The 72,089-nt window shown below is 41.6% G+C and overlaps 1 protein-coding gene, 1 long non-coding RNA gene and 1 other non-coding gene across 3 annotated transcripts; 1 reads left to right on the top strand and 2 right to left on the bottom strand.

Moving 5' to 3' along the window:
• Positions 1 to 4,912: 4,912 nt before the first annotated feature.
• LOC121673697 lies at positions 4,913 to 10,123 on the bottom strand. The gene is made up of 2 exons (XR_006019285.1): positions 8,998 to 10,123; positions 4,913 to 7,316 (listed from the first exon to the last, which is right to left on the bottom strand). It is a non-coding gene; the product is annotated as an uncharacterized LOC121673697 (long non-coding RNA).
• Positions 7,619 to 7,892, bottom strand: LOC121674248. The gene has a single exon (XR_006019501.1).
• Positions 10,124 to 10,300: 177 nt separating the features above from the next.
• GLRX5 (glutaredoxin 5) lies at positions 10,301 to 17,164 on the top strand. Its single transcript, XM_042047298.1, has 2 exons — positions 10,301 to 10,643; positions 15,764 to 17,164. The coding sequence occupies exons 1-2, from the start codon at positions 10,340 to 10,342 to the stop codon at positions 15,940 to 15,942; spliced, it is 483 nt and encodes a 160-aa protein (XP_041903232.1). The 5' UTR covers positions 10,301 to 10,339; the 3' UTR covers positions 15,943 to 17,164.
• Positions 17,165 to 72,089: the final 54,925 nt, after the last annotated feature.

A 72,089-nucleotide genomic window follows, 5' to 3' on the forward strand; every position in this document is an offset into this window, starting at 1 on the left:
ACAGCAGTACAAAATTGTTATTCAAATAATGAGTCATATGGCAGTCAGGGTGGGAGGGACAGCATTTGTTGGCAGAGTAACATTTCTGTGCAGCATACCAGTGACATGTCTTCAGCATGAGAGGTTTCAATATTGGAGCTTCTCGGCATTTTTTGTGTGTTGTTTTAATAGCTACTAGACATTGCACATTTCATGACAGCAAGCTTTTGTGGGTGGTGGTCGGAGTTGCTACAGAAGAACTCTCTCCTCAGATAGTGAGGAATCAAGAACTATAAGCTCTTAAATGCTGATGCTGAAGCAGCATGTTCTCAGGAGCACTAGGCCAAGGACCACACTGGCAAACCAGGCTAACTTCCAGTCTTTTATTCACCCAGAGACCACATGGGTTTAACCCAGCATTTCACAGTCTCCCTGCTGCATATGTTGGACTCTACCTTTTGTCTAATTTGGCTCCACACCTGAGCACAGACTGAGTACCTCCACAGGGGAGTGAGACTTTGTGCTACTGGATCAGTTCTGACACCCTGTCACTTTAAGAATACAGCCAATTTTTTTGTTGCATTAAATTTGGCAGAAAAATAACTCCCCTTGTATCCCAATTGGCCTCAGATATCAGAGGGGCTGGGGAAAGCTGGGCTTATTCTGAGTGATAGCCAATTCAACACTAAGGAACAGAAATGCAGGGCAAATGGGATGCTGTATTGAATTACATTCAGTAAGAACTACCACATTTTCAAATTCACAGATAGTGTGATACACTCTAAGTCTGGTCATATCCAGTGAACTCTCAAGGCTGGCCTAGAAGTCCAGTCCTGTTCAATTACTCTCACAGCGAGGTGCAACACACTGTAGTTTAATGAGCAACACACAGGAAGGATCATATTGGAAGAGAAGGCTCCAGGGAGAACTTATAGCACCTTCCAGTACCTAAAGGGGGCCTCTTCGATGTACTTTGACAAGCTGAAGGAAGCAGCAGCAAAATGGAAGGCTGTAGGTTTAGGAGTAGGCAGTGGTAACTTTTGTAACTAACAGCAATGCCCCCGCTGGCACTCAGCAAATGAGCCAGGGGAAGACAAAGCTCCATGAAAATCAGGATTTGAAACCAAATCTCCTGCGTCCAATTCCAATGGATTAAGGTTTTCTTCCTTACTACTCTCCACAAATGTTTTTGGGGTTTTTTTGGGTTTTTTTGGGTTTTTTTTTAAATTAAGAAAATATTCTCTGAAGTCCTCTGAATACAGAGCAAAGACAAATGTTGATATATGACATTCCATAATTAAAATTATTCCTTGCTTCCCTTCCACCAGTTTTGCTATAGTGATTTCCCTGAGACTCAGTAGTCTGGAGTTACTCTTTCACCTTTATTAGTCTCCCTTTTCCTAGACATGACAGGTTTGTAGAACAATTTGTTTACATCTAGTCTTTACGGGATGGGAAACACATGCTGCACCAAACAACTGTTGTATGCCAGTGTTTAAAAGACTGTCGATCTAGGAAGTCTTTAGTTTTACTTTCCTCCTTCCATGGCACATAGACCTTAAATCATTCACCACAGTAGTCAAGCGTGAAACTACAACAGAGCACAGATCTACTTACTCTGATTGTCTCAAACTAAAGTACAGTGACAGAAAGCAGCTGTGAGGCTGTGCTTTTGTCTCCTCCTGTCTCCCAGGGCTAGCAAGGATGGAAAATTAGTATGTGAACAAAGAGCAAAAGGGCTACTGATAGGAAAGGGAGTCCAAGGATGATTCAGAGTGATCTGAGTGCCACTGTGACAAGGAAAGTGATTGTTCTGAAACTCAGAGCTTTTCCCAGGATGAAAATGCATTTGTTTGTCTGTTTAAAATGAAGTCAAGCTGATTATAAAGCAGGCCTTTATACAAGCCCACGAACTGCTACAATTAAATGACACACAACTTTCAGGTCCAAGTTCTTTATCCTGCAAGCTGCTGGCTATGTCAAGGAGGCTGGGGAGCAATCTCAGCTGCCACGGATATTAGCAAGGGAAGAAGGCTACTATGAACTTAAGAGGAAAAGCTGAGAGTACTGCAGGATTGAAACTTCAATCACTGAATTGCAAGAAATTAACTTGAAGGGAAGCATTAGAAAGCATGCAATTATTTTAAAGGAAATTTAAGAAAGATGCATACGCTTGCATTTGTGGAGAAGCTGCCTGTTCTGCGAAAGAACTGCTTGCCCTCTAAAGTGCATAGTTAATAACCATCTCCAAAAAAACCTGTTTGTGTGATGCAGTTATGAGCAATAAAACCACTGCACGTGCACAGTGAGACTAATGAAAATCACTGTATCTATATGGAGCATTTGGAAGTACTCTTTGAAAACTCAGATTTTCAAAACATACACATTTTCATACTTCAAAAATAGAGAGTAAAAACATTTTAGAATATCAAAAGAACCCCACACCTCCCTCATCTGTATATTATTATTTCCAGTTTTACAAGTTTTTCTTTTTAATTAACTGCAGCAATCTAAAAATTCAAGTTTCTGGGCTCCCCTTTAAGAATTTGCATTTTTACCTCCCACAAGAGATACTTTGACTCTGTTCTTGATCTTTGAGTCCACACATCAGGAATACAAGTATGCCCAACACACCCACTCCTCCTCTCCCATTTTAAGTTTCTGCTACGTGTTTGGGTCTAATTTTCTTCACATCACATAAAAACTCCTCTGCAGACCAAGTGATCAAATTGATCCTACTGTACTCATGGACACTTTTAACATACACAGTTTACCTGTGACATCAGTGTCTGTGGTCAGCAGGCAGGGATTTAAACCACAGCAAGTTCAAAGCACCTGCTGATTTCACAAACTCAGTTTAAGACACCTAACTTTCCAGAATAATTTTTGCAGTACTTTGTATTTTCCAATTTCACATACTCTTTGCTTCATTGGTTCTAATTACAACTGCAAGGGCCAGCCAAGAGCTTTTCCTAGTCTGCCTTCTAACTACATTAAGATGAACACTCAGAGAGAAACGCCAGCAGTGAGCATTGTTGAGGACTGTACTTTAATTTTCCAGGTTTCCTTCCACAGTAGAGACTAAAAATGCATCTAAGGAAGGCATATAAAAGGCTTGATGCTCTCTTCCTGCAAGCAGTTTCCCTTTGAATCTCAGGGCTCACCAAAATTAATGCCTGTGCATTGAACATGTAGGGCTTCTGGGGAAAAAAAAAAAAAATCTCATGTCATAATGAAAACTTTGATTTGACCTGCAATGTACACAATTTTGAAAGCTGTTCAGCCTAAAACTAACATTTCTTGAGTGTCCTGTGTTGCAACTCTAAGAACATTCATTAAACAACTTAGATCCACACTTGTTCCTTAGAAGTCAATCAACACAAAACTTCACAACTCAAGTTCACATTGATCCTTGCACAAACCACCTCAGATCAGAATGTGACTCCGGTAACTTGTGCAGGGCGTGAATGTAAGATCACAAGCTTGTTGCCCTTCACCACACTGATCACCAAGGTGACATACAAGGCCGAGACATGCTCCCACTAAACTCTCCCCTAAAAGCTTTAAGGACTTGTTTCTATGCTCTTAGGAAAGCCTGTTTTGCATGTGCCACGAAACCTTAGCCCTTTCATTCCTATTCCCTCCATTTTCTTCATGGTACATTATATTTTTTTACCCCAAACACTTGTACTCCCAGTTTTTTCTCTAGTGGTTTCTGCTATCTGTGCAATCAGACCTACTTGCTACAGCCTTATCCACACTCCTGGTCAGCCTGACTCCTGCTCCTGTCTCCATACTCTGTCTCAAGTGTCCCATCTAAGATTACACATCTGGTCTGAAAAGCCCCTGCTCTGAAGGGACAGAAACAATGACTGGAGTAGGCTGGGAAAGAAGACACTGCCCCATCCACCTGTAGGAGTAACCACTGCAGCTGTCTACGAAATACAGTTCCCTTCTACCTGAGTCCCAGCCTCCCATACCTTTGCACATTCTCCCCCGACTTTTGCTACTGGAAACAGGATTTAGCCCAGCCCACACAAAATCAGAAAAACAGGGACAATATCACATACACTTGGGGGAAAAAAAAAACAAACCAAACAAAAAAACCCTAACAAAACAAATATACCCCCCAAAAATAAAAACAAACAACCCCCCCCCCAAAACCCCTAGATACTTTCAGCTCAATTTTGTTTGTATATATACAAATAATTTTGCAGAAGCTCATACTGCAGCCAAACATGGGCAGATTTCCATACACAATTCCTGTCAAAGATCAGTTCTCAGTAAAGTTTCAAGCCCTCAAATTCCACACCACAGCTGTCTTCTGAGAGGCAATACACTTTACATCTGCCTCATCCAAATTCCAGTTCTCTTTATCAGAGCATAAACCATTGCCTACCTCCTGTGGGAAATTTTAGTCAAAACAACTCCAGTGGGCATAAAAACCGGAAAGTTTCAGTATACACAAAAAGATTTAAGCAAGGGAGATGAGGATCATTTTATTTTGCACAACACTTTGTACACCAGAGGAACATTCTTTTACAAGTATCATGGGTTGCAAAGACTACTTTTAGTTTAGCTACTCACTTTTCTTCATCCCTGCTTTCAAATATCCCCTCTGCACTTCCACAAGCATGCAGTACATAGCTAAGAATTACCCTCAACATTTTTACAGTAATGAAAGCTTATTTATATCAAATCTAATATAAAACCACATTGAGAACAGTTGCACCAAAGACCTGGGTTTCGATTAAAAGTTTCTAGGCTCCCTGAATGACTTTTAGATTTGTCAAGTAAAGGGTAAGCAACAGCAATTCATGTGATTTAGGGTCACAACATTGGCTATAGTGCCTTTCCAAAGGAACATTGCAGGAACTTAAAAATATGCTAAAATGTATACACACATTCCTAGAAAAAAAGAAAGACTAAAGGGTGTGTAGAGAAAAAAATCTTTATTGAAATATTGTAGTACCAAGCTTAAAAACTCTTTACAAAACACCTTATCATTAAGATTCTTCATAGCAATTCCATCTGTTTTACAAATACAGCGATGTGTGCAAAAGTCTTGAATTTTTACTTGTGGAAATAATAGCTCATACAGATGAAACTCACATGTGATGACACACTTGGTACTATCTGTCTTCTGCCACAAGAAGAGATCAAACGGCCAGTGCTATTTATTAAAGCTGAGGTGAGTTTTGGTAAAGTGGTGCATGTCTCAAAATTACACAGCAAAACACTGTAATTAGAAAAAAATATATATATAGAAGAGGTAAGGTAATTCAGAAGTGCTGAACAAGAAGGGATGTAACCACTCTCTGAGGCAGCAAGGTATCAGCCCTGCCCTTCCAGCGCTGCGTGTAACTCCGGGCTCGCCCAGACCGGAGCTGCCAGGGCCCCCTCGTGGTCACGACATACACGATAATCGCAGATGCTCGGCTGCCTCACGGCACCTGCACGTTTTGAAAACAAACTAAGCCAATGAAAGCTACTGTGACAGTGTGCCGGCAGACCTTAACTGGGGCACAAGAATCTTTCCTACAGGCAGTGAGTGCCCTGGGGTTCTCCCAGCCTTACTAAAGGCCGAGACACTTCCAGCACTTCAAATAAATTACAATTGTCCAAATTACCATACTCAGAGCTTAAGACTCTGTTTCTGTGACACTGGACAAGTGAGTGCACAGGAGGCAAAGAACAGGACATGTGTTTAGTTACAACCCCACTCCCTAGCCTTCTGTGGCTCAGGAATTGATACCATAATGGTGTCTTTTTATTTAGCAGATCAATTTTTTTCTTGAGTTTGGCCAGTCTTTTTCTAAGGCGCATGAAACACTTTAGCATTCCTAACTCCTGGGTAAAAAGAGGCAAGAGGTGTTCTCATTAGAGGTAGTATTTCTCAGTTCTGCATGGAAATAGATGCCTATAAAATTATGCTTCCTCCGTTATACTGAAAGACTCAAGAACCACTACCACCTGCAAATCAGAAACAAGGATCTAAAAGATTTTCATCATTCAGAACAGTTGCAAGCAACTTGCTTATCCCAAAGAATAATTCTGCTTCTCTATTACAGAGGTCGTACTACTTGTCCTTGCTTCACGACAGTGTCACAACTAACAAAGCAGAGTGAAAAGAGGTACACAGTGATATCAGTGTCATTAAGAAGTGAGCTTCAAGTCTAAAGAGTGCCTCATTTAAAGGTCTACAATCAAGCTTGAATGTGATCTTACATTCTTTTTGTTAAATGTGGGGCTCGGACATTTTCCCTTTGACGATTAGTATGACCCCCCTCTGCCAAAGGCATCCTTAGATAATTTAAGTCCAAAAAGTGCCTTAGGTCATGTTTATCCCCATCAGTTAAAATGACACAGGTAATTGTGTAAATATTTTTCACCTCTCTCATTTATGAAATGGACTGTTGTACTTTAAGGCTAACACAAACACCATCTTGGGAATATGCCATAAATCCATAGATATTATTTCATTACCTATCCAGTTCAGAAACAAACTCACTTACAGATCTCCAGGTTAGATCCAGGACAGGAAGTTAGATACTGTTCAGATTCCAAAATGTCAATTTCCCAGTAAAACCCAGTAAAACTCCCACAGCATTTTTACATTTCTGCTGTTTGTTGCACAACTTTTTCAAACTAGTACATTTCCAAAATAACCAGGAACTTTTCACAGATGTGTTTTCAGTGTTCACAATTTAGGCAGCCCAGAACTGTAGGTACATGTTAAGCATTTGTAATGCTCTCAGAACTGAGGATATGTTGGTGCTTCCAGATGTTACCCTAATGGTACACTGAGATGATTTACCTGGCATGCAGAACAGCTGGACCTCAAGCCATCCCACCTAAAAACTTCAATAAACAAAAAATCCCCACCTAAACAGAGCTCAATTGTTAGGGCACAATAAAGGACTTCATTTCCAGTCACTATCACAACCCAGAATGACACAGAGATATCGGACTTGAACATAAAGAAGTGTTCTGTTCCGATAAGCTGAAACGAGGCTTTCTTTCTCACTGACTACCTTAACCCTCCCCCTTTTAAAAACAAGTAAAAGCCTTTCTGCTGACAGTATCATTCTTGTACACCATATGAGAATAAACCACAAATTTATAAATAATAATTCTGTTCTGCAGCAGAATGCCTGAAGGTAACCCAATTTATGACTAACTGTGAGCATTTAAGCCCCGCAGCTTGAACACTGGTGCTTTTATTAATGTTTTCAAAATGAGGTGATAGGTCTTCTAACAGGAACATCAGCAAAATGTCAGGAATCTTATGGGAATCCCATTAATACTTCTTCTGAACAGATGATTTAAATCATTATCTGGAAAACACAAGAAGTTTCACTTAGACTAATGGAAGACAAGACCTGGTGACAGAATTATCTGTTTCTACAGCGTATATGGACAAGTTGTTCTAAGTCTAATCAGTAGGTAAAAGTGTTTATCCACTAATTTAGTGCTGTATATTGCATAATCCAAAAGCATTTGACCATACTAAATATTTTATTAAAGAGCATTCTGTTAAGCTTTAGATGTCATAGGCCAATCTCATAAAACCACAGTAACTACAAATTCAGTACTTCTACTTAACCTAGTACACAGACTTCTGAGAAATTTTCCAGCATTTTATAGCAGCTTTTTCAGTGTTCAGCAGACATTACTCTATTTGCTAAACAATATCAGACTGCAGAATTGCTCTTACTGTTGATAGATCAATAATGACACGGGAAAAGTCATTATCTCCGTGGCAACAGAATGGCAGCTGTTGGAGGAATATTGCGCATGTTGCTGCTGCACCTCTGACAGTCATGCCTCGGCTTCCTCACACTGGTGCTCTCTCTGCAAGCCTGGTATGCCCAGAGTACCAACAACCAAGGGCACCTCTTGGACTACAGAGGATTAAACTACAAATGTGGTTACACAATTTCTTAAAGAACATTATCCTCACAAGGGTTTATTACACTTGAGTCTGATGTCTTTATGTTACTTATTTCTAGTGAACCATCCCTTTGCAGAAATAGCTAGAAGAAAATTCAGGAAGGCAAATACCACTGTGTTCTGTTCATAGCCCAATATTTTGTTGAAAAAAACCGCACTTAGTTGTCTTTAAGACTAAAAAGGTATCTTTCTTGCCAATCAATTTTTATTAAATTCCACTTTGACCACCCAGGACCTAAAAGTGGCAGGAGTCTTTATACTTGATTAAAATGACAAAAGAACCACTTGGGCTATTACAGTTAACACTTGTTTTGTCTTTGTATATTGAAACAGTTCAACAAATAGGAAAACATACTTTTGCTCTGCATAAGTTACTGCAGTTCCATCTAGCATGAACAGGACATTTTTTTTTTTTTCATACTGCACAACCTTCACCATGTTAATCACAACATATCAACCACAGAAAGCAAACACTTCTCTGTGTCTTGATCACCATGGTTGAGCCTGACTTGTGATGTTCTGTTGAAAGCAAAACATACCAACTCACAAAATACAGGGTGTTCATCAGCAACACAACTATGAACTTTGCCTTCAGATTAAACATGGAAAGTATTTCCTCATAAATACATCTACTTTTAAAAACTGCAGCAACATTGTACTTATTCATAACCTATGCACACGGGATGGCAAGGGGTAAGTTTGCAACAATTGTTAATAAATTTAAATAAAAGGCAACAGAAATTATCCTGAGGGTGGCTTCAAAAAAATTAAAACAAAGCTCTCTCAAGCATCAGCTGGATTCCACATAAAATAAGAATTAGGCAAGCACTCTTCTGAATGCTGAAAACAAGCTGGTCTTGTTTGCAAAGTTCTCACAAGAACGGAACTGGATGGTAAAAGCCCTTTTCATTACAAATATATGTAAGACAAATGGTCATTAATATACCAGAAGTCCAGATGCTACAGCCGCAATATAAATTAGCACTCAAAATACACTGTGACTTGTTATCTGTGAGACTGCATTTTAGCACAGAGGAAAACTCCTCAACATTTTCTTCTACTTACAGGACAGGCCCTGCTGCTTTAGGAGACCGCCACGCTCTGCGCCAGGTTCTTGGAAAGCATACGGCATCTGCCCAGGAGATCAAGCAAAGCTGGCTGCACGCACGGCCGTCTGCAGGACACGTTCCAAATCCAGCGCTTCTCTGGCTAACATCAGGCACTTCTGCCCTTGTTCCAGCACCGACTAAACCATCCTTTTGCGCAGGCAGCCAGCCCAATCTTGCTCCCATCTTTGCATCCCGCTGCCACCCTTACCCAGCTCAAGCTGGCAGGTCAAGCTGTGCAAAGCTACTCGGGTCTCCCCTCCCAGCACTAAACCCGAGCATGCAAAGCACCGCTACTTTCTCAGTGAGATAAACCGCCTGCTTTATCCCGTCAAAAACCAACCAAACCCGGACAATTGAACGCAGACAAATCGGTCCCTGAACACAGCCAAAGCCACGAAGGAAGACAGACCCATGCAGCCCTTTACCAGCTGCCCACATACAGCTCCGCTGCCTACGGAGACCAAAAGCGCCGACTGAACGGCGCTGCTCTTCTGAGAGCAGCTTCCCCGCTGCCACCTGAAAACGCTTTAGCACCGCGGCTTCACCCCGCACAGCCGCCCGACACTCCAGCGCAGCCCGGCTCCCTCAGTCCCTTCTCCACGGATTTCCCTTGGCTCTTAAACAGCCCCGGCCCGAGGGAGCTCCACCACCGCCTGCACCACCAAAGGGCCAGCGGGATAAAACCCAGATCCCGCCCGAGGGCCGGCAGCGCCGGCAGGGCCCGGGGGTGTTCGGGTCCCCCCAGGCCCGAAGGGAGAGCCTGAGCACAGTAGCGGCCACCCGGCAGGGCCCCCCCGCCATGCTGTGCAGCCCTCCCCACGGCCCCGCGGAGCCGGCGGTGGGGGTGCGGGAGGGGAAGCGCGGCCCGTCCATCCCGGGGATGGCGCAGGGCCCAGGCGGGAGGAGGAGCAGCACCCCACGAGCGCGGCCGCTACCCGGAAGCGAAAGGAAGCCCAAGCCAATCGCCGGCCCCCCCGCCCGGACATCCAGCGGCAAGCCCCGCCCCGCGGCAGCCTGGCCAATCGCATCCCCGGGGGGGCGGGATTAACAGATCCGCGTTAGATTGACAGGTCCCTCTTCCAGTGCGACCGCAGCAGCTCTGTTCCCTCCACTAGGAAGGCGAAGCACCTCAGGGTTGCTGGGCGGGACAAGTCTGGCTGTATCTCAGCGCTATTGGCTGTCGGTTCTGACTGGCGGGTGCCTGCACCTATGCGAGGGAAGCTCCCCGGCGGCCCGTTCCGCCGTGCGCCAGTCGGCGGGCGGTGCGGGCGCGGTGCGGCGGTGCTGGCGGCGGGGCGATGAGCGCGGCGGTGCGGGCGGGGTGGCGGATCGGGGCCGCCGCCGCCGCTCTGCGGGGCCGGGCCGGGCGCCCGCTCAGCCAGGCGACCGGGGAGGGCGGCGGGGCTGAGGGCGGCGGCGGCTCGGTATCGCGGGAGGCGGTGGAGCGGTTGGTGCGGGAGCACCCGGTGGTGGTGTTCATGAAGGGCAGCCCGGCGCAGCCGCTCTGCGGCTTCAGCAACGCCGTGGTGCAGATCCTGCGGCTGCACGGCGTGGAGGATTATCGCGCCCACGATGTGCTACAGGACCCCGACCTCCGCCAAGGTCAGCGCCCGGCCGGGCCGGGCCGGCGTCACCTCTGGGTGCCGCCTCCCCGGGGCCTGTGCAGCCCTGGGCTGCTCCTGGTGGGGGACGGAGCCGGGGCCGGTTCCCCGGTGGGAAGGGCCCTCGGGAGCTGCCGGGAGGTCGGGCTCGCCTTAACGCCGCTGACCTCGAGCACTGTGGGAGCGGCCCCTGCCTGCTTGTCCCACCTGTAACTTGCTTCTTGCTTTATCGGGTGGGCTGGGTTGGGCTCTGGGTTTTTTTAAGGAGGCCAGCATCGTGGGGAGAAGAGCAGCGGAGCTGGGGAACGGTCTGCGGCACATGTTCTGTGAGGAGCGGCTGAGGGAGTTTGGCGGTGTTTAACCTGGAGAAGAGGAGGCTCACGGGTGACCTTATCACTTTTTACAATTACATGAAAGGAGGTTGTAGCCAGGTGGGGATGGGCCTCTTCTCCAAGGCAACAAGCGATAGGATGAGAAGACAGTCTTAAGTTGGGCCAGGGGAGCTTTAGGTTCGATACTAGGAGGAGTTTCTTCACAGAAGGGGTGATTAGACATTGGGATGGGCTGCCCACGGAGGTGTTGGAGTCACCACCCTTGGAGATGTTTAAGGAAGGACTGGACATGGCATGTAGTGCCAGGGTCCAGTTGACAAGGTAGTGTTCAGTCATAGGTTGGACTCGATGATCTCAGAGGTCTTTCCTAACCTAATTAATTCTATGATTCTGTTTGGGTATTAGTCGAACTGGAAGTTTATTGCAGAGATGTGCCATTGAGGTTGCTATCAGTTTGTTGCTGCCCGAACGCCCTGGTTTGGTTTTTGTGACCCTCCCTGTGTCCAAGAGGTCTGTTATCAGCAGAGCACAGCTGTGTGTGCAGGGTGATGCTTGGAGATCAGGCTCTTTGTGCCACGCTGCCTTGCCTGGTTCAGAGATAGAGAGCTGCATTAAAGACCCCTGAAATTCTTTGTTATCAGGTTTTGTCTTTCCTGTGAACAGTATGGTGAAATTTCATGTATGGCTTGGACTTGTACTACTTCATTCCCAGCTGGTACTGCCTGCTGGGATTCTCTTGATAAAGTACAAAATTATGCTAGTCATTTGCATAAGAAATATTTAGTAATAGTTTCACCATTGCAGCTCAAGTGGTAGTAGCTATTCTATATTAGATTCTTTTGCCAGCTGTGGAAAGCCAGTAACCTGTTCTGGTAATGCTTTTCATCTTTCCCTCTTCAACGTGCATATCTGACTGTTGAGGTTCTATGTAGTTATTTGAGAAAGTTTTAAAACCAAAAAAAATATATACAAGTACATAATATTTAGTCTTGCAGGTGCATGGCATTAACAGTTCTTGCCCAGAATGTACTAAAATGTGCTGTAAAGGCACATGCTGGCATGTATCAGGTGACTTTGTTCTCCTTTGTTTTTGGTGTCATCTGACTGATTCTGTTTTTCATTAGCTCTTAGCTAAAAGCCTGATTTTTCCAGTCCTTGTTTGCTTTTCAATTCACAGCTACAGTTGGTATGGTATAAAAGCTTAGATACTTGAATTTCTATGTAATGACATCTTTTGTTAATGGAGGCTGGTTTTGTTCAAATAAATCTTCCTCTGCCTTTGGCAAGTGAACAAATCATGGTAATTTTCTAAAGTCTGTTTACATATCTGAGTGTATTAATTGTACAGTTTACTAGAACAAACTCATAAACTAAAAAGGAGGAAACAAAACCCTGAAATCAAACCATCAGCATTACACTTTTGGTTGAGGGGCTTTTGTGAGCCTGTGAATGGGCAGTTCATTTATAAGTTAGAGTCTCTGAGGACTTGACCATGTGAATAGGTAGTGTTTTCTTCCTGTGTCACTTAAATTTTTCCTCCATATGAACTTGGGCTTGTGCTAGGTGATCAGAGAGGTTACTGCCCTCCTGGCTACCAGAGCTTTAAATTGAAATTAGTGTTTTGATCCAGCCCTCCAGTGTCTAAGCTACATAGCATGAAGTTACAGAGTGTACCCTTGCACAATATTCTGCTGGTTCTCAGGTGCTTAAAGAAGTTGTTCTGTTCCTTTCCGTGCACCAGCTTTGGCACCTGTCCAACTGTGCAGAAGGCTAGCTCAATTTATTAACTGGGTCACTGGGCCTGCAAGTTGAAGTAGCAGTTTGTACTGTGAGCTGAGTGCCAGAGCCAGCATGAAGAACAGAGCCTTGAAGGCTTGGGGAGTGACACAGGTGTTCTCAAGGGCAGCAGAATTCTTGTATTCTTGTACTGCTTCAGCTGTATTACCTACTGCACACTAAAAAGCCAGGAGGTGCATGCTTCTGTGGGTGGCAATCTCTGACAGAGGAGAGGACAGGGCTGCTTGAAATTGTATTTCTCTAAGTTGCCAACTGTATTTCAGCAGTGACTGACTGAAGGCCAGATCTGGCCTCAGGTGCCAAAAAGTTAGATATGCAGCATGTGAGCCTTTCTTAGGCCCTCTCTGTGAACATAATCTGCACTGCATGTATCGGGGGGGGGTGGGGTGTGGAACCTTTAGCTGTGAAAATACCAAGTACATGAACAAAAGACTGACCTGCAAGGAGATTGCTGTATGTGAGCTGGCCACCAGCTTTGTGTTCACCTGAACCTGACTTAAATGTTTGAATATATATGTGCTTATACATTTGTAGTAAGGGCAGGCTGTTGGAGAGAGGCATGTGCCCATCCTTCATTAGTGCTAATGCTGGCAAGAGAGGCTGAGAATTGGTAGCTGGAGCTGGGGAGAGGGGTGGGAGTGTGCTGGGCACCCGTTTCAGTAGCTCTTTGCACTGATCCTGGTTTCATAGTTACCTTTAAGTGAGCTAGCACAGCTGTCAGACTGATCCCCTGACCTGTGGAGTGTGGTTTTCCAAAGCAAACAGTATTCAGAGCACAGCCTGCAGCTTCTGAAGCGCAGCAAGGAACCAATCTGCAGAGAGGGAGATGGAGATCCCTTTGGATGTTGTGTACCAAAAGAATCATCACAAATGTGCATCCCAAGTGCAGCAGGTGTAGCCAGGCTAACTTGCTTTAACACCACTGCAGCAGTGTCAGTAACTGCTGCCCCGAGTAAGGCTTGGGTGGCCAGTGGAGGGAGTGTTCAGTTTGAGCCCCAGCACGGAGGCATTTAAAGCAGCTTGTCCAGCACATGAAATGCAGCACACAGAGCAACTGAGCTTGATTGTATTCTTACTTTTATCTGAAGGTGGATAGGTCATTAAAAGTACTATCAGTGCTTGTATGTGTGTGCAGTTGGGTCCTTGAAGAAAATATTTCTGTGGAAGAATTACTGGTGTAAATGTTACCTTGGAATGCTTGTTAGCGATAGGTTTATTATGCAGAGCCCTTAGTTCTCAATTCATGTTTAGCATTGCAGTATCTTAAGAAAAACAGGCACTATTTCATATCTGCAGTGGCTCTTTGACCACGGTCATCCTTAGGCATGTCTTAATCATGGAACATAGGTTTTCATTGAAACTTTGATGGCTTAAAAGATACGTAGGACAGTTTAAGCAGTTTTGGGTACTCAAAGGCCAAAAAGCATTTAAGAAAAATTATTGTTAAATCAAGTTGACATCAAAGCTTAAAAGTTCTGCAAACTAAGGAAGAAGTTACAGGTGGTGATGATGGAGGATGGGTGGTTATGGGTTCCCTTTGACCTTGATTTATGTGCTGAACTTGCTGTTTTGGTCTTACGAAACATTGGTTGCCCATGCACAAAATCTGACATCAGAATAAAATCTCTTAGCTGATGTACTTTGTGGTTAGGAACACTTTGTCACAACAATCTTTTTTTCTAGTTTACTATTACTTTAGTGGATTTTTAAAGCATGTTATATTTTGGTAAGGGGAGTTATTAGCTATATTGCATCTTTTATACATTAAAGTAATAATCCCATTGTATATTTTTGCACTTAGACATATTTATTAAAAAAGAAAGTGGTTTAAGTTCTAATGAAGTAAGCATAATTTCCTTATATGGTTATTTTTTTAGCTTGAGTATTCTGGGTTTTGCCTTTATAGTCTCTAGAGACTAAAATGTTTTCTAAGAGGAAAACAAGTTTTCTTGTGCTGTCAGCTATTCAGGTCTAATATTTGTTGATGGAGGGTTGGCTTCCAAGGTGAGTGGGCTCTGATGTTCTGAAAAGGTACCTCTGTAGGCTTAAGTTTGCTATATGGGCTTTCGTGCCTTTGGCAGAAAAATTCCAAGCACTGCATTTTGAAAATACATAAAAATGTTGAATTCAAAACTTGTCATCCAATCAAATGCTCGTGGTTGTGTTATAAAAATAGGTAGCAGTAGGTTTTAGCTATTTCCTCTGCTACAGAAATAACGGCTTTGTGTGAAGGGTCATTTAAAAAGTGGCAAGTTAGATACAATGATTCTTCTGTGTAATTTTTTGTGTGATATCTAAGTGCAAGCTGGTTGCAGTGTGTATCAGCTGATCAGTTTATATTTTTGGGTGGTCTTACATTTGCCTTCTGTGAAATACAGTTTTAAACTTGAATTCTGTACTTAGTAATTGACTTGAACTGTGTTTTGTTAAATGAGTACTTTTAAAGAGACTTCAGTCTTTGTGCCCCTCCCATGTGCTGTAAGGTCTGGCAGTGAAAGATAAAGCAATTTAAAATTCATAAGGGCACTGCAGGGGCAAATGTATCTTGCAATGGAAATTGCAGGAATAAGTGTAACTGTATGAGTTCAGTAAGAACATAAAATATTTTAAAGTCCCTCTGGGAAATATAACAGAAAGTAAACAGTTCTCAGTATTTTTCAGTACTTCTCATTTCTGTAATTGATTGAAAGAGTCATTTATTGTTGGGAGTGAAAAAAGATGCTGTGTTTTTCCAGTTCCTGCTTGAAGTCAGTATAGGAGCTGACTCCATATCTTTCAACCCACATCTTTGAGTTGGAGTGAGAACCAAACCTAACTCTAACATAATTTTTTCCTGATAGTGCTCATGTAACATAGATAACTTTTTGCCTTAATGGGAAAGAAATTCAAATATCAATGGTAGAGTCAGGTGGAAGCAATGCATTCCTTTTAAAATACTATTCTGTTAGGAGAGGGGGGGGAAACCTTTAATAATTTTTTTTTTCTTATTCAGGAATAAAAAACTACTCCAACTGGCCTACCATCCCACAAGTGTACCTCAATGGTGAATTTGTTGGCGGCTGTGATATACTCCTCCAGATGCATCAGAATGGAGATCTTGTAGAAGAGCTGAAGAAACTAGGAATCCGTTCAGCGCTTCTGGATGCAGAAAAAGACCAAGAGAAAAAGTAAAATGAGCAAAAAAAAAAATGCTGTGACAGGAATAAAGCAAATCTTTGATAAGAACTTGTTACCCATAAAGCCTTACGTACTCTAGGTTGAAGAAGGCATCTGTTTGAACTGACACTAAGTGAATGTCTCTTAGCTCATGGTAAATGTAAAATGTAGTGATCTTGGTATTTCGATTTATGGGTATTGTGAAAATTTGAGTATAACCACTGCACTGTAAAGCAAACGTTTGTGAAAATTTGTGTTTTAAAAAAGAAAAAGTTCACTTCTAAAAGCACTCTTCTTCATTGAGGTGGGAGTAAACCGAAAGAACTAATAATATTTTTATGGATTTTATGTATGTGATTCTCTGTTCTTTGATACATGAACATATACAAACAGCATTTGCATTCCCTTGCTTCTCCTGAAAAAGCGTTAGGTAATAGTGCATCTGTTTTTCTGTTTAACTCCTGGTGATAAGACTTCTGAGAGCCTGTAAAACCTGTGTAATCACATACAATGTAGGAGAAAAACAGTTTTCCAACAATATAGGAGAAAAAAGATTATGTGAGAGTGCATGAAATATACTTTTATTCCAAAGGATAAAAATAAACAGAACTTGTACAAATACATTTATAATGGTCATTATTACTTTGTAACTTTCTGATGGCTTTTAAAACTGCTAAGAATTGTGCCTAAATATTTTATAAAACCTTTTCTACCTCTTGCAAAACAGCTTTTCCCCCTGCTTCTATACTTTGTGTATGGCAGTTCTGTGTCAGTGCTAAAATGTGGGAATTGTTTAAGGCCTCAGTATTCTAGCTTGAAATAGTACAGGAGAACACTTCAGTTATTACTGTAATCTTGTATTATTTGCTTGTTATCTTTTTGTATTTGTTGTGTTTCCAAGTGTTTTCTCCTGGCTGATGTGCTCAGGAGAATATAGTCTTTAAACATGGGATTTACAGATGAAATGTTCGTGTGGGTAAGATGAGTGCAGCACAGAGGTTACTGAATAGATAAATATTTCTTTGTGGAAAGTCTCTGAAGTGTTCAGTACCTACCTAAGCACATTTCTCTAAATGAAAACAAATTCTATTAACCAGTGTAGCTTCAGCTCTATAGCAATACTGCTAAGGTTAAAAGCTAACTAAGCTATTTCTAAATGCAGTTGAATTAATATAAACTAGTTTGCATGTGAATTAGGCAAATGGTTGGAAATAAACTGTGTTTTATGTTGATTGTCTACAGTAGTTGCTCGTTATTTTAAATGACTACTGCAACTGATACTGCTTTTGATTTGAAGCCTAACATGTTTTCCACTGCATAGGATGGAAAATGTGTTCTGGAGAAAGAAGAAATTATGAATGGTCAGTGAAAGAGAACAGGACTGGAACCTGTAGACAACATAGATTTGATGCAAGTTCTGGTTCTAAATCTCTCCTGCTCACTTGAGCAAGCAGTGGAGAAACTTTACTAGAACATTCTGCACAGGATTTGCCAAACTGTTAACAGTAAAGTTGCTGTATAGTTGTAACGCAGTCAGTATCAGCAGGATTAGATACAGTGTGTGTGTGTTGTGTGTATTCACTGGTCACCACAGGAGGTCCCTGAGTGACCATGGTGTAGGAGGAAGTTCCACTCGGGGCAGTCACTTGTGGCTGTAAGGCATGGAGGTGTGAGTGCAAGATTTTCTTCTGTTCATGTGCCACATCACATTCATGCAAAGCTTAAGGTATTGATGAAGGTTTGTTCTGAGCATTTGAATTCAAATTAAATGAACTTTCTTATGGCTAATCACAGGTAGTCTTTGCCATTCTGAATGTAAAACAATGTTCAGAAAAAGAAGTAAATTTCAAAAGTCTTTGGTTATTTATGTTGACCTATTGAAATGAATGTACACAGTAAACAAAAAGGTAATGAAGAAAATTATTTTCTGCTTCACTGGCTAACTCTTAGTCTGGCTACCAAATAAATCTATTAAAAAAACAATCCCCCAAACTTGGTGTGTCATAGATCTTTAGTCTTCTGCACAAGCTGAATATTTTAAGTAGTACCTGCTAGTAATTTTAGATAAAGGGAACTTTAGCATTGTCAGGTAGTCTTTATGCAGCAAAATTTTTCTCCCAGTATGGGTTCCTGCTTTTAACAAAACATGGAAGTTTTTCTACTTTCTCTGCTTTCTACTCCTCTTTAGATTTTAATTACTTGATTAAACCTTTGCATAACATATATAGTAGTGTTTATATCAATCTCTGCATGACTGAAACATGTTATTGAGCAGGTAAAAGCAACAGTGGTTCTGTAAAGTGTGTGTGACAAAGCCACAGATTGGGGAATGAAATTGGGGCTTTTGCCTGCATTCCCCTGCAAGCCATACATTTCCTCTGTGCATGAGCAGTTGTTCTACATTTATAAAAATGATCATTTTAATCCAGCTGCAATAAAAAAATGACCATCTACTTAAATTGTAAAGCTTTAGATGCTCACAAAGAGCTTTATTTTGTTGACTGGGAGTATTTTCCCCCAGGAACTAGTTGTAGGGGATCATTTTAGAAGGTGGGCAGTATTGTGTGCTCTGCTCAACATCCTCTGCTGTCCCTCAAACTAGAGGCAAGAGGGAGCATGTGCTTCCAATCCCAAAGGGATGGCACAAGTAAACTGATTTTTTTGAGGAAGAAACCCATGCCTCTCTTGAGAGATTTACACCTGCTTTTCTCGTGCTCTTAGGCAGTGAGAGAAAGCAACTGATAGTACTGGAGTGTGGGGTGGCAATCAATGAGCGAGCTGAGCTAATAGTGGGGGGCTGGTGCCAGCTGGAAGGATCCATGAGGAGTCCTTGGTCAGGAGGATGTGACAGATTCTGTGGAGGAAAGGGTGACTTTTTTTCTCCCCAGGAGGAGCAGCTTGTCATGGGAGGTGAGGGAGAGGATGGGGGTAGCTGGTACTGCTGCTAGTTCTTCCCTGATTCCTCTGCCATAAAATGAAGACCAAAGAGGTAGTAGTGGTCAAGAGCACACCATGGGAAGGCCGGCTGAAGCTGCTGGGGACAGCCAAGAGCAAAGATGGGGACGTGCCCTTGCCATCTTTGGTGAAGAGAGAGGCAAAACTGCCTGGTCTGGAGTTGGGTCTGCTGTGGTAAGGACGGGACAGGCGGCAGGGCTGTGCAGGAGCGTTGCCACCTGCAGGGCGTCTATGGATCAAGGTTGGGTGTGTGGAGCTGCCAGTCCCTTTCCTGCTCTTTGTGTTCTTGTGTGTGGTGCCGGGCAGGAATTCCGGCTGGCTGCTCCTCTGGTGAGATGCTGCTGGATCCGTCTTAGTTGGATTGCCCTGCTGAGAGCTTACAATAAGATACTTGTGAATGCATGTAAACTTATGTAGGATTATTACTCTATTATCAGGTTGTAGTATGAGTATTTGCCAAACTGGAAACCAGTACCCTAATTATTTACATTCTGAGGATGCCCTTGGTGTTGCTGCTGTGCTAAAAGGCTGAACTGAGTGAACCAACCTATTCACCAGATCATAAATTAAGCTAATCTTTTGCATTTGCTAGCACTTCACACCTCTTAGATATAAAACAAGGTGCTTTGGTTTAAGCAAATGAGATAGTTTGTATTCCAAAGCTGATCTACTGTGTTAAACCTTCACCGAAGTGGGGGGTGGGGTGGAGTGGGATAAGGTTTCTTTGCTCCTCTTGAACTGGTTCTGGTGAGGAGCAGAAGGAGGCAGGTTACAAACACTTGCTATTGTTCTGTTAATTTTGATTTGGGAGCATTGAAATCAGTTAACACGAAGGTTGTTTCCCTGAGAAAACAGCAGTTAACAACTCAGGGCATATTAATGGGTTACACATTAAATGTGTTTCTCAGCCCTAATGAGTTCCTTGCCTTAATATTGCTAGTGAATGTTTGGACACGGTCAATATTCTCCATTGCTTGTCTGCTCCAAAAAAAAAAAAATTATACCATCTAAATGCCCTGAAATACTTTAGTGTCTTTATTTTAGGTCTGACAACATGTAGGTTTATTTTCGTGCTCTCGCTGAGTTCTCTAGTTCTCTTTAAAAAGTGGGCTAGAAATCTTTGACAGGACTTTTCTGGGAGCCTATCAATGTGCATAGAAAACAATCAAGCTTGGGAACATGAAATCAAAGAATTGTACCAAGGAAAATCTCTGAGCTGTCACCAAGAATCCCAGTAAGACCCTGGCAGTGCCTGCATCTAAGAAGGGCAATATTAAAAAGCAGAGCTGGCAGCCTGATCAATAAATCCTGTCTAATCTGATTTGCATGTCCCTTCTGCAGAAACGAGATCTTCTTACACAGGGGTGTTCAATATCCATATTACAGGACTGTGTAGGAGAAAACCACTCATTAGTTACAAGATACGTGTTACCTGTAAGGAGTCTGCGAGCAAAGGTGGAAAGACAATAAGCAAAGGTTAAGAGAGTGGGAAGGGTTTATGGTGTTAGGTGTTAAGGTGTTGTAGTGTTAAGGTGTTAATGGTGCTGGGTGGCAGGGTGAGCTTGCTTTTTGGCTGAAGGGTTGAGAGGAACACACTGGTCTGTAAAGGGCTGTGGTCCATTTTCTGGTTCTGGCTTTCTCTTTGGAATGCTGCTTGTTTTGTTTCATAGCTTCGTCAAAGCAGTGCTGTCTCTGATGTGACCTGATCATGGCTATAGTAAGTCCTCACTGATTTAACTACTTGAAGTTTTTCCTGGAATCTCCTAGGGAAAGCAGGCTTTAATTACACAGAAAATAGGACTAAAATAGCTAAGTGGATTCAAGTTTTATTTCCAAATTTATTTATTTTTTATCATCTGGCTTCTTGTTATGCCTTGTTTCTCTAGAAGTAAGGGAGCAGGCCAGGAGCAAAGGGTTTTAGTTAGAAAGACCTTGGTACTCCATAAAATCCATGGTTGTCATAGGGTGTAACTGAGATGAATTCGCAGTGCTGCATGCAATCAACAAGCATTTGTATCTTCCCAGTTTTGAGGATCACGTCTCAATTGGACAACAGAAATGCTGAGAGAACAGCAGGCTGCTGGCTTATACTCCATTTTCAAGAAGAAACAAAACCCTTTAAGGGTGACTTTTCTTCTCAAATGACATTAATTTTTTAAGACCTTTAGAATCAAAGTAAATAAACAAACTAAACATCCTTGAGGATGGAGGGAGTCTCTAGAAACTTTTTCCTAGCTGTAGAAATACATGTTGTAATTTCCAAAGGAGCTTGTTTACCTTAAGTATGTGCAGGTGGTGACGGTTTATAATTACCTAAGAAGAATCTAAAGGCCAAGTTCAATATGAATTTTGAAACAACTTTACCACTGAAAGATGTTAATTTAGCAAACAACAGGGACAATTCTATTTTTCTTTTCACTGTTGCAGTAGTTTTACATAAAAAGCCATGAGACTACTCCTGCACAGGTGCAGGTGCATGTGTCTGTATTTATAGTTACGTGTCGTCCCTCCTAACTTAAAGGATGCACGAGGGACCTACTCGGCATTTTTTAAAGATGAGCTTCCGTAAAATTTTGCCAGGCATTTAACGGTAAACTAAGTTAAAAGGGGCTTTGGAGGAGTGTTGAATTCGAAGAAAATATCATTGACTTACACTTTTTTTGCTTGTTATATAAGTACAGCTTTCAAAGCCTGAAGGACTTTATGTACAATTTAGCCTCAAAGCAGTGGAACAAATCTTCACTTTGCAAACTAATGGAAAGTGAAATACAGAAGTGATTTGTTACTTGTATGGTAATAGCTATAGAGAGAATAAAGTTTTGGAGCCTTTAGTCTTAAGCCTATAATCGAGTGAGTGAAAACCACGTGCTTTTATGGGGGGTATCTCAACAAGCATTTTAGAGCTTTCAAATACACACTACAAGGAGTATCTTTGAAATACTACTTGTCAGACGGTATTTCCTCTTTGAATGGTAATACTATGAAATCTACCGTTTCTGCTCTTTCCCATAATTTCTCTTGTCTAAACCCTAAAAAGCTCTTCAAGTAGATTTTTTTTTTTTTTCTGTGAAGGAGATATAGGTAGTCTCTGAGAAGAAGCACTTTTTAAATACTTCAAAGAGGATGTGCTCCATGAAGACTGGGTACATATTTAAACCTTCACAGCTCAGGAAGAGAGCAGATTTAGGGCTGGTATTCATGAGTGTCTTGTACTGCTGATTTAAAAAATACACAGATTCTAGAATTATTCGGTATATCATTTATTTACTCATCCATCTGTAATACTTCATGAGAGGCAAGCAATAGGATGTGAAAGGAAAAAATTGCAAAAATATTGATAGTGCCTGAAAGGAAAGCAAATAAACTGAACCCTTTCGTTGATGGCAGAAGAAAGCAGTGGGGGCTCTTCTCCGGGAGATGCTCGGGGATGGGCCGCCGGCAGCCGAGCGAGCGGCCGAGGTTACCCAGGAGATGGTGCTGTTGGACCGGGAAGCGGCACAGCCCTGACCCAGAAGCATCTTTCAATGCGGTCCTCCCTGTTTTCCATCTGTGTTGCATGTTACTCTTTGGGGTCCTCGTATTCTTTTGGGAGAAGAAGGTGTCGGTGCTAACCAGGCGCGCATCGCGGTCCGGTGTGCGATGCCATTCCCAGCCAGCCAGCCCTGCGCCCTCGGTGGAGATGACGGCAGTGCTTGAAGGCGATGTTTTTCGCCGGGACTGCGTGGCTGGCGAGATGGTAACGCCGAGGCGGGGAGCAGCTTCACAGCTCACTGCCCTCACCGGAGCCACCGCCTGAGCAGCGCTGTGCCCCAGCCAGGCGCTCGCCGGGCGCCCGCTGCCTCGTGTGGGGAGCAGCACGCCCGCTCCGGGGGCTCCTCGGCGACCCGCCAGCTTCCCTGCCAGCTTCCTGCCAGCTTCCCTGCCAGCTTCCCTGCGCCATCCTCGGGGCGGCCCGTCCCGCGCACACGTGCCTGGCAAAGGTAAGCGCAGAGGCGGCTCTGCGGCCGCACGGCGAGGGCGCGCCCGGGGCGGCGCGGGGCGAGTGCGGGGCGAGTGCGGGGCGCAGCTCCCGGGCACCCTCTCCGTGTCTCGGCACACGGGGCACTCGCCTCCCGCCGGCACCTGGGCACCTGTGGGCCCTGCGAGTGCGAAGATCTGCGAGTAGTTCAGGGTGGGAAGATCTGAGGTGGCGAAGGGGAATTTGGGTTTCTTTCGGTCCAGAGTGTCTCAGCAGAGCAAGAGGTCAAATGGTTGTGGTGACGTTTTCTGTCGATTTGCTGTTTTAGTAGCATCCTCTCATCTCATTTGGTTCAGAGGCTTCAAATTTGGCCAGAAAAGATCAGCAAGAACTGGAACAGGTTAGTGGATGCCCTGGGAGCGACTGTAGCAACATCAAGTCACCAGACTGGGTACTTGAAGAATATTTAATGGAAGGGAACATCAAAGGCCTTTCCCAAGTTGCAGGAGGGCTTCTGTCTCTGAGTATTTCTGCATGTGTAACCAGGCAGTGACCAGGCTTTTATACGCGATATAAATCTAATTCCCCAGTTCTTCAGCCTGAGGTCTTTTTTATCTGAATGGGTATAGCCAAAATAAGATCTTTCTACATGCAGGCAGAGAGGCCAAAAGCAAACTTCCTGCAGTTATCTGGGTGTATCCCTAGTTGCAGCCACCATCATGCTATGAGCCATTTTGAGTTTATTGAACCCATCTCTCTGTGACTGAAGTGAGCATGGCCAGTGGTGGAGGTGAAGTGGCTGGTGAGGAAAGAGCCATCACAGAGAGGATGGCCAAACCTCCCTTGGAGTAGATCCCCTGGGGAGGCCAGTGGCATAAGGATTTGAGAATTATGTCTGTTGTGCTGCATTTATTCTCCTGTCTTTTAAAATCATGAACAGCAATTCAATGGCCAGTGGTAGGATTCTAATTTTTTTTTCTTAACAATAAATGATTTAACGATCAGCTGACACTTTGTGGGGGCTTTTGCTACATGAGCAATGATTTGGCATAAGCTGGGTAGGGAAGCAATGGAGAAACTCTGCTGTTCAACCATGCTTAGGTATGTCAGCAGAAGGAAACCAGAAGAAAATACTAAAGAACAGCAATTCAGGAAGAAGTACAACCAGCCCAAAGCAAGCCTGTTCAAATTCCTTTGCTTTTCATGTGAACTTGAGGTACAGTTCAGCTCACTCTGCTGAACGAGTGTCAAGTTTTCAGGCAGGAGCTGGATGTTCCTTGGGCCTGAGGAGTGTACTGTGAGCAGGAAATGGCTCAGGGCTCAGGCCACAACTTTAATGTGGTCCTGCACATCTCTGTCTCAGAAAGATAAGCTCTTCCTACATACTGAAGAGGAGTCTCAGCAGGCACCAGACAGGAAGTTACATGCTTTGTTTTAGGGACCATTTTGCACTGAGCTTATGGATAAAATAAAGCACTTAGGATCAGCACACTGACTCAAACCTAGGAGACCTCTCTGCTCTGAGGCCCCAAACCAAGCAATGGTCTGGCCTCCTTTCACCCCAGAAGCTTTGCAGTTCTTTCTGAGACAGGAACCCCATCCCAACAAGTGGAAGAGTGTGCCCTCTTCCCTCCTAGTTCCCTGCCAGGTGGCCTAGTGCTTCATTTGAGATGGGCAATGATGGTTTGACCTCCCTCCCATGCAGCCTTTCCATGTCTGGAGGAAAGTGCTCTAGTCACTGCACTATTGCAGACAAGCAGTTTCCAACACCACTGGTATGGATTACACACCCCAGGTTTACCAGCTACTGTCTGATTACTGCCTCTAGAAAGTATTAAAACAGGGGGTAGGTGCCTTTTTTACCAGCTTGGGCCAGAGACAAAAGTCAGTATGAAATTTCAGATCAAAATGCTGTCTTTTCTAGATGCCTACATCCTGATAACCTGATTTTTGGTTCTTAATCGATATTCAGGAAGGAATTCAAGACAAGACTGCATCTGAGACTTCTAGCAAACATATTAATGTAATATAATCCTGTAGCTTAATGGGAAATAAAGTACAAAAAAGTGACTGAAATTTCAGAGCATCTGGGTTTTGGCTGTGTTGAGAGGATTTGTCAAGAAAGCTCCTGAGGGAAGAGTGGAAGAAGATGCCATGAATTCCACTTAAGAACAATAATAGAGTCTGGAGGGCATGTATGTTGCCAACAACAGTAATACTGGGCAAGCAAAGAGGAAGTCAGTACAACTGAGTGTCAGGAAATCCTTCCAAATCTGAAAATCTAACCTTAATTTTCCAATACAGTTGTTTATTAATTAGTGTAAAGATGAGATGAAAGGGAAATAAAAAGTAAGTATGGTGGACTGCAAAACACTAAAATTGTAAAATAAAAACGCTTCAGGTTTGTCAGTCAGAAGAGCAAGAATTATTAACTAGTAGTTCAGAAACAAGATCACCAAAGATTAAAGGCAGAAATTAAAGAAGATAAAGACATTGCTGAGAATCTGAATGATTTGTTTGCAGCACTCTTCAGCACAGAGAATATCAGAGCGATACCTACTGGGACTTGCTCTTTTCTGGTAATCAAGATATGTAAGAAGGAAGAGCTGGAACAAATCGATAATTTAAAAGCAGCAAATCATCAGCTCCAGATGGTACATTGAAAAGTTTGAAGGAGCTTAGTATGAAATAGCTGATCTGCAGCAAAAATATGCCTTCTTTAATTAAAAACAGCTATTTCTCTGGAGAAGTGGAAGGTAACAGTTGTACCCAGAGTTAAAAGCAGGACTGAGATAATTTGAGGAAGCACACACTTCTGTTTTATAAGCTGGTTGAAGACAGAATATAAAGTAGGAAAAGAAAAAAAGAAAAATTATAGTAGCTAAAGAGCAAGTTTCTGCAGGAAAGAGTCATGCCTCATCATTGATCTGTTTTAACTCCAACCAGGGCAGGCTTGTCATGGGCAAACAAGAAGGAACCACTGTAATTTAGAAAAACCTCAGAGGACCTTTGGCCATACAGGATACTGTGAAACAAAGAGAGGGGAGCCTGCTGGGAATGTCTTGGCTGATGAGACTGTGCTGGGGCTGCATGTCCAAAGAGCTCTGGCCATCCTTAACATGTCCGTGCTGCATCAGGCCTGTGACTTGTTCCTGCTCTGTAATGGTGTTATCCCACCCACGTGATGCCAAGCCCTGCTCTCAGCTGCCCTGGGAGGTGAGGAACCAATGAGGGGATGAATGACCTGTTTCCAGCCTCTGAGAAAGCTTAGCAGAGGTAGTTTCAGTGCGTCTGTCAGGCTCATGAGTCTGAAAAGATGAACAACTGTTGAGAAAGCTTACACACTGCTTTTAAATTTTAAGTCCCAGAGAGAATGGAGAGATTGCTCTGGGGAACTGCAGGAAGGCAGAAACTAGGAGCTGAGGAGCATCAGTGGCAGCTGTGGTAGGAAGCTCTTCCTTGGGTAGCACCAAGGTAGCAGCTTTGTGGTGAAGTCATTCATGGGGAAAGAAAAATATGACAAAAAAGTTAAGACCCTCCAACTTGTTAGGTAAAGGCAGGAGCTGACTGGCAGAATGCTTTTTACCACTGTCACTCACTAAAAGCATGTCTAGTACTACTTAAAGAAAAAAATGAATTTGGTTATAGCGAAATAGAAAATGAATATGACAAAGCATCTAATTTCAGAAGAAGAAACAAGAGGGAATGTATTAATTTTCCCTCCCAGTGCTATGCATGAATTAATTAAATACAATGTCAATGTCAACATTGTTTAACAACCCTGTATGTTTATAATGAATACTCTGGATGAGCTGAGAGGAAAATCCATACCTTTTCCCTTAGAGGGGATCCATAAGTATCCATAATTTTACCCTTAACAATGTAGCTTTTTCCTATCTTAATTTTACGCAGATTGGGACTATTTGTGGACTCCTTATTGTGTTCTTTGTTCCCCCATCCTGCTTCAGAGGTACCTCCCTGCTTCTGTGCTGTCAGTGAAGGTTGACAAACTGACAACATCACTGGAAAAAAAATTTCAGTAGGATTCTGTGGAAGAGCTTAAAAAAACCCAAACAACCAACCACCAAATCTTTAACAAGTATTTCATGTTCAGAACCCTTACTAATACAAATGTATGGTTTTTATCAACTTCAACCAGAGGTTTTTGCTCACTTAGGCAGGCAACAGAACTACCACCTTCTTCTTTCTTATTTGTTTTTGCCTGTCTCCATTTCTTCTCATCTCTTTTTCTATGTATTCTTCCCTCAGTCCTAGGCTCTTCCCTTCCCTGCCTCCCTCTCACAGGTGTATAATGCTGCTGTTGCTCATCTTCTTCTATACCTGCTCCTGCCTCCTCACAGCCTTGTCAGCTCACAGCTGTACCAACTCTGGTGCCCAGACAGAGTCAATTATGCCAGCCGAGCTAATTAGAAGGCACAAGATGCTGCAGCTCATTCTTGAGACTTGTACAGCTCACCATCTCAGTATGCTCTGCTGATTAGGAAATACTGATTTATAGTAACAAAAATTATAACAAAAAATAGTTTAAAGACTTCTGGAATAACCCTGCTGGTTTTCTCTTTTCTCTGTTCTGTGCAATTATTTTCATAGTAATAAGCTCTAGTATACAGCACTTCTAGGGTTTCACTGGGTATTTTGTGGGGAACAGCATCAGACAGGAAATGCCTGGAGAAGTGCTGTATTTACGGATGATAAACTAGGCTGTAGATTTTAGAAAGACTGTATTTTGCCTTTTCCTTTAAGTTTTCTTATGCAGTCACGTAAGGGAGGAAAGGATGGTGCAGAGGTGCCCAGGACACTTTTAAATTAGCTAATTTAGATGCAAAGTCAGTTTTGCCGTGGCAGCATGGAGCAGAGCAGCATGGCTGATTCACTCAGCTCCCCAACAGTCCTGAGGGTCCCACTGCTCAGCTTTTCCAATGCTCTTTTCTGCAAGAAAAGTCTCCCCTCTCTGATGCCATGGGATGCTGTGGTTCATGTCATCACACAGTAATTCAGCTGCTTGATGTGACAGTTTGCTGATATACAGGCTTGTGGGCTTTTCCAGATGCAAGATCCTCAGCAGAGTTGAATCGCTAACGCTTCAGGGTCAGTAGGTTTGGGTCCTTTCTTTCCATTTATGAAAACACCCATAACTGTCAAAGCTCAAGAGAACCAAGACCCTACAAAAAACCTGAACCACTTGCACATCAATGCCATCAGCAAATGTTTCTTTGAGCTGGTTTTCATGTCTGAGACCCGGACCAACATGCAGTGATCTTGTTATTTCTACATCAGCAGAAGAGCAGACAGCTCTGACATCTCTTCCCTTATCGAAAAGTACTTTGGGCTAGAAAAAACAATAAGATCTTGGTGATGGTTGCCCAGGGCAGTTCTCAAAACCACTTTATTCATCATTAAGACAAAGAAAATTGTTCTCAGTTGCAGGACTATGGAGTATGAAATAGAGATTATAGATACAGTCTGGGGGAAAAGCTTTGTGTTAATTATCATTAATGTCTTGTGAGCTCCTCTAAGATGTCTAAGTTGTAACTGTTCAGCTGGGCTCCACCTAGCAGAAAAATACATCTGTTTTCTGCTCATCCTACCAGAGTAAGGCAAATTGTAACTGTGCAGTTTGTGATTACTTTTTTCCTTCCTGTCCCCTTCCCCCATGGCTAAAGGGTCCTTAGGTTGGTGGGCAAGTTGTTTTTCCTCACAAAAAAGCTATAAAGGGAGAGTGAGACTTCAAATCTCATGTTGAGGAGAATTTATTATATAGTTTTTTGTTTGGAGAACCCAAAGTTAAAAGAAAATTAAATCAAATTTTTCTCAGAAGAGGCACATAATTTTGTCTGGTCAGCTATTGTGAGTTTGTTTTTCCTGAACTGCTGAGTTCAGCTGGAACTTTAGGTGCCTGGTCTCTTTGAAAATCATGCCCAGGGCTTTCAAATCCAGGCAAAGGGCCATGGTGGTTTATATAGTAACTCTGGCACAGAGGATGAAATAGAGCCTCTCTCTTTCAGAGGGACCTTCTTACTTCAAGGACCTCAGGGACTATAAGTACTGAAATCTTGCTGTTAAAAGTCCCTTCTGCTTTGAGGTGTTCCACCAGGGAGTGCAGTCTCCAAGTTCAGCACAAAATGATGCAGTCACAAATAGGACACTGCATCTGAGCCCACTCTAGATTATTATCTGACACTATTATTTTTTCTTGTGGAGATCATAAAGAGTGCATGATGGAGCCCAACAACATCTTTTCTAAAGAGTACTGGTATCCTGAGAATATGACAGGAATCTCTCAGTTTGAGGTTTAGTAGGTAGCCAAATCCATGTTTCACTGTAGTGTAGTGGGGTTAATACTGCATTCTGTTCACTATCCTGCTTTGATTGGAATTTCAAATGCTAAATCTAATCTGACCAGTGTAATTTTACCTCCTGGTTTTTATATGTCTGCTTCTAGTTGACCATTCTATGTTGCCATCTTTCTTTTTTGTTTGGATGTCACTTAGATCTTCTGAAAACAAGTTTACTCTATTCTGGCATGCAGAACTTTCCCAGCGAGTTCCAGAGATTGATTTCTGGAGACTTACTTGACTTTGAGATCACATCCTGGAGGATGGTGGTATTGAACTATAATTGGTTTCTCGGAGTTGATTTTCTCCTCCTATTAGTTCACAGAGCAGATGAGCGATTCACTCACTTAACTCTAGATTGGCTCATGAGATTGAAGAGCCCGTCCTTGCACTCATATTTTAAATATCTCCTATCATTTCTTTATAAACAGGCAGTTGAATGATACTAAGTTTGAACCCAAAGTACTTATTTGCTTTACCACAGTGATACACAGCTGAGAGCATCCAGTCTGGTGTAGCTGTTAAGAAAATATGCTGTTCCAAACGTGCTGCTTTTGCTTATATGCCCCACTGGAGCTCAGCAAATATGTATTATTTTTATTACCATGATAATACAAGTCCATATGGTTTCTGATGAAATTTGAAGAGGCACTTACATTTCTCTTCTGCTTATAATTAGGGCAGAGCAGACAGTTCGGGAGGAGACCCTGACCTTTTACAGTAGTTTGTAGGGGGCTGTGCTCATGATGCCAGAGCAGGAATCATGAGACTCTTTAAGCTTTGTTAATGACTCTGCTGGAGTCCAGGGCTCGGGTTCTGTTTCCTTTATATCAATGACTTAACCTAATTTTTTTAATCAATGGAGTATCACTGATGAACCCCCAGAGTAGGGTTTGTCCTTGAGCCTGTTTCTGCAGTGCCAGTGAAAAGTGACCAGAGACACTAGGTTTGTTTGTGCTGTCTGCGTGTCCTCCTTGGGAAAATGGGGAGTAAGCAGTGGGACACACATGCTGAAAAGCACTTTGTTATGGTGCTGCTGTGTCCCAACCAGTGTGTAAAACCTGGGTAGGTATAAATGTGAGTTAGGCAAACACTGGCATCTGCACGGAGTTGTCTACATGTGAAACAGCTGTCTGCGCTTGGTTTGTAGTCAATGGTGATCGGTCAGTCCTGCCAGAGTTGTCCAGAGAGGTGTCCAAGCATCAGGGGCTCAGTTACTTAAACTGACTTGTCTGGTGTCATTTGAGATGGCCTGGAGTAAGTGGGACATCCCCAGAGAGCTGAAGATTTACCACAGGACTTTTGCTGTCCTGGAAGCTATAGGCCACACCAGACACCTCCAGCAGTCAGTTTATACAGTCAAACCTAGCTGTCTGCTTGAGGGTAGCCTGAAATGTTCTCTAGGGTCTGCTCACTGTATCAGCAAACTCTCTCAGTGATTGCAGCCTGGACACAGCACTCACATGTAGACACCTGGATGGAAGCACCTTCACCTCCATCTGCATCCAGTCCCTTATGGCTGAAGATACAGGTCTGGCTTCCAGAGACATTTAGAGTTAACTATGTAGGTAAGCAACTCCAGAGAGCAAGGTATCTGGCCTATTTTTAATGGCTACTGTAGGAGCAAAAGAAGTGCCCTCTGAAAATGCCTTTCATCAAACTGGCTTCAGAGAGACACTGGGCATGTAGCTATTTAACTTTCAGGTTTAGAAAGTGAAAAGCATCCCACCTTTAGTTCAGATGCAATCCTCTTAACACCACTGACCCAGAAACTGTTTTCTCCAGTTACCTGCAGGAAAGGCCTTACGGGAGACACAGTAATGATATTCTGAACCTCAGGAGCATCTTGAATGTTTCTCAACTTTGCAAAATGATGTTGACTTAAAGATAGTTGGAACTGAGCTGTGCACAAGCTAAAAGCTTACTGTTTTTTCCCTTCACCAGATAATACTTTGCACCTTTCAGCCCAAAAGATCTGTGGAAATGAGCATAGTTTCTCACTCTATTTCCCTGGACAATTTCAGTCTTCACCACCTGGGTGGCATTTTCTTACCCCTTCCTCCTATTTGCATTCTTTCTGAAAGATGAAAAGACCACACTTTCACTTGGGTTGTTCTGGGAGGCATACAAACCATGATGGCTGCTGTGGGATTGATGGGAGAAGTTTAGTGTGGGAGTAATGACATTCTCAAATTAAGGCTGGCTGACCCAGATGCTCTTTATAGAGGTATCTCATTTAGAAGCTTAAGTGAATTATATGGTCAAAGTTTTAAAAGGAGATGTGAGAGGAAAAACTGGGACAACTAAAAAAGTGCAGCAACAGTGAATGTCTGAGAAGTGCAGTAGAGACTGTATAAATCCACAATTCATCACCCTGGGGACATTTGAAAGTGGAAGTAATTGTAGAAAAGTAAAAGGTAAGTCTTCAAAGGGTGTAGACTAAGTTAATTCCAGTGGGATTAATTTTACTTGCATCAATGAGAATCCAACTCTCACCAGTGTGGGCTGATGGCTCTGGTGAGAAGGTAATAGTGTCAACTTGATATATCATTAAACAATATTACTTTGCCTCTGTAATTGTCCAAAATCTAATATTTTGCAGCTGTTTTGATTAGATTTAGCTTTTTATCTGTATCTAGGTGGTGTGAATGACTGAAACTTTGAAAAGAGCCCACTTCTTTATTCTTGATTTCCATATATATATATATGGAAAAGTGCACATTTATATATCAAGTAGAGTCCATAGAGGTATTGGGATGACAGAGCTAAGCAGATCTTGGCAGTGAGCAGTTTCCTCATGGTCACTACTCTATGCTTAGATCCCTGCAGAGGGGCATGTGTATTTGTTTGGACTTCTAAGATCAAGCAAAAAAAGGACACTGACAATTTGATGTCTGTTTCATGTGATGCCTTGTTCCTAAAGATCCTTAATGACCTTGAAATGCATAATGAAGAGAGGGTCAAAACACATGTGATGCCAGGAACAGTACCAGGCTGCTGCAGTCCAGCATGGGCAGGGGATTTGCACAGGAGCCTGGTGGCAAAACAGGAACAGAGCTGAGATTCCTGGGTCTCGTCTCTCCACAAAGACAAGGCTCTCTGTAGCAGTCACCTACACACTCCAGTTTTCCTTTCACCCATGCTGGCTGCTGCAGTCAGGAGTGCTGCCCAAAGCCATTACCAAGGTTTGCTTTGTGCAAACAAACTGCAACGCCATCAGTGCTTGATCTGCTAGGTTGATAGGGTATGACTGCAGCATGAGCCCAGAAGTGAGCGCCACTCCAATGGGGCCAGCAAGTTGCTGAGCTCGTGTCCATTTGAGGAATCGTCTCCTGTTGGATGCCATGTGCTCTTGGGAGAGGCCCTGGCACTCCGTGGTCAGCCACACCTAGTGATGGACCCAGCTGTGTTCCCTGTCTCTAATTGTCATGACCTGGAGCTTGGAACAGAGCAGAGATTATTTTGCTGGATGAATAGTATCCAGTGTTCTTTGGGGGAACACCTGGGAGGGTATTGCATCCCAGAGAAGCTGCTGATGGCAAATGCCCAGAGGAAGGCAACAGGGATAGTTTTGACAAACTGAAGTGGGAGATAACTTAAGCAGGTTTTGCAATGTAATTGAAAGTGTGATGCTTCAAGTGAATTCCTCCATGAGTGTGCCTCCCTCAGCTCAGCCCTCTATACATCTTTCTTTCTTTCTTTGAACCAGCACCAGTATCTCTTACTTGCAAATTTTCATAGGCAGAGTTTTATTGAAATAACCAGAAATCGAGGACCTCTATCTTCACATCCTCTTTTAATGCTTCTTGTAATCATTTGAGTTGATTTTTGCCCTCTCTTTGCTCCTCCAGATGCTGTCACAGTTTTACTATGTCAGTACAAAGCTTAGGCAACCTCACCAATCAGTCATCCTGCCTCGGGGCAGCAGGTGCCTCAGCAGGTGTTATTTGCTGGAAGGAGAGATTTCACTTGGGTTAGGATGATGGGAAGAACAGCTGATGTTGGCAGTGGGATTGGAGGAAAATGATGGTCCCGTGCACATTGGGGTTGGCTAATGCTGTCATAGAAAATGTCCCTCTTTTGGAATTCATCTGACTAGCAAAACCACCTTCACTATTAGTTCAGATCATGACAGGAAAAGAAACTCTCCTATATAGAAGACACTTCTTGTCCTTTGCTTATGTAAGTCAGAGCTATGGCTTCTGGGCTCTCACTGAATGCCTCCTTTTCTCTGTACTTTTACAGCTCATTTGATACAGTTTTGAATTGTGGGTTGTTGGGGTTTTTTAAGGTTTTTTAAAAAAAGATATATTAATTACACAAATGCTTGGTGGAGAGCAATGCTCATGTCAAAAGGTTTAAGCTTTGGGTTTAATTTGGATGAATGCCTGAAATTTAACTCTGAACCAGTGGCAGTCTTCGAATTTATAAATACTAATATCCACCTGAGATTCTGGTCCAAAGCAAGAGCAAGACTTTTATTCTGTTCAGGTTCTTCATCTCTGCTTATCACCATAGTAAATTAGGCCTTTTCAGGCAAGCAACAAGTGGTATGACTAACAACCTTGTAGTGCTTATTCTTTCTTCCCAGCAGTTTCAATGAGAACAGCCAAGGTCTGGCCATTCTGGCCAAGGACTTAAAAAAGTGTTTGATATTTTTGAGGACTCTTACAAATGTTAATACAAATTATTTTTGTTTGGGAGTTTGTCTGCTCTTGGCTGGCCCAGGTTAACCAAGTATAGGGAACAGGTTCAGGATCCTTCCCATTCCCCAAAACCATGGGGTGAGTGAGTGTCCATAACAGGTATTTAGCCACAGAAGTCAGTGCCTGGGAACAGAGTGATCAAATAAGATAAATTGGAGTGATAAATCAGCTGAAGCGGTGACAATGGGATAGGAATAACACTTCAGTTATGGTGAAATTGTAGAAGTTAAAATATTCATGCATTTAAAAAATAGGAATTTATGTTTTCTTGCCATCTTGAATGGGATTTAGAAATGACATTGAACAGTTAAATGAAACCCGGATTTAGGATTTTGTATATGATAAAGTCAGGTAAATCAGCAGGGATTTTTTCTGACTAATTGGTAGGACTGTGGGTGGAAATATCTGTGGTACTGTGTGCTGTGTAAGCAAGCACATCTGCTTGCAGCACTCTGCTCTTCCCCAAATTCATATTCTTATATGTGTGTGCTGATTCCTGTTCCAACACAGATAAAGCCATGCTGCAATCTCTTGGTAACAGGCTGTCTGGGTGGACTTGGGAATTTTTACCCTATGGTAAAGTCAGAAATGTCACCAAGGCAGGGCTTTCTGTGCTAGTTGGAGGATTGTGTTTCCAGTGTAAAGAAAGACAAGACAAACAAAATGTCACCTGTGTGACACCCACACACACTTGGTCTGAGCACAGGGTTGAAGGTATCCAGCTGTACTGTAGTCTGCAGGAACTCTACTTTCACCTGCAAAAGGTGAGTAGAATAGGGAGCTTCTTTTCTTAACCACCCATAATTGAATACTGTTAGTATTTAATACTTGTATCTCAGATAGTTGCTGAAGTGCTGAACTGCTGTCTCAACTTACCCACATGCAATTAATAATATTGATCACCCTACACTGACCTTGAGAGTTAATAACTGGTTTTTCCCTTAGTTTCCCTTGATGAATGGTGCTTTGTACATGCCAACTTATAATTTTGTCAAGGTGTCAGATCACAGGGTCTGATCCTGCAGACACTGAAATGCAAACAGTGCTTTCTGCAATGGTTGTTTCTTTGGGACCAATAAGAATATTTATGTCTAGGCTGAGAAAAAGAAGTACTTTTTTATTTTTACAGGATTTTGCCTGGGCGGAAGCCTATACAAATATTTGTATATGAACCGAACTACTTGAAAGCTGTAGTAGGATACCTGCACAAAGGTTTGGGTTTCCAAAAGTCTAGCCTTATTTTCTCTATCAAGTAATTAAGTGGGTCTTTTCTCCATCTAATGATAAAGCGTTTCTGTTTTTCCCAAAAAATCCTCTCCCAAAGTAAACACCCTGGTTAAGACATAGAGAGATAATTGAAGCAATTTATTTGTCTCATCTCATTTGGAGAGACATTTAGAAATCTTTTTGCTCTAGGTAATATGAACAGCATCTTTTCCCTGATTACCTTGAACAAACTGAAGAATTTATTTATGGTTATCTTTTACTAATAGGCTTCCCTGCTTACCTAATCCTCATTTTACTAGTATTATCTGATAATGAATCAACAGTACTGCTTTCGTTTTGTATGACATTTTTTTCTTAGACTCCTGCTGTACTATGTGTCTTTTTGCTTGCACATATCCCTCTGCTGAGATCCCTAACAGAAGGATCAGAACTACTGCAGGCCTAGAAACACAGAATCTAGCAAAAAAGGTTCTGCTAAAGTCTCTGAAATATTTTTATTCTCTGCTGCAGAGAAAATCAAACAGATTTGGAATGTGTGAAGTGGCACTCCCAACCCAGAGCTTGGCATCTCCGAGGAAAGCTTTGCAGTGCTGTATTATCCAAGAGACACATAGCGAGGGAGTTTGGGGGAAGAAATCCTCCCCCACATCGGTTTTCTCACACCAGCACTAACACTCATTGGTGGAGCAGTATGTGGGAACGGTGTGTGATAATCTCGCTGCTCCCTCCGCAGAGCAAATGGAGCACATTGTCCCATAACAGCCACCACTCAGCGCTTTAGCACTGGTTTGCCTTCCCCATGGACACATATAACTGCCCGCTTCCTTTGGACAACTGTCATCATCTGAAAACACCTTATCTTTGTAAAAAACATCTTGATAAACTCTTCAAACACCGCTTCTTCCCTGCATTTGTACTCATTCACCCCCTCCCCACTGCATCCTCAGCTAAAGCAGATTATTGCAAAATCCATTTAAAAAACACAGCAGTTTTATACTGAAAGATATCTAGAGGGCAGCAAATCCAGAGGGAAATCTCATCCTTCAGTGCAAACGAAACCTCCTCTTTTATTTAATTTCTGAAAAATCAAACACAGAGTTACATAAAGCTTTTTTTTCTCTCTCTCTCTCTCTCCACAAAGCAGCAAGAATAGTAACATATCTCTATGAGGTTGAGATATAATCATACCTGGGAGCAAATTTTTAATTTGATTAGAGCTTACAGTACTGGGTGAAGCCTCTAAGTTCAGGTGTGAGTTATGAAGAAACTGCTCGGCCATCCATAATCCCATCTGAAAGCAAATGTATTTTTAGAGTATTGCTGTGTGACACAGAATGCTCCTGAGTTATTTGTGTATAACTGTGCTTGATGTGAAGGATATATTTAATTTAGTATTAAGATTGTGTTATTGATTGCAATTCCATTTTCCTTCACATTTGGTTCAAACTGTAGTTGGCCAAACAGCAGCTGGGTTCCATTTAACTGTTGGCAATGGAAATCAAGACTTCTGTGACATCTTGCTTTATTGCATACTGCCTTCTTCAGCACGTTTTGACACCCTTTGAGAAAGGTTTCTGCAAATACCCTTCCTGATTTTCATCACCAACAGTTAATGTGTACATGGTGTTTGAAATCTCTGTTTGGTGTCCCTAATATCTTGTGTTTGGCACTTGGGGTTTGGAACTTGGCCATCAAGGAGTGATCAGAATGCTTAAAAAAAAAGGAGGAAGTTTAAAAATAGCCATGCTAATGGTTTGAGTTTCTACTCAATTTTTGAAGATTTTCACTTTAATTGTGTGTGAAAAACTGGCATCTGCATGTTGAAAGATGCAACTAGATGCAAACCAATGCAACTTTTTGTGGACACTGTCAGTAACTACAGGGAAAAGCAGACAAGCTCCTTTGAGCACACTTGGGAGTACTAGGGCCTATATGTCAGAAGGTACATCTCCCATTCCCCACTTTCTGAAGATGCAAAATGGAGTTAATGAGGTGACCTCCTTTGGCCTGACATTTACTTTTACATTTACTGATGAAAAATGTGACATGAGAGTGGATGACAACAAGGGCAACATATTTGCATTGAAATAGGATAGGATGCATGCAGGAGAGAGGAGGATTGGGACTGTGTGATGGCTGTTTTTGCTGGAGACTACGCCTGAAATGAGAAGGATTTGTGTGGTACCTGATAGCATTTATGACAAAGGCCATACAAGAGCACAGGCAATTTCCTGCTAATTGCTTTTCTTCTGATGTACAACCCCCTTTTCCTGTCTCATACATGTGGTGATTTTGCACAGCTAGAATTACATTAGCACTGAAATATCAGGGAATTTTTGTCACTAGGATAGTCAGTCATTACTGAATATGCAAAAAGCATCACCTTCCTTACTGTCTCTGCCATCTCTGAACACCTCTTCAGGAAGGGAAGATTCCCTTTCTCCGTTCATCTCCACTAGAGCGTTCCTTTTGCCTTGGGTAATTGTTTATAACGTGACCACCGGGAGGTTTTCTAAAGCAGGTTGTGAGGTGCAGGTTCAGAATGATGCACTGCCAAAGCCAGCTGACCTGCTGCTGTTAAGGGTCATAGAATGGGTAGGGTTGGAAGGGACCTTAAAGGTCATCCAACTCCATCCCCCCTGGCAGGGGGGGTGTGGTTGGCCTTCAGAGCTGCATTTAATAGCAATATATGACTGCTTTTTTTTGTTTGTTTGCTCGGTATTGTGTGTACCTTGACCTGTGAGCAGTGGGTATATCTGAGCCATGAGAGGTTAAAACCTTTGGGACTCCTTTGGTTGCTCAGAAAATTCTTGCTGCCTTGGACTTCGTAGATGAAATATAAACACCATTTGCATCTACTTAAAATCTGAATTGAACTTGAAATTTCTGTTCAGTCCAGTGGTGAATGTAGCTACTGTTAAATTGCTCCATTAACTACAAAGCAAAGTTTAATCTGCTGTGTTTTACTTTCATAAACGGTTTCTAAGCACTGCTAATGTTCCTTTTTATTGTGTTCTTTTAACTTTATAGGAAACTGAAAGCTTTGTCCTAAAAAAAAAAAAGAAATAGGATCAAAATACCTATGAAAGAAATGCAAAGGTTCAAAAAAGAAAGAAGGGAGCAGCATTACCAGGAAGAATAAAAAAGAACAATGATGGAGCAACTTGCTGTTTTGCCTTTTCCTTTCCAAAGGAAAAAGTTGGTCAAAGAGCCCCATTAAGCAGATTACTTCAACTACTTGTGGAAAAGATTACAAGTGCAATCCAGAAAGGCAATTACTTTTTTCATTCAGATAGAATTTTTCAGCTTCTAACATGGAGTTAATTGCCCCCCTTTTTTTATTTTCCTCTTTTTTTCTTGTAATGGTCCTTTGCATAGGTTTATTCATCCTTGAGGGCAGCTGCTCCAAGTATACAGCAATTGCCAGATGATTACCTCTTTAATGTTTTCACTGAGTACTTTGCTGGTTAACCTCCTTAACTGGAGAGCTGCTTATTGTTATTTATGTCTTGTCAGCATAGAGGTTCATTAAGCATTGGTAAATGACATGTTTTCATATCTGCTGACACTAGAAATGCAATATGATCAATTGCAAATTGACTTCAGTGCAGCAATGGAGTGCATTTAACACACATCAGTGGATCATTTGTACAAGCAGAGCTCGAATTTTTATGGCTGTTTATGTCTCTCTAATATCCAAGTATAAATTCTCCCAAGCCAAGCGATTCTTAGTAAAACCAAATGCAAAACTCTGTCCAACAAGTGATCACGTATCCCAGGCCGGGTCTCAGCACAGGAGGTTTTTGGATGGCAGGAAGCTGAACGTGGTGAAACAGCCCTGCTTGCCTCAGCTGTGCCAGGAGGCACAGGTGGGCTGGGGCATCTCTTGTGAGCCTTGCCCTGCGTCGGGCTGCACCAGGGGCAGCTCCCCAGCACTTTCCCTCGCTTGCTGGCTTGCCACCGCCTCAGGAGGGTGTCACTGGTTCCTGCCCACACCCCAGGGCAGGTCTGGAGATGGCTTTGTGTATGTTCGATTCCCAGAAGCTGAGCTGATGACACCTCTGTGTCCAGGTCCTGCGGGGCGGGGGTGTCAATGATGGGGAGTCAGGAGCTTCCAGTACCCCAGGTGTCAGTGGTCTTTTAGTGCTCTGCCACTCCCACTCCTGGCAAGGGAGCCGAGCTCCCACTAGGTTGGGTCCAAAGTGCTGCTTTCTGGTGCTACTGCAGCAGCAGCTCCTGAGGAAGCTGCAGTTGCCTTCAGCGGCTAAAGCCCGTTGTTAAACTGACAGCCTTGGGGATGGGGGTGCTGGGGCAGGGCCTGAAATCTGTCCTGCTGCACATGGTGGCAGAGCATCCACTGCAATAGCACTGTCAGGCACTGGGGATATCCTCTGCTTCCGAGGCCTGGAGTGGTGATCTTCCTTATCAGTGCTTGAGTCTCCTCTCTAGGATGAGCTACAACCCCATGCCAAGGGCAACTAAGCAGTGACTGTATCCCTCCAGGTTGTCTCCTGCCCAAAACTGTACATGCACGTACATTTAGCTACTTGTCCCACACTGGAGTACAGGCTCTCCATCTTGTTTTCTTCTGACCAGACCAAAATTTCTAGGAACTACTGATATTTCTATAGTTCTGAGACTGCTCTTGCCTGAACCAGTGTACTTGGACTAGAGTAGGTCACCTTCACAGACACCTCTGAATTTCTAAACCTCTATCTTCAGAAATTTGTCTCAATGGCAGAGGTAAAATTTTCAACTCTGCAGATCCAGGCAGATTGTATAGTTAAAGATTTGCCATCAGAGCTAAGAAAAGCATATAGTTACCTTTATTAGAAAAAAAAATCCATAATGCCAGAAGGAAGAAAAAAAGCTTTTTGAGAAAAGGTTTTCATTAAAAAACATCATCAGGTTTCAGTTTAACAAAACACCATAAATAAAAGAAAACCATGAATGCAGGCAGCAGCCCTGGGAACATTCAGTGCTGATTTACTAGGACATATCTCCTGTAGACTTAGATTATTATTTTTCTCTACTCTTCTGTCACACATTGTTTCATGTCTGAGATTCCTCACTAGTAACTGAGAAAAGGCAGAAAGGATTTACTCGCATTAAATCCATTATTTTATGTACTGGAGAAAAAAAAGGCTTGTGTTGAAATCTCTTTGGGAAGAAAGTAAGATCTTACATTGTTTTAATTGGAGTAGCTTTGGCAATTTGCGATCTACACGTAAGTAAAAAGATTTTGACATTCATCTGGAGTATCTGACTCTTAGCTTATGCTTTTCTTCTGTTGGAATATTTGCAATATGCTCATGGCTTTATATGCTATGATAATTTTCTTGTTCTGTCTTACAAAAATGAAATTAAACTTCAGATTGTCTTTTGTGTATAGAAAAGACAGGAGCTTCTGATCTAATCTGTTTGATTGGAGACCTTCCTGAAGAAAAGTGCTGCCTTCCTTGTTATACTTATTCTCACTAAATATCCAGAACCATATTTGCTCATGGGTAGCTGAAGTACTGGTTGTGTTTGCTCCCTGTGGATTGGACCATGTGCAACAGCCTTGTTTCAGCACTATGAATAACAGAATGCTGAATTAATATTATGGCCCCCTAACAAAATTGTTTTGATGTAAGATTCCAATATCCTTATCTTGTTACAGAGCCATAATACTTGTTTAGCATTCTGTTATTCATGTGCTAAGATGATGTTAATGGACTTACTAGGAGTCCAGCTATGGAGTTCATGCTGGGGTAGAGTCCAACAAACGAAGGCAAATTTCAGTGCAAGTTTAAGACTGTAAGGTGGAGCAGATGGCAGGGCTAGTGATTTTGATCTTTGTTATCAACATGCTGATTGTCCCTGCACCTTTTTCACAACTCTGTTGTTTTTTATCACAGTGCAAGGCCAGATCCTGCCCTGAGGGAAGCTGCAGTGCACTGGCAGCACAGGCTGCAAACTGTGTCTGAATAAGGTGTATTTTTAAAAAAAGATAACTCATTGGTCACAAAATATGAATTTTTGTTTAAAGAAAGCAATGATAAATTTGATGAATGATAGAAAGATGAAGAAAAATGGGCTAAGAGAGGTTTGAGTGTCTAAGAAAAAGTGTGGTGATTCCACTAAAATCTTGATAATTTAACCAAACTCTGCTTGTGCACAAAAGTAATATGGACAATTGAAAGGAAAGAAGAAAGAAAGAACAACTGCCCTGTGTGTCTTCAGATAGCACATACATTCCATATAAAATTCACCAGGAGGTACAGTATATAAAATTTTGGTATGCACTAAGCCAGTAATAACCAAACAATTTGAGATCATGGGGAGTTTCACCATTTTTCTTTCCTTTCTTAAAATCAATTAAAAATCAATTTTATTCCAAGAACACTGAAAGATAATTTATAGGGAATTCTACCTCTGGATGATGATGCCCACTAACAAAATGCAAGAAAAAAGATGCCAGAGCTCTTCAGAATGATCTCTTAAAATCTGCTGGAGACATGCTGGGGTCAGGCTTTCTCGCGGCACTGCAGACTCCATTTCTGCCCTCTCTGGCTGTCCAAATAGCAGTGCCAGGCTGTAAGACATGGAAGTGCTTTTCCTCCAGGCTGCCTCAAGATCCCAGGCAGAGCTGGATGCTCTGCAGACAGAGGAAACTGCTTCTGACATCCTCTGCAGAAACCATCGTGGTCCAGTGAAGGGGTGGGGACAGAGATGTATCACTCCCCGGCTTGCCGTGTGTGTTCAGAGGCTGCTGCCCATCCCAGAGCTGCAGCCAGGCTGGGGGCAGAACCACTGGCCCAGCCAGGGGTGCAGCAGGACGTGGAGCTGGATCCATGTAGAAGGCTGTGGTCCTGTTCTGCATGGCTCCTCTGGTTTTGATAGACAGGGATCCGAGTGTTAATGTTACTCATAGTTGCAAGGATGAAAATTGACCAGAAATACCAAAAGGAGCAGTATTTCATTAAGGAAGATAGATTTATCGACTGTCTAGACTGAAGTTAGTTTTGTATTCACACTTCAAAACTTTTAATTAAGGTTTACACTCATACTGTCTAGCCATTCCCAGGTTAGTTTTATGAAAACATTAACCTTGACATTTTGACAACTTTTTTCTTTTCATTTAGTCTCTCATTTAAAATTGTTTTCATTGTCTGTAGTTTAGTGATTCCCTTGGTCCGCTTACACAACCAAGCCCTTTGAAGAGTGACAGCTCAGCAAGCCCAGTGGCAGCTCCCAGCACAGCATTTAATTCTCAGTTCAAGCTGAGAAGTGGAGCTCTACCTCTGTGGCACTGCACCAGCATCACACTGGGTTTTGCAGGCAGAGAGGTGAAATTTGCCTCCACACCTGCACAGTGCACCTGTGAGAACAACACCCTGGTGCCTTCACAGCTTGTGGGACCCAGGGGCCAGCAGGGGCTGTGGGGCTCTCCCTCACCTCTGTGCCTTGGCAAGAGGCTCCTGCTGTCCCTCCTGCCATCACATGCACACAAATACTGTACCTCCCAGTGCAGTCTGTTTCTCTAGAAGATGCTCCAGCTTCTGCATGGGAGGCCCTAAGCAGTTCCCAGTGGCTTCTGTCACGTGCTGGGACACACAGCGTGCAAAGATGCTCTGACAGTGCCACGTGTTGATTTGGAAAGTTCAAGTTCAGCATTGTTGTGTCAGGAAATGTCCCAAATCACCTAAGAACTTACTGCAAGACATACTTAAACCTTTCTGCCCCAGCTCTCCAAAGATATTTAGGCAGAAATGTACGTAAATTATGTACACTTACAGTGATGCAGGGAGGTGCTGTGAAAGTCATACAGGAATGTTTCCATGGCCAACACCAATTAAATGAGCCTTTAAATTTTACTGATGTATTTCTTCTCAGCTGCTTTTCTCTGCTAAGCTGCTGTGGTTATTAACTCTTTGGAGTTCACAGGTGATGAGGCAAAATATTTGGGTGTTAATGGCAGCACTTTAATAGACAAGTAGAGAGAGAGAGCAGTTGTAACATGTCTCTCCCTAGGGAGACAGGAGAACACATCAACTCTCAAGAAAGGAATAACTCTTACCTCTGCATCCCTGCATATCTTTCCTTAAGACTGCATTGTGTTGGGGAATTTCCATTCCAATCCCACTGACAGAATGTGAGCAACTGGTCTTTCAATTTTGCTGGAAAAGGGGAAAATGAAGTGTTTTGTTGTTTGAAACAACAGAGAAATGGTGGTAAGACGGCATAATTCAGGCCAAGCTACTGTGAAAAGAAGGAAATGTTGCTGAAAGAAATTGCCAGAGAAGAGGAATGCCTGCAGAGAAGCAGGAATGTAAATAGTGTGGGTGTGTTCAGCCTTTCCTGTAGAAGATTCCCGCATGTCCTCCTGCTTCTCTCTCAAGTATTGTGCACCATGTTGTTGAGTGGATAAATTGAGTGCACCCCCTGGTTCCATTTGTAGGAGTTCAAGATGAGAGCACTGAGTCACTTGCTCTTACCAAAAGTGACTTTCTAACTCGAGTGTGGATCAGAAACTAAGAAGAACAGTGACATTTTACAAAGTAGGGCTACGCAAAACTGTGGGAGATTCTGCCTCGTAAGGCCAAGGGGAAAAGAAGATTGGGACTGCATTTTTAATACTGTTTGGGAATCCAGGGTCCCAAGACAGGCGATGCACATCCTTGTGAGCGCGAGGGAACAGTGAGGAGAGTGCGTGACCCTGTGTCACCGTTTCCCTGCTGGAGATGGTGACAACATGTTCACAGCAGGAACACAGTCCCTGTTCCCAGGGTGGGGAGAGGCAACGGGGACCTGAGGAACCAAACAAACACCACTTTTACTTCTGAATAGCAAATGCATCTCTCTATTTGCATACACTGAACATCTGAGGATTAACTGGAAAAGGATAAATGTGGGAGTTTGGTATTGGAATTAGGGTTTAGAGAAATCCGACTAAACAAGTAGTGTATAGGGCTTGACATAAAATAGGCATGGCAATGAAACTGATAAGGGAAACACCCTTGGGAATCCTAGAATAGAAATCCTCATTGATCTCTTCTGGCACTGAGAAAGAAAAATGCAGGTCTACATATGGACAAGCACTCTGTGAGGGAAAAAATTACACTCAGGTGATAATCCCAAATCAAAAGGAGTTCAGAAGAAAGAGAAGTGCCTAAGTCTTTTTGTTTATAACTGAACTTTACAATCATGGATGTTTTTCCCTGAGGACGTGACTGTCTTAATAATTCCAAAAATTAATAGGAAAAAAAAAACAACCCAGAAGAACATATACACTAAGTTATCAATAAATTGTTTTTCTTGCCATGCAAAAGAAGGAAAAGACTGGCCAAAAAATCTTGATTAATTCTGTAGCATCCTAAGGTATTTCTCTGTGTCAGAAATGTAAATATTTTCCTCAAAGGAAAGTATTTTTTTAATCACTCCAAAGGTTAGTGGTACTGATTTACCACTAACAATTTATTTATTGTTTATTAACTGTTTATTAATATTATAAAAATCTAATCTGTTTTCTCACATTAGTTTTCTTTTCTCACTTCACCTACATTGGATTGCAAAATTTGGCCCAGCAAACCATCTTTTCAACACATTTGACCCTCAATAATAAGAATATTGATTTTGTTTTAGGGAACCTGGCCTGGCATTTAAGTCTACAGTATCTGATTCCCTTCTCTGACACAAAACTTATGTATGAAAATGAGGGCTTAATTTTTTGGGGCTCATTTTCCTTTTTGTAAAATATGATTTTTGGGAAGAGAGTTCCCCAGCTTCATCCTCCTAATAACTGGAATTCTTCTTCTAGTTTACAGGATGGATGTGATTGTGGCAAGTTTTCACACAGTATCCTTATCTAAATATCTCTACAAAATTAAATAGTTATTTTCCTCTCATGGTAGTTAGTTCCTGGATGCCTTACAGACTGCAATTGTCTCCTCTTTCAGTCTGTTTTACTGTGCAAGACAAGAATTCCAGCCTTCTGTCATGAGGAAATGCTCCTCTGATCACCTCCATAAGCCCCTCCATGCCTCTCTTTTGATGTGAGCTCTTGTGTGCAGTATCCAGATGGGATTTCTCTCTGTTTTGTATAAGAAGTTCCAGTAAGAAATTTTGAAGAAATGTTTGTCCCCTCAAAAATAAGGGAATCTTTCTGAGCCTGTTCACTTATAAAAATACATAGGACAGGGACATGTGCTTGTGGTATCCCAGCACCATGTTTGTCACTCTGTCCTTTACCCCCAGCACACAAGGAAGGTCCAGCTGAACAGTCAGCATTTCTTGGGGCACACCCTGTCTAAGTAAAATACAAAATCAAACAATATGGAAAAAGCCAAAACAAAACAAAAAACCCAAAACCAAGCCAAAAATGTGTGTGAGTTGCTGTATAGCTATTGTTTAATAAGAGTGTTAAGCAAGAAAATGCTTGAAACCACTTTGTGGGTTGAGCATAGGACACCTTCTTTGTACTGCTCTCCCCTCTGCCCTTGTTCATCTGTCCATATTCTGCAGCTGCTGGCTGCAGGAACACGCTCAGCAGAGGCAAAACTAGACCACCCTAGGTTCCTAGGGCTGGAAGGAGCAGCCCTTCATGGCATCCTGGCAGTCACAAGGGCCAGCACAAAAGGAGTGGGGCAGCATTTGATAGTTCTGGTCTGGAGCAAACTCTAGTCCCCAAGAGACAGGCATGACCCCCCTTGCTGCTGGAGTGATATGGGGCTGGGATAAAGGGGAAATGTTAAGGACAGAAGCTGTCAGATGGGGGGTTTACATGTGGCTGATACTCCTGGGATTTAACTGAGGATGGCCTCTATTTACAAAATGCAACAGCTATAACTGTTTCATTGGAAGACTGTCTAGTGATAGCTGCTTTGATCTACTTATTTTCTAAAGTTTATTTTCCACTTACAGTTTGTGAACTGATCTGGTTTAGACTTTAAGATGCTAGCATTATGTCTCCAGATTGAAGCATTTTGTTGTGTCACTCCTTGTTTCTAGTGCCAAGATCACAGTCAGAAGGGAGTCACCCATGAAGATTTGTTCATGCAGCTAAGCAAACTTTCATGGATAAAGTCCTAAACAAAAAAGGTCGGTTGTACATATGTAGTTTTGTATATGTGTAGTTTTCTGACTTACGAGGAAAATTCTTTGTGAATTAATGCAAAAAGAAATGTTTTGTTTGCTTTTTTTTAAGAGTTATTTGTGGAGAATACTGTATAGGAATAAGGTTTTTCCTAAAGTTGTCTAGAAACAAGCTGGATCCAAACACGCTTAAACTTGAAAAAAAAGTGAGACGAATGAGGTGAGGCTCTGGGATATCTAGTCTTTTGGTTTCCTCTTAACTTTAGGGGTTCGCAAAACTTCCTTTTTTCAGAAGATTTTAAGCAGAGCTCCAACCTGGCTGCTAAAAGTTACCAGTCTTTTAACATGCCTCTGTACATCTCATTTCTGTTGGAACTCTCCTCTTTTTGACTGTGTTTGTATCTAAGCAGTGGGTTAGTACTTTGTGGCTTTAGTACTTTGCAGGATCTTCTGCTAATAGTCTGCAAATGCCTGTGAATACCTCAAATCTTCAAAGAAGCTCGTTGGGTTGCAATTTTGCTGCTTGGAAAGGAAGGCTCAGGCGCATATCAAGAGGTTTCTGCCTTGTGACTCTTTCAGACTCGCTGGTGTCTTTCCTTGATCTACATAACCATCTCACAAAAGCAATATTGAGAATACGTGTGGCTCAAATTCCTTCATTTTCTTACTATCAAGAATGAATACATTTTTCTTGTCCCTTATGTTCCTTATTATGATCTGACCCAAAAGGTTCCCATGGGGTTTGGATCAGCCCTTGTGGTGTTTTAGGACTAAGCGTGTTCTGACCCATAGGGCTAATGGAATTAACCTGGGAAAGGTTTTAGTCTGCTTTAAAGTCCCTGGTTTAAGAATACTTCTTCTAGCAGGGAGGAAACTGGAGTTGCTTGATTTTTTAGGAGAGCTTTATTACGATTAGCCTCAATCCTAATCAGATTGCTCTTCAGTACTTAGCTGCATCTTTGTGCTAGCATTGAATAAACATAAACCCCCACTTGGAAACACAGAACAGTATTTTGCTTTCTGGATTCTACTCTAGGTGAAGTTTCTGAGTGTCTTGCACTCGCAAGTATCTAATACCAGCAACACTGTATCACAAGATGAATGTCCCTGACCACAGGTAGAGCAAAACTGCACTTTGTCCTTGAATATGAAAATTACTCTCCTGTGGCAGGAGCTTACATAAATAATGTTTCTTGATTCTCTTTTCATGCCATCAACACTTTCTTCTTCCACTAACAGAATAAAGGTCAGAAAAAAGGGATACTAAACTGCAGTTGTGAATACAAACAACTCTATTTCTGTGACTTCCTCTTTTGCAGAAACCTCTACCCACAAAGTCAAAATTGAGACCAAAATCTCTTAGAAAAGAGCAACTCAACAAAAGAGCAAAAGACTTAAGTCTTGGCCCATTGTTCATCTCTTTTCCAGGCCAAGCAATTCTTTGCCACTGAATTATTTACTGAGGAGGAGAATCAGCTTTATTCATCAGAGGAGCATTAGAATCCAACAGGACTGTGAATACATATTTAAAATGTTTACTAGTGAGTTTGAGGATATTCATTTAAAGCCTTTAGAGACTAGGTTGTTCATTACAACTTCAAATGAGGTTTGCCCTAACTTTTTAAACTTTCCAGATGCTTGTCTTGGCTTTTTGTTCTGCCCTGAGTGTGTGGCTTTTTGTTTTGTGCTGAAGGTACCAGAAGCAAGATGTTTTCTGTGACATGAGATTACTTTATGTGGACATGGTGTGTGATATTTTAGGCTTGAATTTGTCCATGTTGGATGATGGTGGGTGGGGGTGGGGGGGAGTTCCACTGCATTCCACTGATGGGGGAGGAAATTCCAATGCTCTCTCTGCTTAAGGCTGCAGTGTCGTGATTGCAGTGGCTTTGGAATATTACCCTACTGTGATTGAGAAGCATTTAATAGCACTACACTGGATGTTTTGCTCATTAAATCCCTCTCATAGATATTCCACTCCTGATGCAATCAGTGCTAATTCTTCCTCAAAGCTATTAGTATTTAAAAATCTTACACTTCGAACAGTTCTTTCACATTTCCTCAAGATTTTTGGAGTCTTCTTTTGGATTACTTCTCAGAATGGAACACAATGAAATATTTTTAAGCTTTCTGGAGAAGCTCTGGAGGCAGGATTTATTAATAGTGAAAATTCATTACTGATGCTGTTGTTCTCAACTGATAAGAGGTTTTATGCTTCTGTATGTTTTATTTTTACTTTTTAAGAGGTGGCATAGCTCGCAACTGCTCATTATCAAAAATCTTTCTCTGGCTCCTGAGCTGGCAGAAGACTGAATCCTCTGTGTTTATGGTTAACAGCTGAATCTCCTGACCCGTGCCTATTAACTAAGATCTGTTTGTATCAGCTAAGGCAAAACAATTTATGTAGTCTGCTATTCACACACTTCTCTTGAGGCTGCTTCTGATTGTCCAGAACTGACTTCTCTTTTGATGGCATGCATCTTGATACCAATGTTTCACAGAAGTACCTCCATCCCCTCTGATTATGCCTCTGCCATTTACTTCCTTATGCCCCAGTACAGTACTCCATGATCCAGCACTTCCAGTAGCTTGTGATATGACTGGGATTAGGGGTATTATGATTTTGCTGGGGTGGAAATAGATGGGTTTTGTTATTGCTGTGATGGTGGGCAGAGCTTCCTTTCCAGGAAAACTTCCAGATCCCTTTCAGAGCCTTTCTGAACTGCTGACCTTAATTTCACATTCTTAACATGCATTTGGAGCACCTGTGGCTAAAGGGATGCTTTTAGAGATTAGGTGGTGCAGACCTAACCCTTCCTGGTGGTCAGAAACTTTAAGTGGCATCTTAAAGACTCCAGCCTATGGGGCTCAGTGCTCACCCTGAAGTGGTAGGGATTAAGGCATTTGTGTGAAACATTCTCTGTGTAAAAGGATAACAGAGTCCTCAAACATATTGATGTTAAATCTTTTGTTTTACATTGGCAATCCTAGGTATATAATGGCATTTCAGTACAAATTGCTTGTTGCATTTAAATACAGTAAGTAAACCCCACATAAAACTCAATGTTCTGAATACAAAGCATTTTAAATCAGTGTTTCTAAAACAGCAACTCCCAGTGCTCCAACAGCTGTGTGATCTGAGCAGGCTTCACCTTCCTATAACCTGCAAAGAATGAGAGCGTGCACAGAGACCTGATCCTTCTCAAATCCACCTCTGTCTCATCTGGAACAGAAAAAACCAGCATAATGTGTAATAATATTACAGGGGCATAAGCCAAAGCCTGGTCTTCCCTTCTGATTTCTTTTTCCACAAATAACATTAGTTGTCCTCTTGTTCCTAAATTGCCTTCAAAATACACTTTCCTCTAGTGAGAAGCACAGAACCCTTTTAGAAAGCAATGCCAGCAAACAATGTGCTGCCTGATTTTCATTAAAGATACACTTTGATGAAACTCCTCACCTTAAACCAAACCTTTTCTGTCCTGGGTCGGCTGGAAGTATGTACTCGATGATTGCAGTCGCTAAAACACAACCTGCTGTGACATGATCACCACACCTCACTGTCTAGTTTGTGATGGGATATTACTTGTTAAAAGGAAATGTTCTGTTGTGCTCCAAACTGGATAATGGGTTATGGGCCAACCCGTAGAAAATTTCTTTGAGAAAGACCTTGTTAGAGTAGCTGAACTGTCAATAAGGAGAGTGATGGTGGGGTTTGTTATCTATATGGACTACTTTTATTCCAGCTCCTTGTTCTGTCTGGATGTTTGCTAGTTTGCTACCTGTCTAACATTAAAGTATTTTATCTGAGAACCATTGGGTTAGTTGGAATCCAGAGGTTTCTGTGCTCCTCCTCTGCTGTGGTGAGGGGATAAGACATCCCTTAGTAATTATCTTTGAAATTGCAAAAGACCAAAGCCTTTACCTCTCATTAGTGTCCAGATCTGTTTTGATTTATTTTTCTCACCTTGTCTAGATTTAATTAGAATTTTAAAGAAAATGCAGCTTTAGGGCTGTAATAATCATTCAGGAATAATTTCTGAACCTTGCCATGAGTTTTGCTGCTCCTTACTGATGCGCAGCTCATTCCAAACTGCTGCAGTAAGTCTCCTCTTCCTTGGGCTAACAATTATCTCTCAGAACGTTTTCACGCCGGGTGTGTGTAGCAGCCAGAAGAGCTGCGTTAAGTGCATAGCGACGAGAAGTTCCCCGCCTTTGTAGGCTCCTCAGAGCCCGGAGGCCGCGCTCATTGGCAATTCTGATGGGCACTGCCAGCCCAGCGGGGACCGGCAGCCCATGCCGGGAGCCGCAGCCCGAGCGTTCAAGGAGCCGGCGCTGCGGAGCTGCTCTCTCTGCTTGTTGAGCTGACACGACACAAGTTATTACCATATAAATGAGATAAGGTCTTAGATAATTGCAGACTGAAAGTAAAACTGAACTGCTTGTGGCTGGAAATTTTAAGTGTACCCTTCTATCTCCAATTTTTAAAACAGTTTTTAAAGACTCTTTTACTTTTTTTCCTTCCACCCATTAGCAGAATCTATAAAATGATATAAAGAGCCCTTATGTTGTCCAGTTGTGGCTATTTTGGACCTGGAACTTTTCTGGTGCCTTTCCTTTCTCCTTTGCTGGTTATTATGAAACCTGTATGCAGAGGTAATAAAATTGCTTTGAGAGGAATATGAATGCGAATCCCTTTGACCAAAATAATCCAGTGCAGTCACTTTACTCCTTTGTCTCTAAGAAAAAGTAAAAGGAAATATCTTTGGCTGAGTCCTTCTCTGTCCTTACTTGGTCTGGCCATGCCAGAGGTTTGGTGGCTCAGTTTAGAAGATACTTTTGTCTGTGGGCTAGTATCTTTGTTTTCTGTTCCCAGGCATCTGACTGCGTTGTAGAGTAACTGAGTAAAAAGTGATATTCTACTACAATAATCTCTGTGTTAATCTTCTCCCTCCAGACTAGGGCATAAAACCCCAAGGAAAGGAAAGAAATGTTTTCATGTGTCTCACCAAGGCATGGTATAATCTTAAGGATCCCTTTTAGTAGCCAAAAGTGTTTCTTCAATTGGCGATCATCAAACAGCCTGTTCTTACAAGGGAGAAACAGCTGGAGAGACAGCCAAAGAAATAGCACCAAATGTCTTATTTGTTGTGGGGATCAAAATCACAGGTCAAGGTCAGGCCTTGCACGCTTAGTTTGGATAAAATCCAGTCTTTCAAAGAAGTCTAGGATGATCACTGTGTGCTTACACCCAGGAAACATGCCTGGAGCAGGGCATAGGGCCTGTGCTGGATGAGTTGGTGGAGGCTCAGCTGCTGATCCAAAGGGCACGTGCCCTCAGCACTCAGGAGTGGAGTCTTTGTCTCTGCTAATAACAATGCTAAAAACCTGTGTGCCTGATAGTACATACTACATCCAAAGGGACGCAGTCTTGCATCTTCTGTCTCTGCTGGACTGAGTATATTCTGGATAAAAGCAGGCACAGGAGGGCTTTTCTGCCCACCAGACCTGTGGTCCTGCTGCTGGAGGCAACTGCCATTCCTCTTGCAAAAGTGTCTTTGCCCAGAAGTTAGTTATTGAAATTTTTTCTTCCCATTTCTGCAACTGTGTCTTTGTTCCCGAACCTGTGTCCTTGGATGATTTGAAGGCTTCCAATTTCTAGCCTTAAGACATTCATATGCAGTTTATAACCATTTGACTAAATCAGGTAGATGACACAAAATCATAGTTACAGAAATGCTTTTATGCTATTAACATTTGAAAATTCTATGCATTGAATAATTGCATATTGAAAGTAAATAACCAATTTAAGCTCAGTCTGAATGCCAGTCCATCTTGGGGTACAAAATAAAACTTTTCCAGAAGATTGCCTGAACAGAGTCTTTCTTTAAATAGCATCTTTCTTGATTTCTAATGCTACTGGTTCAAAATTGCTGCTGGTTCTTGCTACCCAATTTCACAACATCACTTCAGTCTGATGCCTTTCCTGCACCAAGGGGATTGCTAGGGGACTCATTTACTTTTTTTGTGACTTTGCAGAACAGCTAGGGGAATAACAAGCCCAAAGAAAAAGATAATTCTACAGTTTGGTCACCTAAGGTACCTACAGTATTACAAACTTTAATACAAATAGATTCTTAAACTTGAAGAAGCCATTTTTGAAAGACAGGTGGGGGATGTTTCAAAGAGAACTGGCTCCATGTGAAGAATAAGGAATATGTTCCACAGTGCAGCTTGAAACACACAGCTCTGCCAACATCTGAATCATCCTGTGGGTGTGATGATGTCCAGAGGATATTGAAACATAGACAGAAAGAAGAAAAGTCAAACAATAGAGAAGGAAAGAAAAATGAACACTAAGATTAATATTTCAGCAGTCTATTTAAAACCATGTTATTACAGCGCTTGAGGCATTAAATTTGCTGGTCTGACTAGTGTGGGAAATAATTTTATTTTAAACATTGTGCAGTCTTGGAGAACTTGCAGAAGTTTTCAACCAAAGTAATGCATTATGCATCTGAATTGGACAGAAAAAAGTGTAAATCCTACATATAATAAAAATTGATGGAAGCATAAAAATGCCTAGAATTTAAAAATAAATTATGAAGAGCATCCAAGGAGATTAAATCATGTAAAGAAAGAACAGTAGAAACAAAGCAAACTTTACAAAAAAGAACAACTGGGAATTTCATCACATGATTGCACGAAGGTATTTAGCATAAACTTTTCCCACTGACTGAAGTTAATCCACAAGGTAAAAGCTAAATCATCAACTTGCAGGAAACCAGAAACAGAGCCAGTGTCTTGGTAATTCCAGCCCTCACTGTTACAGATGAACATCAAGGTATATATTGTGGCTTCCAAAGTGGGCCGTGAATGCTGATGTCCTCTGCACCAGATTGCCTGCTGTGGGAGAGAAGAGGCTGCTGGAGGGGTGAGCTACTCCCAGTAGAAATAGATTTCCCATCTTTCTTATTCCCAGTGCGAGAGGACATAGGAGTGGCAATTATTAAAATGCATGCTGATCCACCTTTTCAAAAAGCTTATTTATACTGCAGTGAGGGTGGGGGCAGAGATCCGATGTATTCGTTAAACATGGGGAATAAATGGTGTTAGAAACATCCTCTTGCAGGTGCTACAAACTGGTTCTTAGTGCTGAACAAAAAGGAGTTTATCTCCATCTTCTTTAAGATTTAATATTTGAGAATAATACAATTTCACTTCTCTAGGCTCCTTTAGATGCTGTGAGATTAAGTATAGTCCTTTATGGTTTATTATGTGACTACACAACAGAAAAGCTTCATTCCTTCCCTTTTCCCTCCCTCCTCCTCTTTCCTTAAACTGCGAAGAGAAGCTGTTGCCTGGGTTCTGTGTGTCTGGGCAAGCTTTCTCAAGGAGAGCTGGAAACAGAGTCATAGTCTCAGTTGTGATGTGATATAATGAGGTGTCTTCAGGTTTTCCAATTGCCAATGGCTTTGCTGGCCAGATGGCCCATTTGAAACCATCTCATCTGAGTTAGAGCTCCTTGCTGTCAGCACTTGCTTTCTGCCTGAACTTCCAAATACAGCCCTAGAGTGATATCCAACCTTTAATTTCTGAACACAGTATAGTTATTATTCACCTTGCAGTTTATTCTCTGACACAGGGTTTTTTTTTTACAGTGTCTGAATCTTTTTTGAGCCTTCCTTAAGGAATTATTCAAAGCTTTTTTCTAATCTTAAATTTTTTTTTTAGTTTCTTTCTTTATCAGGGAACTTTGTTTCACAAATTTGTTAAGATCTGATTGTGGAACAAAACATTAGCAGTCATAACCACTCTGGTAGTGAAGTCTTTGTAGCCTACTTAAAAGCAAGCTGTAAGTGGAGACTGTTTGGGTTGAAAACCCCTGTGTTCACTTCATTAATGGGTGCCTGAAGTGTCACTCTGAACAGGACTTCCTTCAGTGCCATGGTGGATCAGGTTGTCCTGTGTTTGATCAGCCCACGTAAAGCCAAAGGAGGTTTGCAATCGTGATGGGTTGGTTTGTGGCTGGGACATCTCTCCTCCATGATCCCCACGATCCCTGCTGCCTCAGCCATGGGGGAGCTCCTTCCCTCCCCACATACCTGAGTCTCCTCTTGGGAGGAGCCACAATGATTCCAAGGACAGCTGACAATATCTCCTCACTTAACAGTAGGGCATGAAGAAGGCATGAACCCGAAAACCAGGACAGGAGGATAAACCTATCTCATGCTGAAGCTATGGCTTAAGGTCAATAATCAGTATTTTTCATGTACTGAATGTCTTTTGTTAGAACAGAACATGCAAATACACTGGTATTCGGATTATACCAGTGCCTAATTGTGGAAACCCCAGTCAGTTTGTTTCACTTTGTTCTCTGACTTTGAGATTTTATTTGCTTTCATGAAATGAAATGAAATCTTGTGATTTCAATGAGTATCAATTTGGCAAAATTTGGTCCATTTCACAGCAGTTCATGTCATCCCATGCCATTTTACTGTTTTCACTTTGTTTCAGAATTTTTTCCTTTTAGCATTTCATTTCATCAATTTCTTCCCCTGTCTCTTCATTTCACTTCGTTCTCTGATTTTGGGATTTCAATGAGTATCATTTTGGCAGGGTTAGGTCCATTTCACTGCAAAGAAACAACACCTCACTGCCCCAACATTGCTCCCTCCACACCTTTCTTCTTGGCACCACCCATGTGCTGGGCAGCTCAGCAAAAGGCTGCTTTTACTGCTCCGCTTTGAGTTAGGCTTGAAAAAACCACAAATCCCAGAGCTCCAGGGACATTGCAACTACAAAAGGCATGCCAAGGGGAGCACGGTGCTCCCCCAGCATTGCTCCCTCCACACCTTTCTGCTGGGCACCACCCTTGTGTTTGGCACCTCAGCAAAAGGCTGCAGTATACATAGATCTCCCTTTCATGTCCTTAGCCATCTTTTTGCCTAACTGGTGCTATTTGCTTTAATGATCCAAAGATTTGGGACAGTGTGTATGTCTGGAAAACACCAGCATGTGGCCTTTGACCATTCCTCTGATGTTACCTGCAGAAACTGCAGCTAGGATTATGATATCAGAGACTGTAGAGTGTGAGAGGTTAGAGGTAATCTTAGCACTTGCAAAGAAATCTACATTGCACTTTAAACTCAGGCAGGAATCCCCTTTTGCCAGCCCTTATGCAACCTCTGTTTTCACCTGAAAAGCTCCAGATCTAAAAATAACAGAGAGGACAATGTCAGTGTGGGATTACGTAGTGATTTTAATATTAAAAATGCATCCAGGGTGATTTTGAGAATTTCTGAAAATGCCTGACATGTACCATCCAAAATGCCTGTTTGCCCTTTTGCAAGTTGGAATTCCTCCTGTGGTAGATCATTGGGCTGAATACCCAGGGGCCTGGGTTAAAGCTCAAGCGGGAAAGACGTCAGACAATGAAAATGCCAAAGCAGGTTTGCTGAGTGGAAAGTTATCTCTACACATAGGGATTGTAAGGTTTTACAAAGCCAGTAATAGATGGACCATCACAAATGCTTATCAATATGCCTTCTTGGTCCACGTACACAAATGCCCATGGGTTTAGTGCGTGGAATCTGGGTCTCTAACCCTGCTCTGGGAGGTTTATTTTACCACACTGAGTATTTTCTGTGCTATGTTCACTTCAATGTTTCAGGGCAGAAAATCATCCAGGATACTTTTTCCCTAGTTTATGAACCTTTTTGCCTTCAAGTGTTGATAATTTATAAAAGGAGGTTTGAGTGGAACTTGTGAAAAAATGGGAAATGTTTTGCCAGAGGTTGCAGGGCTAGACTGTTCCAAGTCCCAAACATAATTTGTCACAGGGAACAAGCACATATCATGTATGTTTACAGTAGGATTAAATCTAAAACAAATGCACTGAAATTAGATAACATAAAAATAATGAAAATGTCTTCTTTCCCAAAATTCTACAAATATATCTGATGTTTATATTGTGGTTCTGTATTTTAGCAAATAAGAAAAATCTTGTAAAGTATTTGGATCATGAAAGACTGCTTAAAAATACTAGGTTACTATAAATTTATGTATCAATAAATACTTATGCTTTTAAAAGACCTTGAAAGCTATTGTTGGCTATGAAAACATTAGTTGCTGTCCAGAAGAACAATATTGGAAGCACTGATTCAGTAAAATGTGCAACATAAACCCCTCAGAGTAATAAACCATGTAATAAAACCTGCCCATGCTGTAATTGTTTAAAAGGTGCCTTCAAACCTGAGGCTGAGACCATATAGTTAGAATAATGACTGAAGGTGTGAGAAATTTATGCTGGGTCCTTTCCTTGCCTGTGGATTTTCCATGTGACCAATGGTCTGTCTCCATGTAGCTCATCTTCCCGAATGCTGGCTCGGAGTTCCAGCTGAACTGCTGCTTCCTGAGGTTACCATCTGTCAACCAAGTGTGTGCAGGTTTTTTACTCCACACTTGCATGAAGTTAATAGTATCAGCTTCAATTAAAAAGATCAGACTTCATGTATTTTTTATTTTGCATGTGTGACAAGTGCTGACAGTGCACACAGCTTTGCTGGCAAACAGGACTCTGTCAAGTAGTGATAGATTGATTGGGTCCCAAAATGGGGATAATATTCCTTTCTCTCTTCGTACTGAAGAGAAGAGCCACGTTGTACTGGAGATAAGTGTTTTTGGGTGGTTCTGGATAAAGGTTTATTTTCCTATTAAAGTAGTACTTAGTCATGTGAAATGTTTTCTAGCTTGAGTTCAGCTTGCTATTAGTCACTGCTCTGTGCAGTTGACTGGATTTCTGCCTGTGGCCACATCTCCCTGACCAGAGGCAAAGCATGCTGTGATGGTGGCAGGCAAAGCTCTCCCTCAGCTCTGTCTTTGCAGGGATATTCCCACTGAACGTCCAGCCTTCACTCTCTGCTGGTTGGACTGCACATGAGACAGCAAGTTACTGAAGAGGAATTACTGTGAAAGGGAGACTCAGGATTAAATTGCATCTGTACCTGCAGGAGCTGCTGGGGAAAAATATTGCCATTGACAGAGATGTAGCTGGGTTTGATCAGACGAAAAAACCGTCCAACAACTCAAACACTCTTACCTTGTCACAGCTTATTCATTGACTGGCAAAGATGTGTTAAAACATTTGGTATATTCTTTCTCCAGCTGTGGATGATATCTAAAAAAATTTAAAATCCTATTTGTCTCAACATCTTCCCCAAACAGTTATTGCCATTAAAATTTCCAGGGCATTTGCAATAATTAAAAATAGCATAGGAGTTCACTTACATATATTATAAATTAATTTGTGGCCAGTGAGAATCAGCTAAGCAGATTCTGTTGTGCAACATGAACAAAAGTTTTTAATCTCCACTTCAGGACCTTGTAGATGTAGATTAAGGCTGTGTTGATCCTTTGACTTTTTTTGTGTATTTCTGACTCATTGTCACTTAAAGCTGTCTGATAGAAAAGCAAATCTTGGCACCTGTTAAACACAAGCATTAGCAAACTGGATTGCCATCACAAGAAATAGTCCAATTTCTCCTGATAATCTCTGCTGAGACAGACATGGCAATGGTAAGAAGGCTTCTACCAGTTGTGCAAGCATCCCGTGAGAGTGTTAGAGCTCAGGCAAAATTACTGACCTCAACAACAACAGATTTATCAGTCTCATGTCACATCTGTGTGTGAGAGTGAAGTAGGAGGTTGCTTTAGGCTTGCCTAGTAGAAGGATGCTTTTCGGGAGCCTGTACCTGAGACACCTTCCAGGTCCTTACTCTGATGTGAGAGTTGTGCTGGTGAGTTTCACTGAAGAGTCTGGGTTTGTTAATTCCTCCCTCCATTTGGGCAGCCTGCTGTATGCTGTCCTCCTTTCACATGTGTGGAGGAAGGCTATGAAAGCAAGCAGTACAAGGTCTCAGAGCCCTGTTCAAACCTGAGGATTCAGGCTAAAAGCAAGAGAAATATTCCCTCTGTCAGGTCCCCCTGTGGCAGAGGAGCCTGTGTGGGAGATGGTCTAAGGGAGGTGATGGAGAAGGGACAAGGGAAGACAGGGAGTGTGTGGCAGGCTGGAAATGTGCATTTTAGGTATGCTGTTTTACTGTGCTTGAGAAGCAACTCTGCAGTGAGCTATGGAGTGAGGAGCTGGTGAACATGTGAAGTCTAGACTAGGTGAGCTCACATGGTGTGAGGTCAGCTGTTATTTAAACATACAGCAGTAGTGGCCTTTATCAGGAAAAATAGTTAGAACCTTAAAAGAGTTGGAGACAGGAGGCTTTCTGCAGAGATCTTTTGTTGTGGAGGCCCTTCAGGAATTTCTTCCATTCCTTAGGGCTGTACTGCTTTTGGTGCCAGAGCAGAGGCTGCTGGTGAACCAGGAATGGCTCCTGGGGCTGAATTGGCTCCTCTCACCAGGCTGGTGGCCATCCACTTTGGGCATCACCACCCTGCAAGACTCAGCAATCTAAAACTATGAGTTCAGTGTTATTTTAAGAGGGGTTATGAAAATGAAAAATTGAGTTAAGTTGGTGGATCTATTAAAATTAACTATTGAGGTGAAAAGGTTGTGAAATTAACATAGTTTGAGAAGGAAATATTGTATTTAATTTTGTTTATGTACACTGCTAGTGGTACTTTTTTTTAATAGTGATTGGCAAGCTAAATTACTTATCTTTTTAAAGTGGGATTTCTGGATAGAGGTTTCAGCCAGTGTTTTAGAAGCAAACAAACTTCTGATTTATCCCCAGACAAGTGTCAGTGGAAGGACTACATGTGGCTGAATAAGGGGAATGTAAACAGAGAAACACATATGAATTTGTAGGGCATTTTGCTGCAAGTAAGTTTTCGTTGATGGCAATGAGATTAAAGTGAAGCAATCCTCCTTAATTTTTTTTTAAACTAAGTAAAAATGTAGCCAGTAGGGAACTGTTATGTTTTGCTGGACGCTTCCCTTTCCCTTGAATACTGAAACCAAGAACCCCCTGACTGTTTACAGGTGAATTTCACTGTCCTTCAGGAAACCCAGCTTTGTGAGCCAAGAAATAGCACTCTAGTGTTGCTGGTGGTCTCGTTAGCTGGTTACAAATTTCAGCAGAGAGTTAGTGTGACAGTGGGTCAACCTGCAGGAAACAGGTCAGGGATGCTCAGCACTCTGTCTGCAGACCCCTGTTTCAGAGAGAAGAGCACAGAAAGCAAGAGGGATGAGAAGTCTTACTGAGAATCTCTGCACTGGTTCATGCTCACATCGTGAACTGTGTGCTATGGGTGAAACTGGGAGAGGCAGGAGGCATCTGCATTCATCCACCTGTCAGTGAACTAAGAGTGGAGCTCTGAAAATGCAGCAGGCACCTATGCAATCTCCTTCATCCCTGCTTGGAGATTATAGATTTATTTTTTTGAAAGAGTCTTTGTCAGGTTTAAGAACTACGTGAATGCAAACACAGGCAGCAATTTAGGATCCTGAATATCCTCTTTATGGCAGAAAATTGCTGCAACATTTGTTGCACAAAAAACAGGGGACATACAGCAAGACTCAAGCACCAACCTTTTGTCTGGATCACACCCTGTCTTCTTCCAAAACACTTTTAAGGTGTAGAGAACTGGAGAAAGGGAAAGCATCAGTCTTGACCCAATACCCTTTTCTGAATTTCCACTATTGTCTAGTGCTTTACCCAGAAATGAATCATAGCTTCCTTGAGGCTCTTCCACTCGAGTGAACTGGTAGTATTAGGACTGATATGATGTAAAGGTCCAGGCAATTGGCACTGAGTCAGGGCATTTCCTCACAAAAGCTGCCATGATCCCATCTGTTGTCATGGAATACCACTTATTTTCTTTGGATACACTTTTGGGCAAGATGAAATATAAGCAGGTATAGCTTTAGATGGTTTAAATTTAAAAAAAACTGATTAAAGACCTACTTTCACTTGCTCTGCTGGTAGCCTAAGACATTATTTTTCCATAAGACAAGCTCTGGGCAAAAACTGTCTGTGATTGTGACTCAAAATCTGAAGACTAAACAATTACCTCAGTAAAGATTTCAATGTGGCATTTGACACACCACAAATTGCCTGGCATATATAATCCTATTAACTGGAGTGGAGAGATGAGATCCTTTTATGCTTAGAATCAACAAACACTGCTCACTAAACACTGCTTATCTCAGACACTAAATAGGCACCAAGAACTGAGGCTGCTGGTTGGCTACCTGACTCACCAGAGCAAACACAGATAATACCACATGTTCTGAAAATACCAGAAAGAAATCATGCTGGCTGCTTTTTCCAAAATATCTCTAAAACCTCTTTGTTTGTTTTTCCTTGCATAACTTTTGGCTTGCTTGCTTTTACTTAATTCTCATTAAAATTTCCTTCATGTTGCAGTATTAGCAACCTTATGCCACTTGCTAAATTCATGCCAAAACTACTACTTCCATGTTTTCCATCTCTTAAGTGAAATGGAAACCCTGCTTAGGGATGAGCTCTGACACTACAGAAAATATTATTTCTGTAAAAAAGTGCTGTAGTAAACAAACAGCAACACATTTACAACATCAAGCTTACAGAATGTGGGGAATAACAACTGAGAGTGTGCCTTGCAATCTTTCTTCAGTGCCACTGTGCACATTGCTGTGATGCAGTCTTCAATTAATTGTGTGTTCACATAGTCCTTTTCTCAAAACATGGTAATATGCATTTAATAAGGATTTTCATGCATAATCTCCTAGGGATTTCAAAGTGATAGGGTTTTTTTAACTGCATGTTTACCTTCCATTTTTTCTAAGGACTTAACTGGCACCAGTGCAAAGCTGTTTGTATCTGGATAGGCCCTAGAAGGAGATGGCAACTCTCTCCTTCAGTTGTTGATTCTGATTGTATCTCACTTCTATAGCAATGGGATGCATTTTTTTTTTCAATTTTTCCCTGCCTTCATAAAATTTCTCATCTTGTTGTTTTACAATTGCTATTTTCAGGTTTCAGAAGTTGAAATGAACCATTGGACTCATTTTTATCAACGTGTTCCTGTGAAGAGCAAGCACTTGTTCAAGTCAATCAGCTAGTGTTGCCTGTTCTACTTTTAGAGAATGCTGAACCCAATAAATCAAAGCAAAGCAAATACTGTAAATAATTTAAGTGATACACGTGGTTTTTATATTAGTGGCAGACAGTACCTACATCACTAGGAAATATATTGAGAATCATAAACCCACAATTCAGTCTGGAAGGAACCTCCAGAGGTCATCCACTTCAATACAACCCTCACTTCAAAAGAGGTGTGACTAGGTAAGGCTGTCCAGAGTTATGTCCAGTCACCATCCTGAGTGCAGTGAAGCCTGTGGTTTGCCCCAGAACATCTGGGACATCCCAGATTTGCTGCAGTGTTACCAGTGACTGCTTGCTTTAATGGCGTAAACAGGATTCCTGGACGAGCTTCTGAATAGACAGAGGAATTAAACTCAGTTAAATGTAAGAAAAACTACACTGCAGTTTGTTCTTGGAGAAAAAGGCAGGAATAAACCCTGAACAAACTAAAATGGTGAGGAGGTAAAACAGGGGGGCGTTGATAGATACTCTGAGTTCTCAAGCGCTGAGCTGGCAGAATGTGAAAGTTAAGTCTGTAGGTTACAAATTTTTGCCAAGGAATTTCAAATCCTTCCTGGAAAACTTGCCTTTAAGCTGCTACAGCGAGCTGTGGGCATTTATTCTGGAGAGAACCCACAGTGTTTCTAATGCGTTTTGTTGCATGTGGTGTGCATCTGCCGTGGTGTGATGTAATGTAACATGGCATGTGGTGTTATAAATAGAATGATGAGATCTTGCAAAAACCTGCCTGGCAGGCAAACTTGCTGTCTTTCCTTTTGAAAGGCTTCCTGAGCTCTCCACTACGCCTCTCTCTTTTGTTAAAAGGTACCTTCCACCCACAGCACCCTCCTGCTCAGGTTCCTGGGGAGAAGTTGGGATGGAATGGCTTTTTCTCCCAAATTCCTTTTGCTTGTCAGCAGCACAGCAAAGACTACATGGGGGCAGTGTCTTGCTGCTCTCAGTTCCTGTCTCTCCTTTCATCTGTGTCTATGCATTTCTAATTTGCTCGGTGCTGTGGGCAAGATGCTAATTTTAGCAACCTTGTGTAATTACTCTGAAGTCACTGGGGTTAATGCATGTGCTCAGTATAGCTTCAATCAGAATCTGGCCTTATGTTGTCTTAATATTTTTAGCTTTCTTTCTTTTTTTTTTTTTTTCTCCCCAATGCCAGTAAATTAAATCTTTGTGGCTATAGTAGTAACACTAATGTTAGAATAATATTCAGACATGATTTAAAATAGGCCAGGGAGTGAGAGTTACCAACAGGACAACATTCTCTGATCTTTCTGGCAGGGATGCTGGTCTGCAATTTTATGGTCCCCAGCTTGCTCTGTGCTCTTTGGAAGAGTGATGGGTTACTATATTTACACCAATCTGCTAAGAATATTGCTTTACCAGCATTTATTTCTAGAACTCTTTGGGTTTCCAGGCAGGCTTCTCCTCTGACTGTCTAAGCAAGAATATTTTGTTTTAGCAGCATCTTGTGTAAGAGTTGAAGGTCATATCAGTTGCCTGATAATAGCCATTAGTCCAAAGCCTCAGCTGTAAAACTGAACTTATCAGGACTCCCTCTTCTTACACGTTTCATGTTCCAGTGTGTGATAAAATACACAGAAAGAGATTTAAAATGTATTTTTCACTAGCAAATTTTAGGGTTTTTGTCTTTACTTTTCTTATAGACTGAAATGATATTTCTGAAACTCTATTGATAGAAACATTAGATATTAGGAAATTTTTTTTCACAGAAAGGGTTGTCAAGCATTGGAACAGGCAGCCCATGGAAGTGGTGGAATCACCCTTCCTGGAAGTGTTCAAAAGAAGTGTGGATCTGGCACCTGAGCCGTGGTTTAATGGTGAACATGGTGATGGTATTGGGTTGGCGGTTGGACTTGGTGATCTTAAAGGTCTTTTCCAACTTTAATGATTTATATTCAAGCATATAAATACTTTGACATGGTGTGATTTCCTGTTGCAAAGCTTGTTGCTTCTGTTGAGTAAAATCCAAGCACCCTGTGATACCACTTCCCAAAATTTTAAATGGTTTTAAGACACCAGTTGTCAAGTCCATACATGAAGACAGCATTTTGGTGGCATTCACTCTCCTTTGGCTGAGCCACACCGGAGAAGCGTGCATGCAGAAATGACCGAGATGTTTCACAAGGGAGATGTGGCATCAGACTTGGTGTAGTTCCTGAAGGGTGAGGAGAAGCAGTCAAGTGTAGCAGATAAATAATTGGTTTGTTTAATCACTTCCCATTGATTGTCCGTCCATACATAAGAAAACATTAACCAGGGAAAATGTTAGCGCATGAATGCTGCATTGAGTTGAAACTCATTGTGTCTGGCTCAGTAATCTAGGCAAAAACAAAACATATTCAGCCTAAAGCATGATAGCTCTTGTTAAATTTCACAACTCATGAAACATTTGAAATGCTATAGTGTTGCAAATTAAAAGCATGTTTATATGCATGATTGGAGGCATTATCAGGGGATGGTTTTTAGTAAAGTCTTTCTTTTTTCTTTCCATTTAATCTTTCCAGCTATGCTCTAACATCCTTTACTAAACTTTGTCTTGTGTGGTATCACCCTGCCTCTAGTTCTGTGCATCTCGCATCCCCATTTGCATCTGGAGTGTTATTTGCTTTCTAATTACTTTGAGGGCTGTTCTTTGCATCCAAATTTATTCTCCTCCAGTTCCAAAGATTTATTTCTATCTGCAGTACAGAAAAGAATTCAGACTAAGCAATGCAAGAAAATGCTGCTCCTCTTTTCATCACAGAATATTTTTCTTCTAGATCTAAATATGTGCTGCTCATCAGAGACAAATGGATCTTGTGTCGGCTGCAATCCAAAGCACGTACAACAAATTCTGGACTTTTGCAGTTATTTAATTGATGGCCAGGAACTGTGATAACTGCAGGGTTTTTGATACTACTTAAGGAGCAGGACAAAATGCTCCGGTACAGTAGAATGGACTTGAAACACTTTTGGTCTCAAATTTCCCTCATTTGAAATGAAAATACCTGATAAACCACAGAAGTACTGAAAGAAGATGCAGTTGCTTATAAAACCTGTGAAACCTCTTTCAGTCACCATGGTATCTTGTCTTTAATTGCTGATGGATAAGTATGAAGGGTGGGCTGAATGAGCTAAGTGGATGCTGTGGGATTTTTGAATCCTCAATGTTTATTTAAATTGCATTTTAAATGTGTAACTGTATTGAAGCCAGGATTCAGCAATGCGACAGAATCTGAAATCAAGCATTGCTTTAATAGCCTCCTGGTGTTAAGGGATACTTTCTAGAGTAATTTGAATAAGTTTTGTGAAATTACTCAAGGCTTATTTTTGTTAAATGCCTTGTAATGGGGCATACAGATCAGCAGAAATTCTTAATAGAAAGGTGAGGAAAAACTAGTTGCCCTCTTCTCTCCTTGGACTGAATCCACTGGCAGAAGGTGTCTGAAATGTCTCAATGTGTCTCCAAGTTCTCTTATGTTCTTCACTCCACCACCACTTGCTCTTAACCACACAAGAAATTGGTACTGGAAAGAAAAGAAGAAGCGTTCACAGCTGGTGCAATGCTTTTTATCAGCCAGCTATCTAGTGAAATACTGTTTAAAACAAATCATAATGGAACAGCATTTGCACCTTTTTAAACAGAACAAATAACAACAACTAAAAACCAAAACCCACCACACAAACTTTTCTGGTGCATTCAGAGATTTTTTCTTCCACGACACTCATGAGGGATTCTCTTTTACTGAAAACCTAAGATTAGGAACTTAACAACACTGGGTTTTTTGTGGTAAAGAGCAAGCTGTTCCTTATGCTACGTTTTCCCATATCTAACAGTGTCTGGCTGCAGCATGAGCCCTCCTTTCCTGCAGTGAAGTGGCTCAATAGCCCTTTCATAAGTGCTGAAGAACTGTGGATAAATACAGGAAAGGCATTAAAACCAAATGGTATGGCTGTGTTTTCAGACTCTTCAATGCATTTTTCCTACATGAAAAACAACTACATAGTCAAGAAAAGTCAACGAGGAAACTCGAGGACACTGATATGTAGCAGCTATCTCACAGTTTTGCCTCTGAGCTGCTACGATAGTCAAAAGTCCTGATCCGCAAATAAATGCATTATGGAATGTGGGGTGGTGGACCACAAGGCAAGAAATACATTGTGCTTTGGTCAACACAGTGACAGCAACAGTGGTGAATGCTGCAGGGACTCAGTATAACCATGTTTCAGTGATGCTTTTTGAGCTGTAAAACCTGACTGGCTGCCTGTGTTTGTTTGACTCTGTAGTCTTTGGGTGTGCCTTTTCTTCTTTCTCTATTAGTAAAGCTTAAAAAAAGAAAGCAAGGGAGAAAAAAATTCCTTACGTGACCATGCAGTGAAAGTTAAGGACACATAGCACACCTCACTGCATCAAAGGTGGCCAGCATCCTTAAAGTAAGTGGTGGAACAAAGGGGTTTCCATTTGTTAAAACACATTGCACTAGTGCAATGAAATTTATTCCTCATGAAGCTTGTTTGAGAACTGCATTCTGGAGTTTGTGTGCAACTCCTTCACAGTTGTCTTTGAGCTTAACAGTCTTCCAGAGCAGCTGAATTAAGTGCCCGGTAGACTTTCCTTTGCCCAAATACCTTGAGTATTGGAACAGCTGAGATATGAACTTACGCATTTTTCTGTCTGTAACCAGCAAGATGAACTGAAGGGGAGCCTGCCTCTGCTCCAACCTACTCTGTACTTGCCAAGCTTTTCCCTGGTGAAAGTCAGTCTCCAAGTATCTTTGCACAACTTTTATAACCAGAGAAGCTATGTTTGAAATAACCTTAAAGTTGGGAAAATCTCAAGATTATTGTGTGAAATTGAATAAAACATAAATTGCTTTCTATTTTTAATACTCAAATGAATTTCTAATGCTTGTTACTAGATGAGGAGTTAGTTTATTATCCTACAGATTCTTGATGGAAATAATTAGCTTCTCTCACCACCAAGACTCAATGCAATAAACTATTCTTGAGAGAGATCCTGCCAAAGATACATGTTTAAAAGCATTCTCTCTGTGAGTAATTGTTTTCCGTATTATCTGGAGACAGAAACAGATTTACATACCAGAAACAATTGCTGTCTGCTAAAATTGGCCACTTTCACAAAAGCCAATTACTTTTTCCCCTGTTTTCTACCTAAGAGTTCAATTTTGATATGGAAAATATCTTGCATTACAATGATATGGGGTCAAACTTATCAGAATGTATTTTCTGGTCATTCATCATTCTACTGTGTGGGTCTTGACTTCCTGCACTCTTTCTCAGTCAGAACATGTGTTGCCTATTTATTTTTTAAGGCTTTGTGTTGGTTTTATTTTGGTTTGGTTGGGCATTGGGGTTATCTGTTTGTTTGTTACAGTCATAATACCAAATTTGGATGAAAGATCTTTAATCTTCTGTGCTTTCCATTTTTGAATACGTTCTCCTGTGTCTGGAAATTCCCCTTAGGGCTGGTTGTTCTGGGATGTTGTTGTGCTAGAGGAAGGAGGCTGATCCTCTGGATGATAGTGCCTGCTCCTGTTTTTTTTAATGGACCAATTCTTGTGCTCATGAGCAGTAGTGCTGGTACTGTGGTCCCTGTGGTCTCCTCAACCCATTTGCTGTTTTTAGGTATGGGAGAATGAACAGAGATCTTGGCTGTTCAGTGAGTATCATACATGTTTTGTTCAAAAAGAGACCATATTAACACTGGGCTAAATGAAAAGTTTCTTTTGTGTGCCTAAACCCCTAAGAAGTATAGGGCCTTTGTTTTGGTCTGCACATATGTTAGCTTTGAATAGAACGGTTAATGACCTACCACTGTTTGGAATTACAAATTCAAGTAAAACAGAAGCTCAAAGGACTTATTTTTAAAAAATCATAAAATATCTGGATTTTGAAGGGACCCACAAGAATCACACCGTGTGTCTGAGCATTGTTCAAACTCTTCTTGAACTTTGTCAGGCTTGGTGCTGTGACCATTTCCTTGGGAAGCCTGTTCCAGTGCCCAACCACCCTCTGGGTGAAGATCCTTTTCCTGATACCCAACCTAAACCTCCCCTGATGCAGCTTCAGGCCATTCCCTCAGTCCTGTCACTGGTCACCAGAGAGAAGAGAGCAGTGCCTGCCCCTCCTCTTCCCCTCACAGAAAGTTGTAACTGCAGTGGGGTCTCCCCTCAGTACCCTCTTCTCCAGGCTGAACTGACCAAGTGACCTCAGCTGCTCCTCATACGGGTTCCCCTCATGGCCCTTCAATGTCCTCATTGCCCCCCTTTGGACACTCTCTAGTAGTTTAATGTCTTTTTTATATTGTGGCACCCAAAAACTGCCTCCAGCACTCAAGGTGAGGCTGCCCAGTGCAGAGCAGAGTGGGACAATCCCTTCCCTTGCCCAGCTGGTGATGCTGTGCCTGATGCCCCAGGACACGGTTCTTCATCTATTATGTATGAGTACAATTCCAAACACAAACAAGTTTCCAGGCTTCATTCACAAGAGACCAAGGAGTGGTTAAAACCAGTAGAAAAGGAGTACACAGTTCATTTATGTTCTTAAACTCTAGACGAACCCATCTTGACAATCCCAGCAGAGGAAAAATGAAAAACTAACTTCAAGGATGGGGATAGGTGAATGAAGCACGATATAAAGTTGTTAAAATAGCTTTATCAAGAACAAGCTAGTCTGTTAAGGAAGACTTCTGCTCCTGTTGACAGATGCAATCCTTAAAAAAATTTAAAAAGACACAGAAGCCCATAAATGTAAGTGCCAGATAATGATTTGCAGTTTTTGTGGTCATCTTTTTCTGTTCTCAGTAAATATTTTTCTCCTGAAATGATTGTCATGGCAGTTAATAATTTAAAGTTATTATATAGCTAAGGGCTTTCTCAAGGCTGATGTTACACTAGGCAATGCAGAAATACTGAACAGACAATGATCTCTACTGAGTTTACTCTCTGAAAACCAAGGCAGACTAATAAAAACAGGCACCACATAGAAAAATGGTTAAAATGAATTTCTGTTTGAAGCATACCCTGTGCCAGGAAAAGAATAAAGTGTTCTAAAGTATTTATTTCCTTGTTCAGTAATCGCTAAGGGAATAACCTTCATGCATGCAACAGCCCGGGGTTTTCTTCTAGCTATAACTCAAGTAAAAATTGCAGGGATCTTTTCCATGCCTAAACCACTTTATTTAAATGTATGTTAAGTGTAGTCACATGCTGCCTTACATTCCCACTTAAAAATAGTAGCTAGAGACTGAACTTCTTTTAGAAACATTATCCTAGAATATCTGTGCTCAACAAGTGGTGTTCAGAGGTCCTAAGTTTGCTCTGCTCTTTGAAGGCAGATGCAGCACTGACTTCAGTAGAGAGGAGAATGACCCAAAAGGTCGGATAAATTGGGACAAATGGATTACAAAACCAATTATTGACTTCATCTACCACCATAGGACTGCAGCACATGTGGACACTAGTGGAATTAATCTGGCAAGGCAGAATCCAGCTGGTCTATTAGGTTTTTTCTACTTTAATACACATGCTGCATCTGCAAAGACAATGATGAGTCTGACTGAATTTCGGTGGCTGAAGAGATATGTTTCCAATCTCAATGAAAAGATGAAGTTTATATATGTATAAAACGACCTTCTGAAGGACCAAGTAGTAGAAAAGGTGTATATTAACACTGGTGTGGCTTGTTTTGAATGTAACTAGGGAAGAATTCCAGTTTCAGCTGTACAAAGTAGGCAGATTCCAACCCACCAATGTGTAGTATGGGGTGGGTGGAAATTGAGGTCACTTTTAAATAAATACAAGTACAGTCAGTATAGAAGAAAGTTTGATGGACCCATTGTGATGAGATATGTGTTAATAATCACTGAGCTATAATGGTAAGCTGTGTGCTTCTTACTCAGGTGTGAGCAGAATATTTTTGGTGCCCATTAGAGCCCACTGAGTTAACTTGTGATATGCAGTCCAATGAATCATGTGGCATTTGAAGTCTAGGAAATTCCACGAAAATTTCGTCTAAGAAAGGATCTTCTAGTGTTCAGTGGAATTATTAAATGATATTCTGGCCAGAGTGTGAGGCATGATGCAACATATTTGGGAAAAAAATTGCTGGTGTGTCCACGGAATCTCCCACTCCCCAAACCCTTGAATGCTATGCTTGCGCTTTCCTGACTGCAATATACTTTCTTCCACTCATCACATGTTCCTGTAGAAACTTTCCAGGTAAAACCAAACAGCCAGTATCCAGCTGACCCAAGTAAGGAAGGATAGCAGCTGCCAGTTATTAGCTGGGAAACGATCACCTACAAAGTGGAAAAATGGACTTAGAAATTGGGCTTGACAGCATTTTTGTCTTCTCCCTGTTCTTCCTAAACTATTAAGCTGTGCTTAGGTGTGTGTTGGCCCTGTTCTTCCTCATGGGTTGTGTCCTGTAATAAGATCTACACTTTTTTTTTTAAGATGTGCCAGCTAAATATGTAGGCAAATTCATAAAAAAACCTTTTATTTTTATTTAGTGACTTAACCTTGAATTGCAAAGATAAATTTTTGTCATAACTTGTTTCTTTCAGACTAATAAAGGGCCATATTCATTGGTTTGTGATGTATCAGTGAGTGTAGATGGGCCAGGATGCTTTACCTGTGTTTTAGGTAAGTTCCTTATTACATGGAGCATTCATATCCATGGTGAACAAGCAAGACCCTGACAGATACTAAATCCTCACTGATTTTTTTCTGTTATGATAGCTATCTGGATGCCAATCAGCACACTGATCTTGGTCTGGGACCTGGGATCTGACAAGGACAAGGTGACTCTTTATCCTTGTAACAGTTTTCTCATCTCCAGCAGATCTCTGCTTCTAACTTTTGTCTTCATATCCCTCTGAGATTTGTGTAGCAATCAAGCCTCATGTCCAAATTATTTCACAATTCTTTATATTTGTTGATATTCTCTGAGGGCTTTTGTAGAGGAAATGTGGAAATATTCCAGATAATTTTCTAGATAATATTCTAGGTATTTGTTTTATACTCCACTTTAATAAGGGTCTATTGTTACTCAGAAGCCTACTGCTAGTAAACATGTTGTTATAGCTTGTCTTACACTCCTGAATTTTTCAGGAAGTGCAAAGTTAACATCCAAGTCCTTGTTGTAAGAAGAGACCCAGTGAGTCAAATAAATCAAGTCACCTGTTGAATACACCCAGCTCTTGATATGACTATTTTGCTGGTGCTGAGCTTGTCAGAGTACAAATATAAGGGGGTGAATTGATATGGTATGTCTGAAATTGCTTTTCTTCTAAAGAATATTGCTCTGGGGCTTTTATGCATGTCTGATCTCATCAGGTCCAGTGGATATGTAAGTATCTCAGCTATTATGCCACTTATGACACTGTATGTTGATTTCTAGTAGAAGTAAGTGGAGTTTCAAGAATACATCCACTGTGGGGGGAGGGTTCTAACTTCAAATCTGTGGTTCAGTGCCCTTCAAAGAATAAAATTCTTAGGAAAAAATGCCATAATTTTTCACTTACCTGGAAATATTGTAGATTAATAGTTTGTTTTCAAGCATTTTTGTGAATACTAATACATGAATCCTGAGAGATTTAGATATCAGATAGTTATTTATGTTTAGTCCTATCAAGTAGTGCATAAAACTAAGACTTAAAAAACTTAGACATACAATCCAGTGATTTAAGAAAAAATGGAGATCAGTATATAGACCAAGACAAGGTTCTAAAATCCTTTATTGAAAATTTAAAATATTCATGCTATCCCTGTCCAGGAAGGAATTTCCTTCATTACTGTTGTCTTTTATAAAGGGAAAGCACAGATATTGTAACTCTTTCTCAGGGTCATAGATGAAGCAACCCCAATAACTTGAAGTTCTTATTTTTCATTTCTGTGTTTACAGTATGAAGGGGTCAACATCAAACAGGCTTTGCATTCAGTCACTTTTTCTTTCAGAACCTTATCCCAACCCCTCTTTCTTATCTCCTGGTAACTTTTTTTCCTCATAGATAAGGGGAATCTGTTCTCCATGTATCTTTCTTTCCTGCTAATAGGGTATTGATAAGATACTGTCTCTGATATTGCCCCTGCTTTCATGTCCTACACTTTCTTCCACACTGACAACTCAGAGCACACATCAGTTAAATAGGACTTCCAGCTCTTGCCTGTTTATCACTCTGATCAGATTTTGATGGAGAGGTCATTAGAAAATAGGTTCACAGTCTTCAGATCTGTCTGTAGTCTTCCTGTCCTATGAATCTAAGGCATCTCTGAAACACTTATCTGGCTTCAGTGAGAAATCTTGTACAGATACCGTTCTTTTAGTTTATCCTTATTGAAACTCTAAAAAAGTCTAGAAAATATGTGTGATAAGCTATGTAATGTTCTCCTACAATAAGAACATTTGTGTGTAAAGGAAAGACTATTAAAGAGAAAAAAATTCAGTGACAAATTCACACATTTTGAGATGCATTGAACACGCTGCATTGACTATATACTCCAGTAGGTTTGCTCTTATAAACTAGGATAAGTTAGAGAGGCAGAATGGTTGGTACTTACACTGACACATTTTTTTAAAAGAAATCTTTATGCTACTCTTAGCTGGATTGCTAAAAGTGTTTTTCTAAGGTGAGAATGTCAGCTGATGAAATCAGAATAGGCCAGTTTGCAAAATGTGATGCCTGCTCTGAATTTTCCCAGAGTACTAACAGGAGTTTAATTTACATCTATGGTGTGCTAGCAGACTCAACCGTTACGTGAGAGAG

This window comes from Corvus kubaryi, unplaced genomic scaffold, assembly GCF_017639235.1.
Source record: "Corvus kubaryi isolate FWS band 111438036 unplaced genomic scaffold, C.kubaryi_AGA036_p1.0 66, whole genome shotgun sequence".
Taxonomy (NCBI): domain Eukaryota; kingdom Metazoa; phylum Chordata; class Aves; order Passeriformes; family Corvidae; genus Corvus; species Corvus kubaryi.

Excerpts from the sequence above, each read along its gene's own strand:
- GLRX5 (XM_042047298.1), top strand. The coding sequence starts at position 10,340 with ATGAGCGCGGCGGTGCGGGCGGGGTGGCGGATCGGGGCCGCCGCCGCC. Across the intron at positions 10,644-15,763 it reads GGACCCCGACCTCCGCCAAG|GAATAAAAAACTACTCCAAC; the intron begins GTCAGCGCCCGG and ends TTTCTTATTCAG.